Source organism: Sarcophilus harrisii, chromosome 1 (assembly GCF_902635505.1).
Source record: "Sarcophilus harrisii chromosome 1, mSarHar1.11, whole genome shotgun sequence".
In the NCBI taxonomy this organism is placed as follows: domain Eukaryota; kingdom Metazoa; phylum Chordata; class Mammalia; order Dasyuromorphia; family Dasyuridae; genus Sarcophilus; species Sarcophilus harrisii.
The window spans coordinates 564992852-565064940 of record NC_045426.1 but is presented as its reverse complement, the minus strand read 5'-3'; the positions used below and the strand labels follow the sequence as shown (position 1 = coordinate 565064940).

General features: G+C 34.3%; 1 protein-coding gene across 1 annotated transcript; it reads left to right on the top strand.

Moving 5' to 3' along the window:
* The first annotated feature begins 19366 nt into the window (after nucleotides 1–19366).
* PSKH2 (protein serine kinase H2) lies at nucleotides 19367–51293 on the top strand. The gene is made up of 3 exons (XM_012551303.2): nucleotides 19367–19593; nucleotides 24606–25272; nucleotides 50673–51293. The coding sequence occupies exons 1-3, from the start codon at nucleotides 19367–19369 to the stop codon at nucleotides 50964–50966; spliced, it is 1188 nt and encodes a 395-aa protein (XP_012406757.1). The 3' UTR covers nucleotides 50967–51293.
* The last annotated feature ends 20796 nt before the right edge of the window (nucleotides 51294–72089 follow it).

Below are 72089 nucleotides of genomic sequence, written 5' to 3'. Positions count from 1 at the left end.
CAAATCTGCCTGAATTAAAAAATGTGACCCTGGGCAAATCACCAAACTCTATTTGCCTTAGTTTTCTCAATTGTAAGAAAAGAGCTGAAGAAGGAAATGACCAATTGCTCTGATATCACTGCCAAGAAGACCCTAAATGGGATCACAAAGCATGGGACACCACTGAAATGTCTGAACAACAAAAAAATATTCCTCCAATCCACCTTATTCTGGTAATTTTAAATGCTAGAATTTCATCCCTTGTTTTCATTTGACATCATAGTTTTCTAGGGCAAGACTGTGTGCAGTATTCTGGTTTTAATATTTGGAAGGAACCTGCTGCCTTCGTTTTCAGTCCACAGCAGGCACCTCCAAAATGTTAGAAAAAGGCAATTTGACAGACTGAAAAAATCAACATGGCCAGGAATGGGACTAATGATGTTTTTAGGAATAAATGCAGTTTATCCCAGAAATAGAATGGCTTGTCCTTTTTCCCCCCCAGGGGAAAATGGAAATTTATTAATTTTTAAAATAATAGCTTTTTATTTTCAAAAAATTTATAAAGATAGTTTTCAACATTCACCCTTGTAAAACCTTTTGTTTTAAATTTTTCTCTTTCCTTTCCCCAGGCTTCCTCCCTAGAGACAAGTAATCCAATATATGTTAAACATGTATAATTCTTCTATACATGTTTTCACAATTATCATGCTGCACAAGAAAAATCAGATCAAAATGGAAAAAAATGAGAAAGAAAAAGCAAACAAACAACAACAAAAAGGTGAAAATACTATGTTGTGATCCACACTCAGCTCCCATCACCCCTTCTCTGGATACAGATGACTCACTCCATCACAAGTTTATTAAAATTGGCCTGAATCACTTCATTGTTGAAAAGAATGGATTGTCCTTTGATAGAAAGAGGAATTTTCATTTGTCTGAGATCTATCTTGAACAGACTTTAGAACTGTACAAAGTCCTACAATCAGAGAATGAACTGGGTTCTTTCTTTTTCCTCCTTAGACAAGAATATTCGTTTTAGTGCTTGCTCTGGTTGAGATTTTGCAGTAGGGAAATGGGACATTAAAATTAAATATTTCATGAAATAGCTAAGGGGTTTTGGCTTAATGAAGAGAAAAATCTTAAAGCTTCAATTATGTGCAACACTTAACTATGTAAAAAGTCTTTGAATTCATGGGCAGAAAAAAAAACACATGATTCCAGTAATAACCACAATAGAAAATGATGTAGATAAAGCAATTTAATTGTATATTGCTACTTAGAATAATTATGCAACATTTCTCTTGCCCTAGACATTCCTCTTTTTGTAATAGTTGGCATGTGGTTGGCCATAAAAGTGACATTTGACTTTTAGAAATTTGGGCAGACAAGTCAACAAATATTTATTAAACATTTATGTATCAAGCACTGTGCTAATCAATGAGGATATTAACAAGGGCAAAAATCAAATCCTTGTTCTCAAGGATCTGTCTAATAGAGTAGAAAATATATAACCAACTATGCATATTCTAGTTACATTGAGTATAATACACACAAGAAAACTACACACATATGTGGGCAGCAACATGACTCGGTGGATAGACTGCTAAAACTGGAGTCAGAAAGACCTGAATTCAAATTTGACTTCATACTTCCTAGCTATGTGACCCTGGGCAAATAACTTAAGCTCTGCCTCAGTCTCCTTGACTGTAAAATGAAGATAATAAACAGCATCTCCTCTCTAAGGTTATTGTGAGCATAAAATGATATTAACATTTGTAAAGAGTTTTGCAAATTTTAAAGAGCTATATAAACCCTAATTATCATCATTATCAATATTATCACAGTTAAAAAAGGAGGCAATATCTGAGAGAAAGCACCACTGGCGGGGGAAGGAGAGAGAGGGAGGACTTCTTACAGAAGGTAAAATTTAACTTGTCTTGAAGGAAGACACAGGTGAGGAAACTGTGTTCGAGGTAGAATCCAAAGATGGAGTATAATACGCAAAAAACAGTAAATCACTTTTGTAGATAGATCCTAGGGAGTGTAGAGGGAAATAAAGTCAAAAACTCTGGGAAGGTAAGAAAGGGCCAATTTGTGAAGAGCTTTAAATGCCTGGCAAAAGAACTCGTGTAGATTTCTTCTGTTTTGGCCCTTCCTAGTTTAAGCATCTGTGTTATAAAAGGAATTCGTTAGAACTCTTTCTTCTCCTATTTTTCCAAATAGTTTGTATAGTATTAGAATTAACTGTTCTTTAAATATTTGGTAGAATTCATTTGTAAATCTGTCTGATCTTGGAGATATTTTTCTTAGGGAGTTCATTAATAGCTTGTTCAATTTCTTTTTTCTAAAATGGGACTATTTAAGTAATTTATTTCCTCCTCTGCTAATCTGGACAATATATATTTTTTTGTAAATATTCATCCATTTCACTTAGATTGTCAAATTTATTGGCATACAGTTGGGCAAAATAGCTCCTAATTATTACTTTAATTTCCTCTTCAGTGGTGGTAAATTCATCCTTTTCATTTTTGATACTGATAATTAGATTTTCTTCTTTCCTTTTTTTTTCTAATGAAATTAACTAAAGGTTTATCTATTTTGTTGGGTTTTCTTTCATAAAACCAACCCTTAGTTTTGTTCAATAGTTTTCTTGCTTTCAATTAAGTAGATTTCTTCTCAAAAGTTTAAAACAATTGAGTTAGAACCTAGGCTACAAGAAGGGGGGAAAAACAAAACAAAACAAAAAAAACCTGAGAAAGACCTTAGCTATGTGTGATATTTGTGTCCCCTTGTAAACAATCTATGTCTACATAGGTTGTTAAAACAAAAATGTAGATTTCAAGAAGTATGGATAGAAATCTCACTGTGGAGAGGAACAAAGTCAAGCAAGAGCCATTGGTCTTGCAGATAAGAAGATAGGAAGTATATCTGCAGTTTTAGGTTTTTTTCAGTGGTCTGTAGGAGTCTCCTTCTATAGAAGACAACTTTCTTTTAATGGACATAACCAGTTATGGGGAGATATTTTGTAAAATTCTTTCTATTGTCCCTGCAGCATATTTTTCTGTTTTTCTCTTTGAAATTCAATCTCTTCACTTTAGGAGATGGTTAAAAAAGATAAATGGAAAAAATATTTAAGGGAACTGAGGATAAGATTATAGAACTAGAAAGCTGGAAAGAACCTTAAATACAACAGATGTGGATTTTTTTTTTTTTTTTTTTTTGGTCTAGAAGCACATTGAGAAATGATTATTTGGGTCATTCAGTTTCCTTTTTCAGTTTAGGTATTCTATGATGTAACCAACCAAACAACTTAACAAGCTTTTAAGTATCTAATAATGCCAGGTACAATGCTTAAGAAATCAAAAACAAGAATGAAAAATAACTTGTCCTCAAGGAGTTTACATAATGTTGTGTACACAATACACACACACACAACTACACAAAAACAAATTAGAAAATAAAAATACATGAAAGGTGATTTGGGAGATAATAGCAAATTGGGTGGGAGGAAGAATTATCTAAGTCTTCATGTGGGGACTTGAAAAAATTAAGTGATATCAGCAACAACAAGATTATAAGATAATAATCAACTCTGGTGGATATGGTTCTTTTCAACAATGAGGTGATTCAGGCCAGTTCAATAGACTTGTGATGGAGAGAGCCATCTGCATCCAGAGAGAATCCATGAGGACTGAATGTCCATTACAGTATGGTAAATTCACCTTTTTTGTTATTTGCTTGCTTTTTTTCTCTCTCTTTTTTCCCCCTTTTTGGTCAGATTTTTCTTGTGCAGCATGATAAGTGTGGAAATATGTACAGAAGAATTGCACACTGTCGAAGGCAGGGGGTGAGGGGAAGGGAGTGAGAAAAGTCTGGAATACAGGGTTTTGCAAGGGTGGATGTTGAGAAGTATCTTTGTATGTGTTTTAATAATAAAAGGTCAGTTCCCATGATCTTGTGATGAAGAGAGCCATCTACTCCCAGAGAGAGGACCATGGGAACTGAATGCACAACATAGTATTTTCACTCTTTTTTTTTTTTCTGAGGCAATTGGGTTTAAGTGCCTTGCCCAAGGTCACACAGCTAGAGGTCACATTTGAACTCAGGTCCTCCTAACTTCAGGGTTGGTTCTCTATCCACTACACTACTTAGCTGCCCCTTCACTCTTGCTGTTATTGTTTGCTTGCATTTTTGTTTTCCTTCTCAGGTTTTTTTTTTTCTTTCTAGATCTGATTTTTCTTGTGAAACAAGATAACTATAAATATGTATACATATGTTGGATTTAACATATAATTTAACATATTTAACATGTTTTGGACTACCTGCCATCTAGGGGAGGAAGTGGGGGAAAGGAGGGGAAAATTTGGAACAGAAGGTTTTGCAAGGGTCAATGTTGAAAAAATTACCCATGCACATATGTTTTGTAAATAAAAAAATATAATAATTAAAAAAAGAAAATAAAGAAAAATTATCTGTGCATATGATTTGAAAATAAGCTTTAATTTAAAAAAAGGAAGGAAAAAAGGAAAATAAATGGTTATTATTTTTTTAAAAAAGAATTAAATAATACAGGTGAGAAAGATTTGCATTCCAGGTATGGGGAATAGCCAGAGATGGAAGGGATAAGTGTTTATATGGCATTTACTATATTCCATGTACTGTAAAAATATTTTCTCACTTGATTTCCTATGAGTAGGGACATTGTCCCCCACTTTACAGCTAAAGAAACTAAGGCAAATAGAGGTTAAATAACATATAGTTAGGAAATGTCTGAGACAGAATTCTAATTCAGACCACTGGGCTTTGGAACAAGAAAGACCTATGAATTGTTCTGTCTCCCTGCCTTTGAGAGATGAAGGAACAAGATCAGAACTCTGAAACAGGAATTCCTTTGTAGCAACCTCTCCTCAATTAGTACTCGGGAAGAAGTAAGGGTATATACTTAATAAATATTGTCACCAATATTCAAATGATGATTTTTTTCAGTCTAAGTTAAGCATTCTTTTTCTTAAACTAGAGGTAATGCCAACATGCTTTCTCGGTCTCCTCAATAGTATTTTGTTTTTTCAAATACAAGTAAAGATAGTTTTCAGTATGTATTTTTGTAAGATTTTGTGTTCCAATTTTTTTTCTCCATCCCTCCCTTACCTCCCCTTTTCCTAAGACAGCAAGCAATCTGATATAGGTTATACACGTGCAATACTTTTAAACATATATATATATATATATATTTGTCATATTGTACAAGAAAAATCAGATCAAAAGGGGGAGAGGGAGTAAAACTATGAGAAAGAAAAAGCAAATAAGCAAAAACAAAAAAAACCCCAAAAAGCTGAAAATACTATGCTTTGATCCATATTCAGTCTCCTTAATTCTCTCTTTGGATGAAGATGGCATTTTCCATCCCAAGTCTATTGGAATTGTCTTGAATCATCACATTCTAGCAGATATTTTTGAAAAAAATCAGACAAAATCAAACTAATCTCATTTCCCTTGTTGACAGAGGTACTAGACTACTATCTAATGTTAACATTGATACCTTAAACACGAAAACATGAAGAAACTTGCAGTGTAGTAGGCTGGCTGAGCATTTTGCCTTTACCTTTCTCCTTCTATAGCCCATTGTAGGGGTAAAGGGAGGCAACCAAAGACCACTTGGGATTTGCTGCATCTTCACAAAGCTCTAAATCCTTCAGTGCTGAGCAACAACATATGTGGCTCAAAGGAAGTGATCTAGGTCCCACATACTGGTTAAGGCTCATAAGTTTACTCCAATTATTCAATTATCCTATGATTTGATGTCAGAGACTCAGCTGATAATCTAGTTGTGACAACGAAGACAAGTTGCTTCCAGAAACAGAATTTAGGGACAAGTAGCAGTGCTACTGATATTCTATAAAATCCTGAATTTCCTCTATGTGAATAGATCAATGAGAGAAATAATAATTTCTCTCTTATATTAGTAACCAGTTACTATCAGGAGATCCAGTTTTTTTTTTTAAACTTTCCTATTTCCTCATTCTCAATCATCCTCAAATCAGCCTCTGAGGAATAGGGCAGATGATGAGATTGGACATTGATGATGATGACATTCTCCTCAATCTTGTTCAGACTCTAAACAACTGGGGAAGCTTAATTCTGATTAAAAAGTAAAAAGACTCTAATCTAGATGAATTCTAACCCTTTATGTTCTAGTCAGGCTTGGGTGGGGAAGGTGGAGGGGGTAAATTTTTCGTCTAGATTGTCCAAGTCTAGGAGTGGTCTGGGAGTAAGACAAACATAATCAAAGTCACATGCCCTTCATTAGAATAGGCCTATTTCATGTAATAGTCATTTTCTCATCAGTTGTTAATGAATCAGAATTGATTGCTGCTTGTTGGAAAACCGACACTTTCTAGGGTATATAAGCATCAAGAGATAGTTTAATACCCAGATCTTTGGTTTATAAGAGAAGGTAAATGATCATCTTTTTATTAATTATTCATTAGTCATACTTAATAAAGTGATTAATTACTCAGAAACTAAGTTTTTCATACTTTTTACTATCATAACATAATTCTCCAAGAAGTTATAATAAAGTGAAAGCACATTGGGGAGAAGTAACCTTGCTCATTTTGCCATTGGTAACTCCAGAATTGAGGATGTTAGCTGCAATATCAAGAATGTTAGTTAAAATATTGGTTGGGGACATTTGTTGACTCTTTGTATAAACAACTAATGGGATGACTTAGTCTACGGCTGGGAACTCCTGAATTTAGGATATGAATATAGACTAGATCAGGGTTTCTTAAGCTTTTTCTACTTACAACCCCTTTTTTTGCCAGAAATATTTTCATGTGACTCTGGGTATATTGAAATATAAAATAGATACACAATTCAAATATTTATTGATAAATCATTATTTCACAACCCCTACATTAAAAGACCCCATATGGGTTTGAGAAGCACAGTTTAAGAAGCTCGGTACTAGATAATAGATATCCAGGTGATCTGAAAGGAGTTAAAATCACATAGTATGCATGGTAGTTGTTTTTAAGAGATTCTAATTTTATTCTTTTTCATATTACGGTAATGAGTGAAACAACTGTACATGGTTAAATCATAGTTGGGTGGTCATCTCTCTTATGTTATTCCTTCTAGAGGGGTCCTTGAGTAAAAATGCAGTATAGAAGGGAGAAAGGCAGAGCTTTCCAGGCAATGGAGACATGAGCAGAGAGTCAAATTGGATCAATCCACATCCTGCTTGACTAAGGAGATAAGCACTGCCACACACAAAAAAAAAGAGTGGATGGGAGTGATAGAGATAGCAGCTCTCTGGGAACCTTATTTATTATTTATTATAAATAAGGTTTGCTTCTTATTAGGAAGGTCACTTTGTTAGGAAGTGAGAGGTCAGGAGTGAGTATGACCAATGGGGGCTTAAATATACAAGGATTGTACAAAAGGATGAAATACAGAAAAAACAACAGCTAGTAAGCGTCTGAAGCAGAATTGGAATTCAGGAAGATAAGTCTTTCTGTCTCTAGGCCTGGTACTTTATCCACTGCACCATCTAGTTGCCTAGGAGGGTAAAATGTGTACACAGATACATATAATTCAAAGTAGAATGAGATAAAGTATATAGGAGAGATCAACAAAGAAATGGAGTTCTTAGATTAAGAATTTTCAAGCTGAGGTCTATGGCTATTTCAAGGAATATGTGAATTTGGATGGGGAAGAAATTACATTTTTACTCTTCACTAACATTTATTTTCCTTTGTAATCTTATATATTTTATGTATTTAAAAACATTATTCTAAGAATACCTCCTGTTTCCTAGGTGAAGGCTGAGAATGGAGAATTGGACTTGGATCAGAAAGACAAGTTTAAATCCAGTCTCAGATATTTACTATTTGGGTGATACTGGACAATCATTTAATTTCTGCCTCAGTTTTCTCACCTATAAAATGGGAATAATAATAGCACCTATCTCCCAAGGGTTATTGTGAGAATAAAGATGGGATAATATTTGTAATGTGCTTAGCAAATATACATAATTGGGATATAATTGCTTGCATATAGTTGCTTAATAAATTGGTGTTACTCTTCTCCTCCCACTTCCCTTCGCCAGACAGCCAAAGGGGTCCATGTCTCAATAAAAATTATAAATTATTCAAGAACAAAACTAATACTTCAATCTGGATAATCAGGAAAACATGGAGGAAATGATCTCTGATCTGGGCATTTTGGAAAGTGAAGGATTTCAATACTTGAATATGTCAGGCCTGCTCCTAATCTGGGGAAAGATATGTGCAAAAATACATGGAGACAGGATGGGTAGTCTAGTTTGACTAGATTACAAAAGGAAGGGAAAGAAAGTATTGTGGAATGAGGCTGAAAAGGCAAGATTGCAGCCAGATTGTGGAGGCCTTTGATATTTGTACTTATTTGTTAGAAAATGGTGAACCACTAAAATTATTTGGGTAAGTTTGTAAAATAGAGTGGGATTTTCCCCTGCCTCATGCCCCTAAATTCATGTATTGAGAGTATGAGGAAATTTTTATTTATTTATAGATGATGGAAATTTTATTTATTCTTATAGAATAGTATTTTATCAGAGCTGGAAGGGATATTGGAGTTTATCCAGTCCAAAATTTATAAGCCCTTTATAAATGTTTTATGGGTACTCTTTTTCTGATCTTAACACTATTCTCAAGGTCATTTCCCAAAAGCTCTCCATCTCCAATGGTATTCTTTCTAATAATAAACATAATCAAACAAAAGAAATCAACACATTGTTCAAGGCTGGAAATGGATGCCTTAAAGTGCATTGTATTAATAAAGGAGATCTTATAAATCACATAGACTAGTAGTATATTTCAGTTCTTGATATTTCAGGTAGATTTTTTTTTTTTTCTCCAAAGTAGTTTATTTTTCCAAATACATGTAAATCATATAGACTAGCAGTATATTTGAGTTCTTGATGTTTCGGGTAGATTTTTTTCTCAATAATATTTTATTTTTCCAAATACACATAAGACATTGTGTTGCAAATTTTTTTCTCCCTTTCTCCCTAATTGTCCCCTCCTCAAGATAACAATACTTTTAAACATATTTCCATATCTGTCATGCTGCACAAGAAAAATCAGACCAAAAGGGAAAAACCACAAGAAAGGAAAAGCAAACAAACAAAAAGGATAAAAATACTATGCTTAATCCACATTCAGTTTCCATAGTTCTCTCTCTGAATGTGAATGGCATTTTCCATTTCAAATCTATTATTATCTTGGATCCTTTAGGTAGATTTTTAACAATGGCTATATAAGGTTTGAACTAATCCTAGTTTGTTCTAGAAGAGGGCAGTCAAATTCAGTTCTCTTATTTCAATTTAAAGAGAAAGTGAGGTGATTGGGTTATTATTTCAGTCAAAAAAAAAGAGCTCTCCCTTCAGCCATTTCTTTTCTGATAGGTGGGAGGTAGGGTTCATCCTCAGGTCCTCTGAAGTCACAAATGCTCATTTCATTAATCTAAGTTGCACAATCTTTTTTTTTCTTTTCATTTTGTAGATTGTTCTTCTGGCTCTGCTTCCTTCAGTTTGCATCAATTCACCGTTTCCTCTTCAAATTAATTTCTCAAGGTACAATAATAACATTCTCCTTATTTTGCAGAGAAGGAAACAAATCAGAGAAAAGTAAAGTAGCCTTTAAACAACTTTTAAGGGACAAAAACAGCAGTAGAACACAGGTCATCTTTGAGTTCTGGGCTATTTTATGAAACAGGCTTTTGGAAATGCTAGTTTTGTTGCGTAGCTGAAGGTATCAAAGATCTGAATCAAAATTTGTGGTAGATAGAGCACTGGACCTTGAGCAAGGAAGACCTGAGTCTAAATTCCACTTTAGACATTTATGATTTCAAAATGATGTGATACTGGACAACTTAAACTTTCTGTGCCTCAGTTTATGCCTCCATAAAATGAAGAGTTTAGACCATATGATCTCTAAGGTATCTTACAGCTGTAAATCTAAAGTAACATTTTTCTCAAATGATGGTTAGTTATAACTATTTCCCTTTTTTGCATGTATAATAACAAAGAAAAAATTTAAAATTTAAGGTATACCATAAGGCTCTTTATTTTACCTCATAGAAGGAAAGTATAATTCTTTTTTGAAAGCAATAGGGGGTTAAGTGACTTGCACAGTCACTCAGCTGATAAGTGTCTGGGTCTGAATTTGAACTCAGGCCCTCCTACCTCCAGTGGTAATACTCTTATCTATTGCCCCTATCCTAGCCCTCTTTTTTTTTTTTTTTTTTTCCTTAAAGGCAATCAGAGTTAAGCGACTTGTCAGGATCACATAGCAAGAGTGCATAGTTATTTACAAATATGTTGGACCCATACAAAACAATTTGCCATTAACTTTGAAAAACCATTCAAGATTTTTTTTTGAGCTATTGCAACTGCTTGACCTCAAATAGAGATTTCAGTCTGGACATAGTCCTTTGCCATGGGATAGTGATGAAAGTGAAAAAGTATTCAGCATCTTCATTTCACACAGAAATGTTCTACTTCAAGGCTCATTATTATTTGTTTACGGGGGAAAGCACAGAAAAGCTTTCCGGACTGCTCTGTCAACATATCCTATAGCTTGTGAGATGAGTTTAAAGAAAGAAACCCCATGCAACTTTTCATTGCAAACCTTCAGTCTACACCTTGGGGAGAGGGAAGCTGACAAAATGAACACCTTCAAACTGATGTTTCAGTGATAGGATTGCTTGAAAGAAAATTAATCTCAGCAGGAAGCCTTTCAAATTAAAGAAGATGTGACAGAAAAAGCAAACTCCCAGCTGCTCCAAGGGGAAATCATCCTAAATGGAGCTAATACCTCATTTTACCTACAATACACCCTCTTTTTTGGTCTTCTTTCTTCGTTTATTTTGAAAATAAACATAATTCAGAATCAGAGGGGTGTTAGAAATGGAGTTTCCCACAGACTCTATGATTACCACAGGTCTTTTTCTGCACTTTTATTAGCAGATAAGGCTAAATTCTAAAACAGATTGAAGGTTTAAAGCAAAACCAAATAGTTTTAAAATATGGATTCTTTTCATATATATGTCACTCTAAAAAAGTTTGCAAATTCCTTCACATATATTATCGATTTTGATCCTTGTAATATCCCTGTGGGGAAGGCCTTCCTAATATTATTATTATTACTATTTTATATTTGGGAAAACTGATGATCAGAAAGGTAGAGCAATTTGTTTTCTTTATTCCACATATAGCACTACAGTTAGTAAGTCATGTGGACTCTCATTCCTTCCTTATCATCCCCTTCATCAATATTGTTTATAACAAGAATAACTATTTTTTTTTCTTTCAGTCTTTAATCACTGTTTGATGTGGGATGATGTCAAGGAATCAATTAATTAACAAGTAGTTATTGAGGATCTACTTTGTTAAGAATAAGTTAGAGTTAAGAATAAGGTCCAATTTCTGTCTCCAAACAAACCATCTATGAGATCTTGGACAAATGATTTCATTTCTCAGTTTCTTAGGCAACTCTTTAAGATATTAAATAGTAGGAAAAGTGCTATTCAATTATTTTATTAATATTATTTAAGTGCCTACTATGTGTGAGGTTCTGTGCTAGTTAGCTAGGGACACAAATCCATATATCAGTATGCACAGCATAAAAAAATAAAGTGAATAAATCCAAATGTTACTCCTCATTTTATATCATTAGCTCTACTGGATTTAGAGTTTAAGGAATACCATTCCTCATCCAAGTTAATCTGATCACTTGAACTCCTACCAATTCCTTCCTTTACTGAGAGCTCACATCAGAACTTTCCAAATAACTTTCCATTTTCCATCAGCAGCTGTGCTTGGTTTCAACTCTATATTATACTCCAGGGCTGAGTATTGCTCTAGTTCCTTCCCCTTCTCAGCTTCTTTTTGTGTGCCCTCATTAGATAGTAAACTCCTGTACTATAGGGATTATGCTTTTTTTTTTTTTTTATCATTTGTACCCCTAACTCTTAGCTGAGTGCCTTGCATATAGCATGAACTTAAGTTTATTAAACATTATGTTTATTAAAAAATTTTTAATGAAAACAAAGAGGTTAAATGTTTAGAAGGAAAATAGTTAGAGGAACAAAAAAGCATTTATTCAGAAGATGGTACATGAGTAGAATGTAAAAAGAGAGGGACTCTATGGACAAGAATGAAAAGGATGTGCCTTTCAGGCTTGTGGAATGGTGAGTCCAAAGTATGGAGACAGGAGGTAGAATGTCATGTATGAGGAACAGAGAGAGGTCATTTGGCTGGATTGCAGAGTTGAGAGGTGGAGTATTGTCCAAGGAGTCTGGAAAGATTGATTGGGAGCAGATTATAAATTATGTTAAAATCCAAACAGAGATTTATATTTCACTCTCAACTTTAGGACCCAGAGGCAATAGTTTGGTTTCCAATCACAGAACATCATGTCCTTGTGCTGGGTACACCCTGATTTCCCCTCCTCCCTTTTCAGTTCCCTGGAGTTGGTTGAGTAACATGGTTAGATCTATGCTTTAGGAAAATTATTTTGGCTGTTTCCAAAGTCACTGTTGTGTGTAGAATGTTTTGGAGTGAGGAAAGCCTTGAGCCAAGAGGACCAGTAAGTAGCTGGTGCAAGATGATGAAGGTCTAACTTGAACAAAGGTAGTGGTGGATATAGAGGTAGGAATAGTATGATATGGCAATTGACTTGATATATGGAGTGAAAGAGAGTCGCAGATAGTGCTAAAATTGTGAACTTAGGTGACTAGAAAGGTAAAGGGAATTCTCTCCCTATAGTGAGAAAAAAATGTGCATGATTATTGCTGGCTATTGGAAATTCAAAGATAAAGATGAAACAGGAGCTACCTTTAAGTAACTGGTTGTATTCTATTTGAAAAAATCAACATGTATATATATGAATTTATACAAAGTAATGGGGGAAGGGGAGAACACAATCAGCTGGAGGAATCATGAAACTGTGTATATAAGGTGGCCCTGAAACTGAGTTGTGAAGAAAATTAGGTGTTCTCAGTTGGAGATAAGAAGGAATAGAATTACAGATATGAAAGCCTAGAGAATATAGGAGATAGAATATCTTTTGTGAAAAGCAAGATGACTAGTTTTTTGGGAGGAGAAGGAAACTATTGGGGCTTAAGTGACTTGCCCAGAATCACACAGCTAATAAGTGTCTGATCTGAGGCTGCATTTGAATTCAGATCCTCCTGATTTCAGGGTTGGTGGTCTATCCACTGTGCCATCTAGCTGTCCCACAATTAAAACAAAACAAAACAATGTAAGGATATCTCTTGGAATCTTGAGTGGTAAAGGTGAGGATATCTTTTATGAAGAAAATCTCTTACCTAGTCATATGCAGGGACTTGGCCTTGAGAAGCTCTGGATCCCAAGTCTTTGTGTTTCCAAAACACTGATTCTAGGATTTGCTCAGCTGTGTTGATTCCCAGCTTTGGTGCCAAAATGAATTTAGAAGGTTATGTAGGGAAAAGCACAGCAACTGCATTGAATAATTCAATAGAAAGCTAAATTGCATGTTGTTGTAAATGTAACACTCTAATAGCAAGTAACTCTAAGCAAAGCTTATGATAGTTTTGGGAAATAAGTAGGCATTGAGTATGGGGGAGATTTTTCTGTTCAGGGGTTGCAAGTTGACTTCAATTTATTGAATTAATATTTACTGAGCACCACTGGGGGTATGACACTATACAAGGTGCTGGGTACAGCTTCCATTTATTCAGCTGGCTCGAATATTTCAATTACAGCAATCTACTTTTAGCATATGTGTTAAAAATGCATTGGTGAAATAAGAAAAAAAATTGGTTTTAATTCTTTAGTTAATTTACTCTATGGGATAAAACATATTACATACATAAATAAATATGACAAATCTCTTTACCAATAAAATGTGTGAAATACAGATATGCACACAGAATTCAGACAAGCATATAAATTATATTATCAGTCCATTTATTATATTTATTTTTAATCCCAAATCCTTGAAACTGTATCATAATATTTATGAATATGTTTCAAGACACAAGAATTGTTAGAAAGTATATTTCTTGATTGTTTTCAGTAGGAGTTAACAATTAGAATATCATATTCAAGATGATTATAATTTCATTTGTTAGGAAGGCAGATGAATTCTACTCAGCTTTGAAGGAAAAAAAGGAATTCAAATAGATGGTCATGTATAATTATTGTTGGAGAAAAGAAGTAGTAAAATGTTTTGTCAACAGTTCAATTCAATTCTACAGATATATATTGTATAATTTATTAGGTCCAAGGATGGAAATGAGTAAAACATATAACTTGAAGTGGATATTGGGATCAGTTCCTGGCTACATTTTGCTGTTAGGACCTTGGACTTGTTAACTGGTACTGAAAATGGTGTATCTGCCAAATTCCCTGTGCCTCTTTTGGGCTCCCAGAATAACTGGCTACAACTCACCCACTCAGTTCCATCTCTTTGTGGGTGTTGTCCATGTGCTTACTCTAGGTATAATATCTGAATTTTGCAATAAATCAATAAACATTAAGTGCCTAATATCTGTCAGAAACTGTACTAAATTTGATTCCCATTATTCTGCTTAGAAAAAACACTTCAGAGAGGGAGGAAAGGAGAGAATTTGGAACTCAAATTTTTTAAAATGATAAAGTGATTAAGACATAAAGGATGATACTGTAAGCAAATTAGAAGAGAAAGAGATAGTTTACCTTTCATATCTTTGGAGAATCGAGGAATTTGTGACCAAACAAGAAATAGAGAATATTATAAAATGCAAAACGGATAGTTTTGATTACATTAAATTTAAAAAGGTTTTGTATAACAAAACAAATGTATCCAAGATTTGAAAGAAAGCAGAAATCTGGGAAACAATTTTTACAGCCAGTGTTTTTGATAAAGGCCTCATTTCTAAAGTGTATAGAGAACTGAATCAAATTTATAAGCATACAAGTCATTCCCCAATTTATAAGTGGTCAGAGGATATAAACAGACAATTTTCAAATTAAGAAATTAAAGCCATTTATAGTCATATGAAAAAATGATGTAATTGCTGTTGATTAAAGAAATGCAAATTCAAACAACTTTGAGGTACTGCCTTACTCCTATCAGATTGGCTAAGATGACAGGAAAAGAAAACAATAAAGTTGAAGGGGATGTGGGAAAACCAGAAAACTAAAGCATTGTTGGTGGCATTGTGAATTGATATAACCATTCTGAAGAGCAACTTAGGACTCTTCCCAAAGGGCTATTAAACTGTGCCACTTATTGACTTACCAATGGCACTATTGGGTCTGTATCTCAAAGAGACCAAAAAAAAAAAAAAAAAAAAAAAAAGATGGAAAAAGACTCACATGTGCAAAAATGACTATAGCAACTCTTTTTGTGATGGCAAAGAACTAGAAAATGAGTGGAATTCTATCAGTTAGGGAATGGCTTAAGTTATGGCATATGAAGGTAATGCAACATTACTATTGTAAAAGAAATGATGAGCAGGCTGATTTTAGAAAAGCCTGGAAAAACTTAATATCAATTGATGTTGAATGAAGTGATCAGAACCAAGAAAACATTGAACATAGCAACAGCAAAACTATATGATGATCAGCTGTGATAGACTTAGTTCTCAGCAATTCAATAACCTAAGGCAATTCCAATAAACTTTGGATGGAAAATGCCATCTGCATCCAGAGAGACAACTATTGAGATTGAGTATGAATTGAAGGATACTATTTCCACCTATTTTTTCTTGTTTTTTTTTTTTTTCCTTTCTCATGATTTTTCCCTTTTGTTCTGATTTCTCTCTCTCGACATGACTCATGGAAATATGTAAAAAAAGAAAAAAAAAAGATGAAGATGAAAAAGAAGAAGAAAAAGAATGTCCATAAATAATCTCATTTTTAAAAAAAAGAATGTTTAAAATTTTGCTTATATGTAATGGAGAAAAAAATTGAAGTAAAAATTAAATTAAAGAAAAAACCTTTCCACTCATTCTATACCCATTAATTCATTAAAAGTTTGCCTGGAAGACATAAAAGTTTAAACATAATTCAAAATGATAGTGTACATAAATCTCAACTGCATGGACTACTGGGAACTATAATTGTAATGTGGCAATGAGTTTATAGTACCAACAAATTAACAACACACACAGCATGCACCTTTCCAATCTGTAAACCCTTTAGTTTTTAAATCAACTTTCCTTCCATTTCCCTTCATCTTTCCTCCTCACCCAGACAGATCAAAATTCTGAAAGTTCAGACTCTATAACTCCCACCTCGGAGCAGCCAAAGACTTTCACCCATGGCTTTTAACTTGAAGCTATCTCCCCTACCTCTCCCCTCCCCCCACTATTTTAATCTCCTGTATTCAGCTCTTTCTCCTGAATGGCTATCAAATAAGTACATTTAATTGCATCTCTCTAACTTTTTAAACAGCTACGTCTAAGGGCACTTCTCCTCATCACAAGATGGAAGCTACCTGAATATTTCAATCCTGCCAAGATAGTCAAAATGAGAAAAGATGGAATTTGTTAGAATTCGGCACACAAACGAATTCCTTCCACTTTTTCCTTCCTACTTTCCCCTTTCCATTCCCTCTTTCCTTCCTTTCTCTTCTCCCTATTCCTCCTCCTCCTCTCCAAAAAATTCTACTTAGCCATGGCATGGAAGGATAATAAGCAATGACAAAGTACTTAGCTGAAGGCACCTTCCTTGCCTCTGTGTTGATCATGGTTGTATACTAGTCTGAAGGAGAGCAAAACAAGTGTATCCTCCTGGGCTGACATTGGAATCAGGAGGTCACTGTTTCTCAGATTCAATGATTCTGGGATGTATCCTTGATTTTCTTTTTGACTTTAAATTTCTTTTAAAGAAGTCAATATCTTATTTAATTAATTCTGTCTGAATAATCCTGCTGATTACTCTATGATGAACATTCACTCTCCTGGTGGATCTTCACACCTCACTCATCCTTTGTTTATACAGAAAATTAATATTCTCTCTATTTGCATGTTGAATTCATTAGTTGCTCAGTAGTAATTCATATGCATAGATGATTTTTTCTGCCATCCAAACTTTTCTCTCTTATAACAGGGTTAATTTGCATGATATTATTTATGTACATAGAAGCTAATTAATTTTTAAATAATAATAGCATTTATATAATGCTTTCAAGTTTGCTAAGAGCTTTACAAATACTATCTAATTTGATCTTCACAACAACCCAGAAGTAGTTGTTATTATAACCTTGATTTTACAGATGAGAAAACTGAAACAGAGGTTAAATGCTTTCCCAGAGTCTCACTCTAGTAAGAGTTTGAGGTCAGATATTCATCTCTGATCTATCCTGACTCTAGGTACAGTGCTCTGCTCACTGTGTCATATAGCTGCTTCTTGATTAAGGTCATATTATTAAGAGCCATTGACTTGGAGTCAGGAGACAGGACATCAAATCCTGACTCTGACACTAGCTTTGTGAAGATGGGCAAATTATTTAATTTTCTCTTAACTTGTTTCAATATCTATAAAATGATAATAATTATCCTTCCATTGTCTCATAGGACTATTGTGAGAAAAGCACTTTACAGAACCTTAAAGAGTTACATAAATGTGAACTATTATTACAACAAATGAAAGTAATACATTTTACTAATAATATAGACATCTCAAATGGTTCTTGAGTTTAATGTATGATAAGTTACATAAATGACTGTTCCTGTAATTTAGGAGAAATCTTAGGACAAAAGATATCTTTCAGACTCAGATCAAATTTCTATTTATTCTAAAACATTATGAGGTTGCTTGATTTTTAAGACCATCTGAAAAGTCTCATAAGAATTGAGAAATGAATAGATCTTGCTTAGCATTCATTTAACCTTAGTTTTAGTGTTCCAATTACTTATTGATTTCTATCATTTCTTTTTTTTTTTTGTTATATTTTATTCTTTAAATTTTCATTTCCAAATATATTTCTTCCTCTTCCCCATCCAGAGAGTAACTACTACTATTATACAGAATAAAAAGAGTAGAAGGAAAAATGAGAAAAGTTTGTTTTGCAAAGCTAATCAAGGCATTAGCTGAATCTGATAGTATGTGCAATATTTCACAGTCAGAGTCTTTCACTTCTCTAATGAAGGGGAGCTGGTGGGACACCAGCACAAAGACACACCTTCACAAAGTATAGTCATGATAATTGGTCACAAGTTTCAAACCAAATGCAATGGGCATTAACTAAAGACAAGTACTTTAATTTTACAAAGTATTTTATATATCTTATTTGAGAGACATAGGTCCTAATATTATCCCCATTTTACAGATGAAAAATACAAAACAAAAGAGATTAAATGATTTTCTTAAAGTTACAGATAACAAAGTTATTAAATGTGTGAGGCAGGATTCAAGATCCAGGCCTCCCTGACTAAAAGTAAAATGCTCTGCCATACCACAATTGCAAGAAACACAGGTGAAAAAATGTCCAAAGTCCTAGAAAAGCCCTTGCCTGATGACTATTTTTCCTGATTCCTAGGTTCAAAGCCCAATTCCACTCTTTATTAGCTGTGTGCCTGTGGGCATTTAACTTCTTTTGAACCTTAATTTCTTAAATCTATAAAAAGTTTACAGGATAATTATGTTTTTTTCCACCTGCTCAGTGTTGTGAAGAAAACATTTGCAAACTTTATCATACATTCGTTTTTATTACCTGCCTCAGTGTGTAAAGAAAATTGTAAACCTTGTGGTACTATCATTTTTTATTATACTCAGCCTATGAGAGAGATTCAGAACTTATGATAGCTCAATTAGTAATCAGAGGGGTGATGCTCTTACTCCCTCTTGAGATCATAAAATACTAGAATTGGAAGTGAGTTTAGGCCACATCTCTCTTTTTATTTTTATTTTTAGACAGATGAAGAAGTAGCAACCTCTAATAATAGATTCCAATTCAAATCTCCTGATTCCTAGTCAACGTATCAACTTACAATAACAGGGGTAATGTCTCTGTGAGCATTTACAAATGACAACTATGAGGGACTGTTTTTTCAAAACAAAATCTTGGATTTGTAAGTGCCAAAGTTGTCTCTGACCTTGTTCAGGCTCGATTCAGGTGGGGGTGTAGGGGGAGGGGAAGAGGGGCAGCAGCTAATCACTAGCTCTAGGACCTGAGCAGTGACACAGTTCTTCCTCCTGTGCCCGCCCCCCACTCCCAGTTGTAAAATGGAAGAGAAAGGCATTTGGTCCCCTGAACGGATAAATGGGCGGTTTCCCTAGGAAACCTCACAAGTATCTCAGAAGTGTCAGTCCCGTCTGTCCCCTGCTTAATTGCTACTCCGGGAGGGGCTCTGCCCCTGCATATCGACTATGGGCTGTGGGACCAGTAGCAAAGTCATCCCGGAGCTGCCGGGGTCTTCCCTTCACCTGAGCTGGGGAAAAGGAGTAGGGGGAGGAAGCTGTGGTCCGCTGCAGATGGGGCAGGGGGAAGCTGGGCATGTGGGACATCGGGGAACTCGTGAAGCGGCAGCAGAGGCAGCTCAGAAAATGCAGGTGGCCAGATACCGGGCCAAGTTCGACCCGCGGGTCACAGCCAGGTAAAGCGCCTCCCGAGATCCCCTGAGCTTTGGGGGGCACGGTGTGATGGGCAGAGGGTCATCTCTTCTCGGCAGGGATGGAGAGGTGGCTAGCAGATGTTAAAAGTTCTCTGAAAAAAGAAGTACTTTAGGAAACTAGAGCACTTTAGAAAATATAAAATAGTGAATTTAAAACCAAAGAGCTTTGAAATTGTCTTGCATAATCCTTTTGTTTTACGAGTGAAGAAACTAAGGTCACAACTCCGGGGGATTGGAGGTCTTTTGGGATTTGGCTGAAAGACTAAGAGATTAAGTACAATGTAACCTGCATCTCTCCACTTATCATCAGTTCCCTGTATTTAACTAACCCAAGACCTCCCATTCTATCTGGAGTAGATCAAAGAATAAGCTATAGAACCTTTGAACCAAAAAGGATTCTATAGGGAATAGGGTCAGAGGAGTTTAAAGTTTAGAGGGTAAATTAGGGTTCATTAAGTCCAAGTCCTACATCTAGTCCAATTTCTTCTTTCTACAGCTGAGGAAACAGGCAAAATGATTAAATGATTTGGTCAGAGAGTCCAGTTAATGTGGGGTAGAACCTGCCTTATTTTTAGTTCAGACATCTTTTCATTATGTCATAGAAAATTTGAACTCCATTCCATTCTCCTCCTCCTGAAACATTTAAATATCACTTTAAAATTTAAGTGCAGATGGCATTATAAAGTGCTGGACCTATAGTCAGAAAGATCTGAGTTCCTCAGACACTAGTGAGGGGATCCTGGGCAAGTAACAACAATTTCTACTTCAGTTTCCTCCACTGTAAAATATGGATAATAATAGCACCTACATCACTGAATTTTTGTGAGGATCAAATGAGATATGTAAAGAAGTTAGCATAGTTCCTAATAGTAGGTGCTATAAAAATGTTTCTTTTCTTCCCTTTCTCCAACGTACTTTGCCTATTTTATCTCATTTGAGTTTCTTTGGGGTTCCTATACTTTCAGTAATGTTCTAAAGTCCTAACTAGCCATATTCATTTCCTTATGGTGTTTCTATTATAATACTACTTATTCTATATGCTGTGTATCACCTTTAACTTTAGGTTCAGAAAATCCAAATTTATAGCATGTAGTTAACTTGAACTGGGTCTAAAATCTACTACATTTTCAAGTTGGAAAATTGCATTATTGATTGCCTTTGTTGTAGAGGAGCCACAGCCTTAATTTTGTTCTGCTTAGAAGTAGGGGAAAAAAAGCAGAGACCACTGAAAAATACTTACCACCTTCCCCCCGCAATCATTCAGGCTTTGTATTTCTAATAAAGTGCCTATCACCTCCTTTTCCTTCCCCCATCCACATACACCTAATATTGTGGAAATGATCCTGCGCTCTTTAAAGTCATGGCACCCAAATATGAACTCTGGCAGATTTTACCAGGTTCAAAATTTTGTGCCTAGTGATAGACTATTATCCAAAGAACAGAACAGTTCAGTTAGTAGAAGCTCATCCCCAGAAGCTAGGCCACTTAGTGAAATGTATGTGTGTATGTGTGCGTGTGTGTGACAATTTGGAGTCAGGGTACCTAGATTTAAATCTCTTTTCTCCATCTCCCTGATCCTCAGTTTTCTCATCTATTTAAAAAAAAAAAAAAAAAAAAAAAAACAGGGGAGGGGAGGAAGAGGAAAGGGAGGGGAGGAGGAGGCAAGAAAGGAAGGGGGGGGGAAGGAGGAAATGTATAATAATTATATTTCCAGGCAGATTTGTTTTGAGAATCAACTAAGATAACACATATACTTTGCAAAATTTAAAGCTTTAGATAAAGGCTAGCTATTATTAGCTCGTCTCTAAGGTTCCAACCCTAAATGTATGATTCTATCATCTATTAAGGCAAATCAGGATCCAGGGAAATAGTAAAATTAAGTTTTATAATATAGTAAGATCAGGCATATTGCTTCTGAACATTTGTCATTCCTCTTGAACCAATTTCATTTCAACCATTTTAAAGCTAGACTTTTAAAAAAAACTTTGCCCTTTCTTTGAATGCCAATGACATTCTTGTTAAAATACTTGCTGAATAAATGCATTTTATCTTTATTGACTAAAGGATTCTTTATTTTAACAAATGAGATTGGACCCTCAAAAATGCTATTGTCTGATAACTGATGATTAATTTAGTGAGCAAATGACTCTGTCTTTCAGTTCAAGGGGGAATGCAATAAATTAGTGTTTGCAAAATGCTTTCATCTACTTGAGCATGAAGGTAAAACATGTATTTGATATGTCTTCTTAGTCCACAAAGTGCTAGAAATGAAACCGCCTGTGATTGTGTTCAGAGAACACAATGAATAACGAGAATAAATAATCAGAAAAGGAAGAGGAGAAAGAATCTTTTGAAGATGGCTAAATTGCTACCTAGTTTGATAAACTAATTGACCAGAAAATTAAAAAGCATTTCCTAGAACAAAGATGTTTTCATTAAGTCAGTAGAAATGTCATTATTTTTTTTACTCTAAGCAGTATAAAATAAGGAAATAAATTGGGAAAGAGATGATAAAAATGAGGGAATCTCCCCCTCTCATTTTAAAAGTACATTGAAATTAAAATAGTAATCTTCAGTATGATGTAAAATATTACATAAGTTTTTTTGTTATTTATTGGTTTGCATGTTCCTCCCTCCCTCCCTCCTTCCCTTCTTTCTTTCCTTTCTTTCTTTCTTTCTTCCTTCCTTCCTTCCATGTCATGTATGTGTGTGTGTGTCGTTTTTCTTTTTGTGACACCGTTTACTGTAGTGAAAAAGAACAGTGAAGTAGGTTTTAAGATTCTGAACCTAGCATTTCCTTTCTCCATGTTTAATTTCGCAAGGCTGCACAATAAATCCAGGTCAGGAGAGGAATTCTTGAACTGTTTTCAGTTGATGTTTTACCTGGTTGGGTTGCTTTCTCTTCGAGAAAGTAGCCCATATATTATTGATAATGATTTTACATTCTCTTAAAACTTGTGTTTACTGCTTAGAAATAGCAAGTGTCAGCAACACTTTTTCTTCAATGAATTTTCTCAAATGGGGTGTTGGAGATTTTCTTTTCCTCACCTAAGGAGTTGTCAGGAGCTTGTGAAAAGTTAATACTTTCAGTCTTTACTGTTTGATAGGGAGATAGCTTCTGAGTCCTAAAGAATGCACCTGAGGCTTGTTGCCATAGCTCAATTTTCTTCTTTCCTTGAGTCATTTTAAAACTATTTATTGAGTAATTGCTATATGCTGGTAACTATAGAAGAGAAGCAAAGATATGTAATTCTTGTTCTCAAGAGACTTATAATAACAACACAAATTTATTAAGTGTCCACTATGTGTCTGGCACTGTGCTAATTAGTGAGGGGCTATAAAGACTAAAGTGAGATAGTTCCAGCCCTCATGGAGCTTACCTTGAGAGCAAAGTTAATTATTAATAACAGAAGCTATATACTATATACGATAGTCTGCAACCCTCTTGTCTGATATCCTCTTTCTCTTCCATTAAAAATAAATAATTATACTTCTAGACACATTTTTTTCATTTATTTTTGTTTTGAACTTAAGCAAAATAAAAGTGAGAATTTCCTTATACAAAGTAGAACAGAAAAAGATTTTATATTTTTTTATTATAATAGGTTCAATTGTGACTTCCATGGATTCAATTATCTTTATATAGATAATTTTTAGCTCTGTTTGTTCAATCCAAACTTTTTTCTTGCCCTCCACTTTCGAATCTCAAACTATTAGGTATCTCAGACTTAACATGTTCCAAACAGAATTTATTAATTTTCCTTTCAAACTCTCCCTTAATCCCAAGTTCCCTATTACTGTGAAGGGTACCACCATTCCTCTCAGTTCATAAGCTCAATATCATCCTTGGCTTACCATTTGCTCTCATCTCCCCCTATTCAATATATTGACCAGTCCTGTCAATATTTACCTTTGTAATGTTACCTTAAGCTCTTGAAATAGCCTGCAGGGTGGAATCCCTGCTATAAGTTTCTCCCTGCTTAAATCCATCCTCTAGAGAGCTGTCAAAATGATCTTCCTAAAATACAGAAGTGAACACGGCTCTCTTTTACTTAATAAATTTGAGTGGCTCCCTAGTGCTTTCAGGAGCAAATATAAAATCCTCTGTTTGACTTTTAAACTCCTTCACAACCTGACCCCTTCCTACCTTGTTAGTCTTTTTATACTTTACTTCCCTTCAAATACTCTAGGATTCAGCAGCATTGATTTTGCTTTTTCTAGCACAAGATACTCTATACCTTTTTACTGCCATCCCCCTTCCTAGAATGCTTTCCCTCCTCATCTCTGATTCCTAGCTTCCCTGACTTCCTTTCAAAGCTCAGACCAAACCCTACCTTTTATAGGAGACCTTTCTTGATCTCCTCTCTTCCCCCTTCTATTGGTTGTACCTTCTCTTTGAAATAACCTTCCATTTATATTTTATCTGTCTTCTATATATGTAGTTATTTGCATGTTGCTCCTTCTCTCTCCACCCCTCTATTTAGAATGTGATCTCCTTTAGGATAGAGATTGTATTATTGCCTCAATTTGTACCTCAGCACTTAGCACAGTGATTGGGATATAGTAAGTCACTAATAAATGACTTACTAAAATTACATTCAAGATTAATTTTCAAAGCTGTTCTGATTGCGGTTTTTTCTTGTACTTTTTTCTGTGCATTTTAAAAATTAAAAAATGGCAAAAAACAATGGCAAATAGCACATCAACTGAGTTTGACAGTATGGTCAATATCAGGTTTAGGTTTTAGCAATGATTTTGAAACTTTGGGTTAAAATTCTGGCTATCATCTATGCAAACAATTTGCTTCTCTGAATCTCATTTTCTTCATCTGTAAAATGAATGTAACAATAACAACATATCTACTTCACAGAGTTGAGTGAAAAATATTTCGTAAATCTCAAATTGCTAGAGAAAATAAACTAATTAAAAATTTAATTTCCATTTTGTAGAGTTAAATATGTTAGAGGATGACAAGTCTATTTGTTTTTCATTAGATATGATATCCAGGCTCTTATTGGAAGAGGCAGTTTCAGCAAGGTTGTGAGAGTGGAGCAGAAATTCACAAAGAAACCCTTTGCCATAAAAATGGTGGAAACCAGAGTGAAAGAAGGCAGAGAAGCATGTGAATCAGAACTGAATGTACTCCGGCGAGTCAGTCACTGCAATATTGTCCAGCTCATAGAGGTCTTTGAAGCCCAGGATCGAGTTTACATAGTGATGGAACTGGCTACAGGTGGAGAACTCTTTGATCGAATTATTTCTCAGGGAACATTCACAGAGAGAGATGCCATTATAATCCTCAAGATGGTTGTTGATGGAGTAAGGTATCTGCACAGTTTGCAAATAACTCACAGGGACCTGAAGCCTGAAAATCTTTTGTACTATCACCCAGGGGCTGAGTCAAAAATCTTAATCACAGATTTTGGGCTGGCAGCCTCTGGTAACAAAAATGGTGATTGGTCTATGAATACTATCTGTGGGACACCGGAATACATAGCACCAGAAATTCTGTCCAGAAAACCCTACACAAATGCAGTGGATATGTGGGCCCTTGGAGTAATAACATATATTTTACTGAGTGGCTCCCTGCCATTTGAAGATGAAAACCACATGAGACTTTATAGGAAGATTCTAAAGGGCAAATACAGCTACAAGGGAGAAGTGAGTAAAATGTTTATGTGTATTAACTTAGCTTATTGGATAGTAGTTGATTGGATTACTGAGTTGTTGAATTGTTTAACACTTTAATTCTTTTCCCCTTGTCCATCCCTAGTACCACAGTCCTGAATAGCTGGGAGTGCTGATGGCATGGTATTCTCAATTTGATCTTTAAGTGTTTGCTAAGAATGTCAATGTATTCTGGAAGGCCCTCAAGTTAGTTACAGAGTGCAGCTTCAGTGCTCCAGCCTCTCAATTTGTGAGACTTTTAATCTTTTATGGGGACTTTTGGTTTTTATGGATGTGTAATGGATGTGACTAATGAAGTCATTGTGGTATAAAAGAAAAAAACAAAGAATTTAGAATCAGAGGATCTGACTCTGCTATTATCACACACTATTACTCATATATTTGCCTCACTATTATTATAATTTTTAAAAATAATTATAACTTTTTATTGACAGAACCCATGCCTGGGTAATTTTTTACAACATTATCCCTTGCACTCACTTCTGTTCTGACTTTTCCCCTCCCTCCCTCCACCCTCTCCCCCAGATGGCAAGCAGTCCTATACATGTTAAATAAATTGCAGTATATCCTAGATACAATATATGTGTGCAGAACTGAGCAGTTCCCTTGTTGCACAGGAAGAATTGGATTCAGAAGGTAAAAATAACCTGGGAAGAAAAACAAAAATGCAAACAGTTTACATTCGTTTCCCAGTGTTTTTTCTTTGGGTGTAGCTGCTTTTATCCATTATTGATCAATTGAAACTGAATTAGATCTTCTCTTTGTTGAAGAAATCCACTTGCATCAGAATACATCCTCATACGGTGTCATTGTTGAAGTATATTATGATCTCCTAGTTCTGCTCATTTCACTTAGCATCAGTTCATGTAGGTCTCTCCAAGCCTCTCTGTATTCATCCTGCTGGTCATTTCTTACAGAACAATAATATCCATAACATTCATATACCACAATTTACCCAACCATTCTCCAATTGATGGGCATCCATTCATTTTCCAGTTTCTAGCCACTACAAAGAGGGCTGCCACAAACATTTTTGCACATGCAGGTCCCTTTCCCTTCTTTGGTATCTCTTTGGGGTATAAGCCCAGTAGTAGCACTGCTGGATCAAAGGGTATGCACAGTTTGATAACTTTTTTGGGTATAATTGCAGATTGCTCTCCAGAATGGTTGGATTCGTTCACAACTCCACCAGCAATGCATCAGTGTCCCAGTTTTCCCGCATCCCCTCCAACATTCATCATTATTTTTTCCTGTCATTTAGCCAATCTGAGAGGTGTGTAGTGGTATCTCAGAGTTGTCTTAATTTGCATTTCTCTGATTTATCATTATTATAATTTAATATAATTTATTATTCTAATTGAAGTTTAAATTTACCCTTCTCATAAATGTTGTATCTATTTGTAAGAAGGAGTGAACCAGGTTTTAGGGGAACTATTTTTGTATTAACCAACTTTACCATATTATTTGAGTGATATAGTGATGGGATTTGGAAGCTGAATTCCAAAATATACTGAGAGTTCAATTTTGTGAGGTGTCTCAAAAGACCCTCTCCAAATAAAGAGCCAAAGATGTTATTATTAAGCCACTGATTAGCAGGCTAAGATCTAAAAGAGAAGTTAGTAAAGTAGGAGGGAACAAACAGTGTATTTACAGAGGTAAAGGGATTTTTGGGGGGTGAGGAGGTTAGGTTATTAGTTTTATGATACTAATTTTTATGGCTTGTACTCAATTTCATAAAAAGCCTCTGCTAGTTAGTGATACTGATATGCTAATGGAGCAGTTCCAAGATATTCTGATATTCCAGTTTTATGGCTTATAGGTTAGTAGGAGTTAGGATTAGGCATCTTCCCACCAGAGCCAGCATTAGAGTCAACTTAGTCATTCATTTTTGAAATCAGTATCCTAGTCATAAAATCATAACCCAAAAATAATCTAATGGAAGATACAATACTCCTAAGACCAGACATCTTGGAATCAAAAAGTATACACTTAAGACAATCTAAACGATCAAGACAACTTGGAAAAAATGGTACAGTATTCCTGATTGTAATCATATCATTCCCCTTCAAAGAATATTTCTGAGATTACCATCACATCAGTAGTAGCTGTCTTTTGGGGACCCAACTTGTCAATTCAAGTGGAAACTGGGGAATACTATTATTTTTCCTTCTCTTCCTTTTCTTCTTCTCTCATCAAATGAAATCACTCCTTTCATGTGGGTACTCTGACCATAGAAATATAATTTCTGATCACTTATATTTTGTAAGACATTTTGGAGTTTAGAGTCTAGACTTTTTTTTTAAATTCGATTTATTATTATTTTCTTAAACAAAACAAAACTAGGGCAATTTACTTTTTGTCCAGTACAGGTTTAATTTGTAATTTCTTGAAATATAGCTCTGAAAAAACAGACTTTAAACAAGTCCATTGTCTTTCAAATGGAGCTACTTGACTAATCTGTAAAGCCAATTACTCAGGGTCTCTTTGAATGGCTAATAATGACCCCCAACTCAAGTCTTATTATTTAGCATTTGATGGCTTAGAATGAGAGTTAATAGCAATTTTTTTTTTTTTTTTTTTCTGTTCTAGCTAAGCACTCTAAGGGTCTTCCTCTCCAGATTGCTAGTTTTGTAGTCATTGATGATCATGGCCTCATCCAAACTGTGATCTGGAAAAAACCTTAATATAGAAAGGTTAAGATCACCAGCAGCATCCTGGACAATCAACAGTCATCTTGATTTTTGTCTTATTACTGGACTTTAATGATTCTAGAGGACAGTTGTGAGGCTGATAACCTTCTGAAGTTCTCATTCACTTAAATCCATTTTCTGCTCAGGTTGATATCCTCCTCAGGATGTCATGAGTTCTCTTGGAACAATAACAACAACTTACTATGTGATATTTTACAAGTTTCTTAAACTACTTGGTTTTCTTATGTAAAAGGAAAGGGAATAAAGTTGAAGTTGGAATTAGAAGACCTGAATTTAAGTGTAGCTTCAGCTACTTAATGACTGTGCCATTCTAGGCAAGTCACTCACCCTGTTTGCCCTCAGTTTCCTTTTCTGTAAAATGAGAACAATAATAGCACCTATCTCCCAGAATTGTTAAGAAGATAACATGAAATATTTGTAAAGTGCCTTGTAAATCTTCTATTATTAATAAAAATGAGAAGTTGGACATGATAATTCCATAATCTCATTTTTAAATCCATGAAATTTTTGCTATATTAATAGCCATCACAACAAAATAGAAGCTAGACACTGACCCACAGTGTTTGTGTATCAGATAAAAATGTCCTTTTGACCATATATGAATCCCTAGCTCAAGGACACTGTTGACTGCCCTTTTCTATGCAATCCATCAGTATTTGTTATCCATATATAGGGAATAGATTTTGCTTTCATATTGTTAGTTGTGACTGTTCATTTCATTAAATAGGAAAAAAATGCGAATAACATGCATTCTTTCTTTGAACAAAGTGAGGAGAAATATTTGTTATGAATATCAGATATTTTGGTAAGTTCCTTTTGTGTGTAATGTAACATTTCCTCATTCTACATTAATACTAAATCTGTTATAAGTTGAAGATTAACTATAAGATTAACTCTTTCATTTTGGGATGTTGATGACCTATATAAGTCACTTAATTGTCACTTCATTACCTAAAATATCCTCATCCTCTTCCTCTTCTCCACTCCCCCCTCCCAATTTTTACAAATTCAAATTTATTCTTGCCAGCCTTTGAAGTCCTGTGGCACATACTATTTGCATTGCTTATTTTTGTCATTTAATAGCGTAATAATAAAAGCTGATATAGGATTATCTAATTGCTTCATATCTATATGTAAGGCTTATATGTCTATGGTTATATGTGTGAGACTGTCTAAATATTTAGACACAGTCTTCTGATGGTATGAATGAGGTCTGGCCTATTTTTTAGAAAGTAGGAGAAAAACTGTGTTGATACCACTAGTATACAGCACATACATACTACAGTTTCCAAGAATGATTACAAGTTAGACTTGAATCTTTGTCACTCCTCAAATATCTTTAGCCGAGAAGCAAAAATTCTCCCTTGATCATTAAGGAAAGTCCTTACTTTCATTTGGCAGTTTAGGTCCTTCCTATCAAATGCTTATTACATGAATGTATCATGAATGAACATCATAAATCATGAATTCAGTTAACCTGTGTTTCCAAGTGAAACAGCAAATAGAAGTTGGAGTTTTGTAGATTAGGATATGCTAACAAATACACAAGAATACATGAGCTCCTAAGCAGAGAATAAGAAAAAATCTGAACTCAAACAAGGAGAAAAAATCCACTCTTAGCAATCTCTAGAATGATAAATCCTGAAGATGGTGCTGGGCTAGTCCACTATTTAAAAGTCTCTCTCTTACTCAGACAGCCTCCCTAGAGGTCCCCCTTTCCATGTGTGTTCCCCAAAATGTCTTTCCAATGTTCTTGAAACCCTTGAAGTCACACTCCAAATTCTCTCAATTAGATGATGTCTCTCTTGTTTATACAACATAGGTCAATTTTCCCATAAAACTGACCCAAGCTTGGGTAGAAGTAAATTACTTTTTTATTTTCCCTTAAGATTGTAAATTCCTTGAGAGTAAGAATTGTGTATTATAATCTCTCATATGTATTATCATGACATGCCTCTGTGTTACTTCTCATAAAAGGCATTTAATAAAAACTTATGAAGTTGTCAGGAACGCTCAATTATAATACATGACAGAACTTATCTTTGTATCTCATATATTCTACTATTCTGAGCATTTGCTTTCAGTAGTTTCAATAAAGTATAAGCTTTTGATTTATGAGAGCTAGCCTGAAATTAATTTTCTGAATTTAATCAGTTTCACAGATAATAAAATCTCAAAATTGAAAGAGATCTTAGAGATCATTTAATCTGATCTCCTTATTTTCCAGATGAAGTAATTAAATAAAACTTACTTTACTACCTATGTTACATTGGGCAAGTTATTAAACTCCTCCTGTTGAACTAAAAATCAGATTAAGGCTGTTTAAAATATTTTGCCCTTTCTATATTACCAACCTCTCACCTCACATACATACTACTATATGCTAACACTTCTTGCTGAAATTAATCTTATTATCTTTAGAAAATGAAGAAAAATGGAAAAATATATTTACTCTTTAGAAGAGAGAAGTTGTTCAATTGAGTCAAAGGGTTGAAATAAACACAGTAGGAGTTGAGCCAAAAAATATTTATAGAGAAAAGGACTTTAGATGAGACCACATTCACATTAAATGGCCATTGTAATGGCTTTTATTTTACACATTTGGGGCACAGAGTTCATGTCAGGATTGGGGAAACATGCTCTTGAATGAATTAACTGTCTCTGAAACCTTTAAAACTCTATTTCTCAATCACTTGGAAGAGAAATATGGGAGGTACATTTTGGTCCAAAGCCCAAAAGCTATTATTTATATGTGGTTATTGTGTCTATATTGTGAATAAAGCACAGAGTATTACAATGTTGTCTAGAAATAACTCTTCCTTTAAGTCCTTTGATAATGCCTTTATTAAGACTCCATAATTAAGAAGCATGAAAAAAAATAGTTAAAAGTTTCTGAATTTATTTATTCTAGCAGAGTGTGGGAACTCCTTGAAGGCTTGGGTTATTTTTTTTTGTGTGTGTGTGTGTGTGTGTGTATGTCTTTATTTTAATATTTCTAAAGCCTAGAATGATGTCTCGTACATAGAAGGTACTTAATAAATGTTTGTTGAGTCTGATTTAACTGAAATGCATGAAAACCTCTAAGACTATCAATTTAAATGTCTGTTTTTTTGCATGTATCTTTATATGATATTTTACAACACAAATATTTTAATTGTTCATAATCATTCAATTGTCACCTTTTTCATTTTCAAAATGGAGTTGTCTCAGAAGTTGAGTTAAATATTAACTCAGGAGACCTGAATGATGAATTTCACTATTACTGCCAATGAAGGAAATAAGGAACTTCATACATTCTTGCCATTTTCATTCATGATACCTCAAGTAACTTGAATGCAGAAGTTGGTATTGGAATGGACATAACCACCAAACTAACAGGTTAAGGAGAATTCAATAAATAAAAACTCTTAGGAATCTTAGGAACTACCACTGGCTAATTGGGAAGAAATGCATGTTTGCCAATGATTCTCTCATTAAAGAAAGAGCTGCTCATATGGTCACATTTACATACTAGAATATGGTCCTATAATGAAAAGTCTGATTGATGATATTCATTTTCTCCTTTCATACCTTTTCCCATTTTCTGTAATTTGTATTACACTTTTTTTCTTGCATCTTCCAGATTATTAAATAGGTAGAAGAGTACAGGCTGGACTAGAGAAAGATTATACATTTCAATCTCTTCCCATTCTCTTTCCATTAGGGCTGGAATTCCAGTAATAATTATTATATATTTCAGGTTGCTTGCCAAGTCATAATTTTTATAATTTGCTTCAGTTTTCAGTTCCTATGGCTTATTTTCTCTGCAATTATGCTCATTAAAATTGTGATGTTCAAAAATTTATCATTAGTGAAAACATATTGCTTTGATGGAAGCTAATTAGAAAGTCTTGTTGTTGTTATTTGGCAAGATGGATTTAATTCCATTTTCTGATTTTAACTGCTCTCTTTCTTCATTCCTTGTCTTTGCTTAAATTTGAGAGGCTGTGTTCCCTATCTCTCACGTATGAGTCATTAACAATGATCAATTTTCCAAGGACCCAAAATGGCAAGAATGCATTTTACTTTGGCTATATAGACTTCATTTTGTTAAAACTGAGGACAAAAGAGGTAAGAATGATAAAGGCAGTAGGTATATTGTTTTTGTTACAGTCTGGAGGGGGGCTGAAATAGAGTTGGAAGAACACTGAAAGAAATTGACTGGAAATTCTTGGAAGCTGGAAAATGAGAGTCATACTTGCTTTGTTCTCCCTATGAATTATGCATTTTACTGATGGTAAAGTTTTTCTGTTCCCAAATGACATTGTATTGATTGTATTGACTTAATTAAATTCAAAATTTATTAATCACCTACTGGGTTCAGGGAATTATAACAGGTACAGGCAATACAAAGACACAAACAAAACAGATCTTGTCCTCAAGGAGTTCATATTCAACTAATATGAAAGGGAGAGAGGGGAGAGAGCATTAACACAAACAAAAATATTTCAAATATATTTTGAAATGCTTTGGGGAGACTCTCCCAAATCCTAGTCATATTCATAAGTTGGGCCCCCAGAATGTGTATACTCTGCTTCTTCAAGGCTCTAGAAGTACCCTAGAAGGTTTGGGGAGTGTCTCTGCCAATATGCTTCCCTATTCTTCTCTCCTTACTTACCCTCAAGAATTTTAGTTAAAAATCATTCATTTGGTCAGACTTAAGTAGCTTTTACAAAGTGGAATTTATTAAGGAAGTGCAATATGAATAGTTGGTGCAAAACACACTACCAAAAGTCTATGACACACTTTCCATTAGTGGAGAATGGGCTCAGTTTCAGTGATCAAATGTGACATTGAGGTAACTCACAGATCCTGGTTTCTGAAAGTCCTTTTCTCCCCTTTATGGGACTCAAGAAGTTCTTCTTAGGCATGGTACAGGTTTTTGGCCATCTTTTAGTATAACTTTAGAGTATGCATACAATTTGTTCCTGGTTGCCACCAGAAGCTACTGTCTTGGATGATGATGTTAGTTCAACAACGGAAAGAGGAGAAATTCAAAATCATAAGAACAATTTCCCAAATGATAATTGGTCAAGGAACATGAACAGGAAGTTTCCAGAAGAAGAAATCACAGCTACCAATAGTCATATGAAAAAATACTCTAAATCAATAATAATTAGAGAACTACAAATTAAAAAAAAAACTCTAAAGTACCTCATGCCTATAAAATTAGTTAAGATAAAGGAAAAAAAATAATAAATGTGGAGGGGATATGGGAAAATAGTACATTAATGCAGTGTTGATGGTAATGTGAATTAGTTCATTCTGGAAAACAATTTGGAACTATGTTAAAAAAGCTATTAAACTGTGTATTCCCTTTGACATAGCAATACTGCTATTAAGTCTATACTCCAAAGAGATCAAAGAAAAAGGAAAAGAACCCATATGGACCATATGTACCAATGTTCATAGCAGCTCTCTCTCTCTCTCTTTTTTTTTTTTTTTTTTTTTTGTGGCGTCAAAGACTGGGATATGTCCATCATTTGGGGAATTGTTAAACAAGCTGAGGTTAGTGATATTGTAATGAAATACTATTGTGCTTTATGAAATGATAAAGGGGATAGTTTCAGAAAAAAAACTTAGGAAGATATGTATGAATTGATATAAAATGAAAGGAGCAAAACCAGGAGTAACAGCAATATATTGTAAGATAATTAACTGTGAAAGATTTAGTAACTCTGATCAACAAAATGACCCATCACAATTATGAAATATTCATGATGAAAAATACTTTCTACTTCTAGAGAGAGAACTGATGAGCTCTCAGTGCCAATTGAAGCATATTTTCCCCTCTTTCTTTTTTCTTCTTTTCCTTTTCTGTTTTTTTTTTTGGGGGGGGGGCAGGGGATGAAGAGCATGGATAATACAGAAACAAATTTCTGCATAACTTCATATTTACATTTCTTGACTTTTCATTGGGTGGGAGCGAGAGAGAATTTAGAAATGAAAATAGAATAAAAAATTTAACAACAACAACAACAAAAACAAATCAAGATTCCTCTTTATCTTTGGAAGCTCAAAATGCCTTTTCTTATGGCCAAAGAGAGAAGAGATGAGACTAAGCTGAAGTTAAAGTGCTTCTATTCATCTCTTCTTCTATCCTCTCCCATCCACCAAGTTATTTCTCTGAGTAAAGGTTATTTGTAATGTTATCCTTGTTTGTGTTTGTTGTTTCCTGTAACCAGAATCCCTCCAGTAATGTTGGATGTTAAATAGCTTCATATTTGAAAGTCTTCTGTATAAAGATCATACTTGAATCTGTGGGAGCTGATGAAAATTTTAAGTGGGTCTATAAGGAGGGAAGAAAAACAAGTCTAAGATAGAGCCTTGGAGAATACCAAGTGATAGTAGAAGTGGGAGGTGTTGATGAGCCAGTGAAGAAGAAAAAGAAACAAACAGGTCTGGGGAGAACCAGGAGAAGGCTATGATATGAAAACTAAGGGGAAAGGTGACAGAGAGGCAAAGAGAGAGACTGGGGACAGAGAAGTAGTTCTTGGAGGAGAGAAGAAAGACAAAGATCAAGAACATAGGTAAAGAGGGTAGGGTGGTTGGCTTTGTTAAGAAGAGTTTCCTCAGATTGAATAGCAGTCTAAAGGGATTTTTATATAGGGAATCAGGGAAAATAGGGAGCATATTCTCAGTAAAAAATGAAGGATTTCTTACCTGAGAGGATAAGGGAAGCATACTTTATTTCTGATATTTGAGAAAAAATTTTGAAATGGTCTCCAAACCTTTTTTCCCCCACATCTCTTCAGAAAAAAATATTGAACATGTAGCTATGATATGTGCATAGTTACTTACTTATAAATATCATATATATACCATATACATTGTAAAATTTATAAAATAAGATAAAGAAAAAATATTTCATTAACAGCACAAAATAATTTACTGTTGTCAATAATTATATACAATTTTAGTAGTAACAAAAATTTAGTGAGAGCAGTGTATTTGAATATGCTTAGTTATTTTTAAGAAATCTTGCATAATGAGGGTCTAGTACACTTACAGACCATCAGTTTGCTAAGATGGTTCCTCTAGGTAGCAGATGATGGGATTCTGTTCCTCAGAGACTATATATGTAATATGTTGACATATAAGGGAAGTGTTTTTGAGAGATAGACAGGGAAACATGGGTAGATAATCTGTTAACTACTTCTGGTCAGTTAACCATGTGTTAAAGAGGAGGTTTTTTGATTGGCTGAGGAAGAATTTAAAAGTCCTATCAGCTTCAGCTATGTTCTTTCACTTTGCTTCCTTTGCTTCTGGGAGATCTTGGTGATTTCTTCACTCATGGTGTCTTGGAATTCCAGAGTCATAGTTTCAAAGGTAGCACAGAATTAGGCAATTGAGTATCAAGGAGTGACCTTTAAGACCCCAACTCAGTAGTAGCAGAGACATAGGTTCATCTGGTAGTTATGCTGCATCTAGATATGAGCTTGGTGAGACCCATACTATGTAGGGAGCTAGAAGCATCTTGGTGGCTCAGAAGATAGAACAGTGGCTCTGAAGTCAGGAAGATCTCTGGATTCAAATTTGATCTCAGACAATTTCTAACTGTGTGACCCTGAATAAATCATTTAATCCCTGTCTGCCTATCTATGGAGAAGAAAATGGCAAACCGCTCCAGGATTTTTGCCCAAAAAACTCCCCAAAAATCTAGATGGATTTACAAAGAAGCAGATATGATTGAAGGAATAAATTACAATAATAATATGTAGGAAATAAACTAAGTTCAAACCTGTTCCACCAGAAACTGGAGTAGAGTAGGGGAGAAAGTGTCCTTAAGATGTTGTGATTGTTTTATCTTTAGACTTAAATTAATTATATAAATATTATATGTATATAATATATATATAATTTATATTTTATAAAATAAATTCATATGGTTTATAAATTTATATGCTTTATAAACTTAAACTGATTCCATCAAAATGGTAGAAAACACTGATCTAATCCAACTATCTTTTAAACATTTTTTTAAATTAATTAATTTTATTAAAGCTTTTTATTTACAAAACATATGCATGGGTAATTTTTCAACATTGACCCTTGCAAAATTTTTTGTTTCAAATTTTTCCCTCCTTCCTCCCACCCCCTACAATAAATGTTAAACAATATGTTAGATCCAATACATGTATACATATTTATACAGTTATCTTGCTGCACAAGAAAAATCGGATCTAGAAATAAAAAAAAGACAAAAACCTGAGAAAGAAAACAAAATGCAAGCAAACATCAATAGGAAGAGTGAAAATGGTATATTGTGTTACACACTCAGTTCCCACAGGCCTCTCTCTCTCTCTGTGTATGTATGTATGGGTGTATGTATATGGCTTTTTTCATCACTGAACAATTGGAACTGCCCACCAACTATCTTACATGGGAGAAAACTGAGGCACAGATAGATTAAGTAGCATATATAAGAAGTGTCTGAGCCAGAATTTGAATCCAGGATCTCTCATTCTAAATCTACTTCTTTTGCCATTACATATTTCCTATCTTTGATTCATCTTCAAATCCTTTCAGTTCTACCTCCTCAGTCCAATCAGTCTAATTGATTTGTGTCTTTAGATCTTACATATCAAATGCCTTTTCTATTCATATCGCCACTATTTTGGCTTCCATCATTATCTTTTATCTGCAAGATCACAAAAAACTCTTTTAGAATTTTAAATTAAAAAATTTAATTAAATTTAAAATGTTATCTTCCTTCCAGGTCTGTATTCTGCCTCGCAGTCTTCCATCTCCATTGAGAAGGAAAAAAAAAAATCTGTTATAAGCAAAAGAAATCACCATATTGGTCATTAAAAAAAAAAGTCTCAAGCTGCATTCTGAATCTATCATGTCTCTATCTGGAAGAGTATAACACATTTCAATGTGAAACCTATGAATTATGGCTAGTTATTGTGTTGATCAGTTCCTAAATCTTTCAAAATTGTATTTTTACAATATTGTCATGTAAATTGTCTTCTGGTTTTGGTCACTTTGTAATTGTTCAGTTGTTTCAGTCAAGTTTGATTCTTTGTGACCCCATTTGGGATTTTCTTGGTAAAGATAATAGAGTTGTCTGCCTTTTCTTTTTCCAACTCCTGTTCTAGATGAAGAAACTGAGGCAAAAAGGGTGGAGTGACTAGGGTAGCTTGTAAGGGTTTGAGATCAGATTTGAACTCAAATCTTCCTGATTCCAGGCCAGGCTCTATCCACAAAGCCACCTAGTCATCCCTCTGCTCACTTTAATTTTCACTAGATCATACAAATCTTCTGGAGTTTTTTTTCTGAAACTATCTCTTTCCTTTTTTATAGCACAATATTATTCTATCATTTTCATATACCATAGGATGTATAGTTATTCTCTGAAGGACGGGTACTCCCTCCGTTTCCAATTTTTTCTAATATTTCTGAATAAGTTAGTCCTTTTCCTCTTTGATCTCTTTGAAGTATAGATCTAATAGTAGTATCATTAGGTCAAAGAACATACACAGTTTTTTGTCTTGCTATATCTTTGAAGTAAATATTCCTTTATAGTAAATATTGTACCTCCTTCAAGTCTCAGATGAAATCTCACTTGCTGCAAGAGACCTTTTCCAATCTTTCTTGATGATAGTTTCTTTCCTCTGTTCATTATCTCCAATTTATTCTCTATATCTCATTTGTACACAGTCATATATATCTTGTCTCTTCCATTTGACTATAAACTCCTTGAGAACAGTTTTTTTTTTTTGTTTTTCTTTATATTCCTAGCACTTAGCATAATGTCTACCATATTGCAGGCACCTGAAATGCTACTCACCTATTTTCTTTCTTTTTTTTTTTTTAAACAAGGATTTCCTTTTATTAGTGCCATAGAAAAATGTAATTTATTTATTTTATAGCTTTTTATTTACAAAACATGCATGGATAATTTTTCAGCATTAACCCTTGCAAAACCTTCTGTTCCAACTTTTCCTCTCCTTCCCCCCACTCCCTCCCCTAGATGGCAGGTAGTCCAATACATGTTAAATATGTTAAAGTATATTTTAAATACAATATATGTATACATATTTATATAATTATCTTGCTACACAAAAAAGATCGGATCTAGAAAAAAGATTAAAAAAATCTGAGAAGGAAAACAAAAATTCAAGCAAACAATAACAGAAAGAGTGGAAATGCTATGTTGTGGTCTACACTCATTTCCCATAGCTCTTTCTCTGGGTATTCACCTGTTTTCTTGCTTCCTATGTAATCTTGACCAAGTCATTTAACCTTTCTTGTAGGGAAATTCCCTTGATTTTCATCTCTGCACAGGTGACTAGCAGATCTCTATAAGTAGTTTTACTATCTCCCCTGAGCTCCAGTATTACATTACCTTATGAAGATCTCTAATTAAATATTCTGGAGTTATCTCAAATTCAACATATGCAAAACAAAACTCACTACTTTTCATCCCAAATCTTCCTCTCTTCTATATGCTCTTATTTTTGTCTAGAGTATCATCATCTTTATAGCAACCCAGACTTACAATCTCAGTGTCATTCTTGATTCCTCATTCTTATTCAACACACATACACACATATACCGCCCCCCCTAAGAAATTGCTAAATTTCTTGTTTCTGTCCACTTCTTTCATATCCTTCCTTTCATATCCCTCCTTTCTTCTGTGACCAAAAAACCCAAACCAAACAACAACAACAACAAAAAAACCCAAAACAAAAAAACAAAGAACAAAACTCTGAGAGACAGTTTCCCGGTAATTAATAATCAATTTTTTAATTAGGCTAGCCAGCAATCAGCAAACTGATAATTAGTGGTTTCTCTTGGTAACCAAAGACAAAAACACGAAGAGCCTGAAAGCCTTAAATATTTTTTGAAAGGGAATGCCCCTGCCAAATGAAATGCAACCCTGGTGGGTGGACATTTAATGAAGCAGGCTAGAAGTCTTCATTTTCTTCTGCTGAGAATATTTCTTTCTTTTTTTTGAACTTTTTTTTTAAATTAAAGCTTTTTTTTTAAACATATGTGTAGATAATTTTCAATATTCGTCCTTGTAAAACCTTGTCTTCCAAATTTTTTTCTCCCTCCCTTCTTCCCCATCCCTGCCCCTAGATGGCAAGTAATCCAATATATGTTAAATATGTGCAGTTCTTTTATGCACATTTCTATAATTATCATGCTGCACAAGAAAAATCAGATCAAAGAGGGGAAAAAATGGGAAAGAAAACAAAATGCAAGCAAACAGAAACAACAAAATGGAAATACTATATTGTGATCCATACTCAGTCCCCAGAGTCTTCTCTCTAGGTGCAGATGGCTTTCTTCATCACAAGACCATTCAAATTGACCCGAATCACCTTACTATTGAAAAGAGGCATGTCCGTGTATACTTATATTGTATTTAATTTATACTTTAACATATTTAACATGTATTGGTCAACCTGCAATCGGGGAGGAGGGGATGGGGGAAAGGAGGGGAAAAATTGGAACAAAAGGTTTGGCAATTGTCAATGCTGAAAAATTACCCATGCATGTAACTTGTAAATAAAAAGCTATGATAATTAAAAAAAAGAAAAAGAAAAGAAAAAAGGCACGTCCATCAAAATTGATCATCGTATAATCTTGTGTTGCCATGTACAATGTTCTCCTAGTTCTATTCACTTCACTCAGCATCAGTTCATGTAAGTCTCTCCAGGCCTCTTTGAAATCTTCCTGCTGGTTGTTTCTTATAGAACAATAATATTCCATAACATTCATATACCACAATTTGTTTAGCCATTCCCCAACTGATGGGCATCCACTCAGTTTCCAATTCCTTGACACTACAAAAAGGGCTGCCACAAACATTTTTGCACATGTGCATTCTTTTTCCTTTTTTATGAGCTGAGAACATTTCTTGATTCAGTTGCCAGACCACTATGGTTGATTTTCTCCTTTGTGAGCTGGGTCTCCCTAAATTCATATTATGAGGAGTAAAGGAGGGAGGGTGATTGTTAAGATTTCACCTAGACTGGATTCTGTTTATACTCTAAACATTTTAAGTAAGGTCTCCTAGCTGAGTGGGGTTTGAGCCAAGATAGAATAGCATGTTCCTGTGGGTTAAGGATAATCTCAGTTAGTCATGTCCTTCAGAGACTAACTTTTTACAGGAGATGGGTATCAATGAAGGACAAAGAAGAAAAACTTATATCCCAGTTTAACAATGTTTTGGGGGTCTGAGTAAATGTTTAGTAAGTGTCTGAAGCTGTATTTGAATTCAGTTCCTCTTGACTCCAGGGCTCCTCTCTCTATCCACTCACTGCTTCAACAATTAATTTAATATAATATAAAAAATTTTAATAATATAATAATTATTACTATTAGTAAATGTTTTACATATATATTAATAGTAATAATAAGTGAAAAAATAAAAATAAAATAATTTCTCTCATTACTCATTCACCACTCATATAGTTATTTACTCTAGTACAAGACCTCATCAACTCTAGAGTCCTGCCTCTTATTTGGTCTCTTTGCCTTCAAGTTCCAATCATGTTCATGTGGTTGCCAGAGGGGTGCTCCTAAAGCTCAGTTCTGATTGTGTCACCTCTACTGCTCTGCAAACTACTGTGATGCTCTATTGCTTCAAGGATGAAATAGAGACCTCTATATATTTATCTATTTATATATACATTTCTATCTACACATACAACTTGGTTGTTGTCCATTCTCAAAGACCAAAATGACATCACTATGTTAGAGTTAAGTTACAATGTGTAACTATATATGTAAATATCTATATCTATATGAAAAATTGTAAATTCTTTACAACCTCATCCCTCCTTCCCCTTTCCAGTGTTTTTCCCCCCAACAATTTATAATTTTACAATTTGCTAATTCTTTCCTTGTATTTTATGTTCCAGCCACACTGGAATCTTTGGAGTTGTACCTTCTCACCTTTGCATTGAGTGTCCCCTATGTTTGGGGGATACTAGCTTTTTTTTTTTTTGCCATTGTCTCTTAAAATCCCTAATTTCCTTCAAAATTCAGCTCAGGTGTTACCTTGATCAGTAAGCCTTTCTGGATCTGCTTTTCCCTTTTCCACTCCCTACTCCCAGCTGCTAAAGAACTTTCTTCCCCAAAGTACCTTTTCCTAATTCTTTCTCTATCTCTCTTCCTTAATTTTTGAAATGCCTTTTGAGCTTTTCCATGACCTGAGCCCAATTCTTTTTTTACTTGGAGACTTTGGATACGGAAGATTTGACTTTGTTAACATCTTCTCAGTGTGTATTTTGATCTTTCTTATCACCATAATAATTTTCAATGGAAAGAAACTTTTTTTTTGGTCATCTTCTCATTTTCCTAGCCTATCACTCAGCTTTTATCTCTTGGTTAAAGTAAGATTCTGTTCCTGGGGCAGAGAGTGAACTGTCCTAAGCTTCTGGGGGTTTGTGCAGCTGTTTTCAGAAATCCTTCTAGGAACCTGACTACAAGCACTTTTTTCTGCCCTGGAGCTATTAGATCTAGTGTGCTAAAGGAACAGAGTCCTGTTTTGCTGTCTCTAGGGCTGCTGAGTTTAGGGCCAGGGCTGTGCTAGCATGGACTGCTCTGGGACTGCACACTGGACTTCCATCCTGGTATCACAGACTTTTCTGCTGACCTTCTAAGTTGCCTTCAACTAGAAAATATTCTAGTCCATTTTTTTTAGGTGTTCTGATACCCTAAAATTTGTTTAGAGTCATTATTTAAAGGGATTTGGAGTGGTTGGGAGAAGTTGGGCAAGTTCCTGCCTTTACTCCACCATCTTGCTCCACCTCCACCAAACTATCTACCATTCATTTTGTATCTGTTCTATATTATTCATATGTGCACATGTTATATCCTTCAATAGATTATAAGTTTCTTAAGGGCAAGAAGGACTTTTTCTTCATATCTCCATTTTTTAGCACAATACCTCACACTTTATAGGTGCTTAATGAATGCTTGCTAGTTGATATAGGGACAAGATTTCTCTGTTTTTGTGTCTCTTCTCATTGATCTTTATGTGGCTTTTTACATTTGTACCTTTAATATTGCAACTTTACCCGTCACGATTTCGATATATTGCATGAATGCGTAAGAAACTAAATGGGAATTTTTTTGGCGGGGTTGTGGAAACAGCAGATGATATGCAAAGGTCAAGCAGATGACACAGCCTATGACCAAATACTTAACCCAAATTTTACAAGAAGGTACTGTAAACATGCCATAAAAGGAAAAAAAAAAAAAAAACAACAAAACAGACTTCTGCTCTGGCACAAAGGGAAGGCCAAAAAATTTTATGTAGAGATTACAGATCACAGGAACGCCTTGTCCCTAACCTGCATGATGTGGAAGGGATAGCTGGGTATCAACAATCATCTTATGGTCCTGCACTCTTTCTTCTCTGACTTCTGTAACACTGCCCTCTCCTGGTTTTCTTCATATTTGCTTATGAACTCCCTCGGTGTTTTCTCATATACGCGTAGATTCATCCCCTGTGTGTCTGATCCATGTGACTTTGTGATCATTGCCAAATTACTTCACTTCTTAGTGTCTCAGAAAAAAATTTTAAGACTAAGAGTTGAAAAACAGTTCTTGATATGCATTAATCAAAGCAATTTTCTCACTAGGACTTTTCTATATTGATACATTTGCACATATTATACCTACTTATATTATATATATGGATATATACATATGTATATACACTGCACATGTGAATTTTGGTTACTTCAGTGTTCATTCAGACAATAGACATCTATGAAATATGCTGTCCTGAATATCTTTACAATCATTACCTTCTATAAATTTGACATATACTCAAATAGATGAAATATTACAATAAAATTCTTAGCTATTCCTTGTTTTAATTTTAATTAAAAGTTAACCAAAGCAAGGATCCTAGAGTAAAGAATGGGGGGGGGGAATCTTTGATCACGAATTTACTACATAAATATTATTTGTAGAGTTATGTGTCATTCAACAAAGGTGAGTGGATATCAGGAATCACATGCTCTTTGTGTGCTCACGTGTGTTGTTAATTTACTTCCAATAAAAGCAGAGAAAATGGGTCCTAGAGTTGTGATACACAGAGGTATAATTTAGTTGTACAACTTGAAGCTAAATTCAGCAATAACCAGGCATTGTGAGATGCATTAAGATGGTGCTAATTTAAGAGGGTGATCACCAGTGGCAGTTTTGCTTAAAGTTGCCACTAATTTTCAAGGAAAATGTTAATTTTTTATTTGGCTCTAAGCCTAATGCATTGAATTATAGCTTTGCCATCTACTCAAATTTTTAGGATGTTGTTAGTTTTTCCAACACTCTGAAAACTCTGTAATTAAATCTACTGTTAATTACTTAGACTTCAGCAAGTAGCATATTCAGCAAGTTGATCACAATTTAAAAAAATTAAGATCAAGATGAAAGAATGTACAATCTCCTGGCTGGTTGTTTTGTAGGATATATAATGATTATATCAAACACTTTGCAATAAATGCTTCTTCTAGGACCTATATGTACAAAAATATTTATAGCAACTCTTTTCTCAGGGCAAAGAATTAGAATTCAGGGGATTATTATAAATTGGTGAATGGTTGAATAAATTATGGAATGTGATTATGATGGAATGCTGCATTCTATAAGAAATGATGAGCAGGATCCTCCCCCCAAAACCTGGAAAGTCTTCCATCAGCTTAAGCAAAGTGAAATGTACTGTGTACAAAGTAATAGCAATATTGTAGGGTGATTAACTGTGAATGCCTTTGCTATTCTTAGCAATACAATGATCCATGACTACCCTGAAGGACTTATGATGAAAAATGCTATCCATATCCAGAGAAAGCACTGACTGTATGTGAATACAGATTGAAATATATATTTTGTTTACTTTATTTTTTCTTGAGGGTTTTTTTCTCTGGGGGTGGAGGGGTTAGCAAGAATCTGTTTTCTTTCATAACATGACTTTTATGGAAATGCTTTGCATAACTATACATGTGTCTTTTCCATGGGACTGAAGGAAAGGGGGGGAGGGAGAAGATCTGGAACTCAAAGTTTTAAAAACAAATGTCAAATTATTTTGCATGTGACTAGGGAAAATAAAAATATTTAATAAAGTACAAAAGGAAGTGCCTTTTCATCATCATTAGCCCTGATAGTTAGAATCTAAAGAGGTGAGCATGTGACAGATCTGAGTCATCTATTTTTAAGCTATAGAATGAACTTGAAAGTTAAATTCTGAATAACTTAAAACCAAAACATTATTTCTAAGAGTTCACTGAAACCTACTAATATGAAAACAAAGATGTATTTACCTACAAATATTTAGAAAGAAAAAGTATAGTCATAGAAAACATTACAAACCATTGAATCAATGCATTTGTGTGACCCTGTGAGAGAGAGAGTGACTGAGACAAATGATACAACTGCTAACAGATAGCAAGGAAATTAGGAGGCAGAACACTTTGAATTATCTAAGGAAATGGAGTGGAAATACTCTGGATGAGAATGAGGTAGGATGTCCATAGCTTAAACAGAAATTGTCAATTAAACCAATCTTTTGAGCTTCTGAAAAGAAAAACAACAATGAAGGATTCTCATTCTAGATATCACCTACATTTAGTCTTGTTTTCTGTTAAGCAGGATTTAAAAATCACTATGCTTTGGAATGGTCTTTAATTTTATAAAGGACTGCCTCTATGATAGAACCAAATTTTTTTTTTTTGCAGAGGTACTTGAGTAAATAGAATTGATTGGTTTGAGTTTTGGCTTCCATTTAAAAAAAATTAAATTCTAGAAATTCTACTTATGATGCTAAGAGGAAGAGAAAAAATGGACAAAGAACTGGAGAAGGAAAAAATAAGAAGAAAAACAAAAGTACTGAATAATCCACAAACAATGAGCATTAAATAAATAACTGAAAGGCAGCATGATCTGGCAGCATGAGAAGGCTCTCAGATTTGATTAGCTATGTGACCAAGAGCAAGATATTTAACCTCTTTGAGTCTTGATATTCCTTTAGAGATTTTTTGTTTTGAGAAAGGGTTTACTAGTCCATCTTATTAGGCATATGACCTGAATGTCACCATGCTCAGAATCCTCCCCCCTCCTCAAAAAAAAAAAAAACCCAACAACTCTTAAAATACTTTTTGTTTTTCAAGACTTTTCATTTTTCTTTAGCTGAATGTCAAATATATTTGCATTTGGTATTCAACATTGATTGAATGACAATTAAATGCCAGCTACTATATTTAGTACGGGGATTAGAAAGACAAAAAAAAAAAAAAGAAATAGTTTCTGCCTATAAGACACTATATTCTACTGAAACTTATTTACTAAGTGTCTCAGAAGCTGCAGTGTGCATATTTTATGCTCTTTAGAGAAAGATTTAGCTTATTATCTCATAACCAATTCTAACATCTTTTGCTGTTATTGTTACTTTGGTTCAGATCTCTGATTTCATATATGAGGAATTCCTCATGGGATGGAAATTCCTTATACCTGTGCAGATTCAAAAGTGTTCTACAATTTATAATCTTAGAGAGTTGTCTGGGGGCATCAAATAGTTAAATGGCTCCCCCCCCCCAAAAAAAAAGTTATATGTTCCAGGTACATTGAATCTATATCTGCTCTGTTCACCTTTTCTTATCAGCTACCTCAAGCTACCTTTTAAACTTAGGATACCTGCAATTTAATCTTTATTTAAATAGAATGGAATCCAGATAAAACTATAAGAATTCAGAGCTGAGTTTGGACAAAATTAAAATGCATGCTACTTTGATGTCCAATGGAATGCTTTGTCTAGATTTCAGAATAGTTATTTCATTTTAGACAGTACTTGGATTCTGTGAATTACTTTAAGATAGATATTGCTAATTATCTCTAAAGGAATGGAAAAGTGGCTTCCTGATTTGTTCATATTCTCTTAAAAAAACATAGAATTTTAATGTCATTTTTAAAACTAATTTTTGAAAACTTGTTTTTACATGATGGTAATTTCCAGATATCCCTAACATTATCCTGCCTGAACTTTCCCTGGTAACAAAAATAATTTAAACCAATAGACACAGCTTCAGTATAGGATGGCTTATGCAGTATTCTGTATAGTCCTTCACCTTTCCAAAAGAGAAGTACACCTCTTCTCTCCTGGCCAAGATTGGTCATTACAATTGTGCATGCAGTATTTTGTGTCATTTTAGTGTTCTTCTCATTTACATGATCATAGATCATTGAGTATCTTGCTTTCCTAGTTTCACTCTAACTCAGTTACACTTCAAGTATTCAAGTACTTCTCTAAATTCCTCACATTGCTTATTTCTTATGGGGCAAGAATATTTCACGCCTTATAGCCTTCAATTTGATCAGTTATTTCTTAATCAATGAATGAGTATCCACTTGGATTCCAGGTTTGTTTGCTTGTTTTGGCTTTATTTATTTATTTATTTTGGCCACCACAGAAAGAGCTCCTATTAATCTTTTGCCAAGGAAAGGTATGTATACACACACACACACACACACACACACACACACATACCCAACAATGAAATTGGTTTTTCTCAGTTCATATTCTGAATGTCTATGTCTGTGTAGACATACACTAATGTCTATGTCTATGTAGAATGTCTATGTATGGAATCATATCCTATTTCCACTTTCTCACCCTGATGGAATATTAGTGATAAATTTCGGAAGGAGGCCCTTTGTTTCATCAGGCATTCTAACCTTACATTTAAAATTGAACAAAATTATAAAAAACAGCTACAGTGTCTGAGACAAACTGAAGGAATCTTCGAGTCTTTCATAGGATTTCTTATAGATAGTGGGAGGAGGAGGCTAACTATCCATTTCTCTTAGGTGCTCTGGGTCATTGAATAATATGGATTGTTTGACTATAGGGAACACTGTTTCCTTCCAACTCCCATGTGAATTGCTACTGTTGTATTTATAATGTATTTTAAACACTGTAAACATAACCAGATTAAAGTATCCAAATGTCAGATAGAGCTAGTAGCTGTTACTGAGCCATATCCTATCTCCTCTGCACACTAAATTCCTGTGCCGGTCTGCTGGTTGAAGACAATGAGAACTCTGTATTCAGGAGAATCCCTTCATTGAAATGCAACAATTATTCCCCTCTCTCTCCCTTTCCCTTTCCATAGTTGTGAACATAGAACTGTAATAAACCCATGGAGCAATGCCCTCTCTGGGATCATAGAATTCAGTGGACCCAAAAGTAATTGGGCATAGTAATCACAAAATTAGGTATTTTCCCAATTGTATATATAAGAAAAAATGGGTAGGGCAAAAGCAACAAGAATTAATTAAGAACCTACTATGTGGCAAGCACTATGGTAAATACTTGACAATTATTATCTCATTTGATTCTCACAATAATCCAAGATGTATCTGTGAATTCCCATGTAAATGTATATATTCACATGGGATTAATTAAATGTGTTCATAAGAAGCATTAATAAATATCTCTGGAATTTGCCTACCTTGTCTAAGAGACACTACCAGTCCTGCTTTTAAGGGGAGTAGGAGAAAGACTACATGGTGCTTTTTTCTCCATGTACTAGAATAGAATTACATCTATGTGCTCCCTTAAATATTGCTGGTTTAAGGGCACAATTTTGCTTTTAAAACAAAAAGCTTCTTTTTTGGTTGATCTTATAGAAGGAGACTTATACTTCTTCAGCACATTATTTGAAACTTTTTAATACCTTCCCACCAACACTGCTTATACAAAAGACTGTTGCAAAAAGTGAATAGCAAATAAAACCCATTAACCTAATAAATGGCAAACAAAAATGAAAAAATTTATGCAAATTAGAATATAACAGAATTTATTTTCCTGAAATTACAAAGATCTTTTATCTCTCTCTCTCTTTTTCCTGAGGCAACTGGGGTTAAGTGACTTCCTCAAGTCACCTAGCAAAAAAGTATTAAGTATTTAAAGTAAGATTTGAACTCAAGTCCTCCTGACTTCAGGAGGGTGGTGCTCTATCCTACTACACCATCTAGCTGACCCTGATGAGCTCTTATCTCAAACCAAGAGAAACTCTTCCCAATTTCATGCAAGGGTTCCTAGAGAAGAAAGCTTGAAACCAAGTACATATTGGAAAACCGTCTTCCTTTATATGTCTACAGTTTCCTGAGTCTTTCTTCCTCTTTCTTTACATGTCTAAAATTGGTCCCAAAGAACTGGTTCTATGTGTGATGAGGAAATATCCTTTCAATGAATATTTTTTTCTCTCCAAAGTTCTTGCACTAACTGTGCTCTCCACACAGGCATAAAACATCGTACCAACATTCTCAAATTAATAAGTCTCCTACATATGCAACAGGTGTCCCAGAGTTTCCTGGAAACTTGGATTCCATATAACTAATGTTGTTTTTGCCCCTTCTAAACCTTTAGTATGGTAATTTTTAAGCCTGCTAGTTTCTAAGAAAGAATTCCCCATAAAAACACAGTGTATTATGGAAAGAACACTGACCTTAGAATCATATCACCTGAGCACTTAGCTTCTTTGAACCTCAGTTTCCTCACCTGAGGAAGTTAGACTAGATGATCTCTAAAATTCCTTCTAGCTTTTAATCTCTTACTCTAGGAATTCTCTTTTGTTAAATAGAGAATTAATCAGTAAATAGGATGTACTGCTACATTCTCTTAAAGAGGAGAGGAGCCTTAGGTTTATTCTATGTTAATAGTCATGTATTTTTATGGCAAAAAAGCTTCAGAGTTGGATATACTCTGGCCTTAATAATAATGATATCTGACTTGTATATAAGAATGATTGCATAGTGTAAAGGGCTGAAACTCTCAATATGTGCACTGGAATCAGACAACCGAGCACTTAAGGCTAATTACCGATTGGACAATACCATTTAGCATATGCTTGGAAAATGGCCCTTCTCACTATTCTGTGCTGGCTTGATCTTTTGGTGTATACAGATAATTGTAGGAGGGATTAGGGAGTGGAGTAAGACAAGCCAGGGTCACTTTTGGCAGTAGACAAGGAGAAGGGAGGTCATGAAGAGCTTGTGTCCATCCCCTTCACTTCTACCCCTAAAGACCAAGGACTTTTGCTTATCCTGACTCCGGCTGATTCTAAGGCATCCAGGGTGCTAACTTGGTCTTCACAACACAGCACTTTTAAATCTCTAAGAAATTCTGTGAAGTAGAAGTGCTATATATCTCTTTCCCAGTTTTGCAAATCATAAGTAACTTGTCTATAGTCAAATAGCTATTAAGTACAGAAGGTGGGTTTTTAAAAAATAGCATTCTTCCTCCCCCACTAATATATCAAGAGGATTTTTCAATAGTATTTAATATTTCCAAATAGATGTAAAGAGTTTTCAACATTCATTTATGTAAAACTTTGTGAAGAAGATTCTTAGCATTCATTTTTTTATAAGATTTTGATTTCCATATCTTTTCTTTCTCTTTTCATTTCTTCCCTCCCCTTTTCAAAAATGGTAGGCAGTTTGATATAGTTTATATGTATGTTATCATATAAAACATATCTCCATATTAGTCATAGTTGTGAAAGAAGAAACAGATCAAAAGAAATAAAAACACAAGAAAGAATAAAGTGAAAAAAAAATATGCTTCAATCTGTATCTCAAGTCCATTAATTTTTTATTTGGTTATGCATAGCATTGTCCTTTCTAAGTCCTTTGAACTTGTCCTGGATCATTGTGTTGCTGAGAAGAGCTGAGTCAATCATAGTTGAACATCAATCAATGTTATTGATACTGTGTACCATGTTTTTATGTTTCTGTTCATTTCACTTTGCATCAGTTTATACAAGTCTTTTCAGGTTTTTCTGCAATCTCCTGTTCATCATTTCTTATTACACAATAGTATTCCATTATGTCTGGAATACAATGCCACACTACACAGCTTGTCTAACCATTCCCCAATTAATGTACATCCCCTCAATTTTAAATATTTTGCCATCACAGAAAAGGTTGATATATATATTTCCCCCTGAGGCATTTACAGTTAAGTGACTTGCCCAGAGTAAAACAGCTTGGAAATGTTAAGTGTCTGAGGCTAGATTTGAACTCAAGTCCTCCTGACTTCAGGGATAGTGCTCTATCCATTGCCCCCACCTAGTTCTCCCCTATAAGTATTTTTCTATATGTAAGTCTTTTCCACTTTTTTTATTATCTCTTTGTGATACAGACCTAGTAGTGTATTGCTGGGTCAAAGGATAGACACAGTTTGGTTTTCTTTGGGAGTGGTTCCAAATTGCTCTTCAGAATGCTCAATTTGCAACTCCACTAACAAGGCATTAGTGTCCCAATTTCCCCCACATTTTTTTCAATCTTATCACTTTCCTTTTTTTGTCATATTGGACAACCTGAGAGATGTGATATGGTACCTCAGAATTGTTTTAATTTGCATTTCTCTAATCAAAAATGAATTAGAACACTTCTTCATATACCTATAGATAGTTTTAATTTCTTCAACTGAAAACTGTCCATTCATATCATTTGACCATTTATCACTTGGGAAATGGCTTATAAAGTGGTTTTCCTAACCAAAAACCAGGCTTCCTAATTCTAAATCTAGCCTTCTAAATGTTCCTTCTGAATAGACTAATATCTAAATTCCAATTTTTTTTTCTTTTTCTATTTCAGCCTTGGCCAAATGTTTCCAACTTGGCAAAGGACTTTATAGACAGACTATTAACACTGGATTCCAATCATCGCATGTCAGCTGGGCAGGCTCTGAATCACCCCTGGGTAATGACTATGGCTATAACATCTCCCATGAAGAATCTTCAAAGATCCATCTCCTGGAACTTGATGCTCAGGACATCACCCCATTCTCAGTGTTCTAAATCAACACGGGCCTCTGAGTCTTGTCATTCTAGTGTATCAAAATATAGTTGGGGAAAGAAGCTGGTGAATAAGACTGGTACCCTTGAATGAACAAGAAGTTAGAGATATTTTTTCATGTATTACTTCACATTTTCATCAAATAGACTTACTCTATACTTGGAGCTCATTTGAAGTCTTATAATGAATAGCCATTACATATGCTTAGTATAAATATGACTTATCATGTCTTTTCCCTTATAGTAGAGATATAGATAATAACTAGGACAGCAGCTGACAGAAGAGTTGAAGTGACTAATCCTTACAAAAGGTATCAATAAAACATATTTTAAAAGAAACACACTGTTAATCACTCTTTAAACTTTTCACTTATTCCCCTTCTACTTATTTTTTTCATAGCAAATGCTATGAAAACATTTGTAAGTATGAGTATACACACATATATGTACACATATGTATATGTACTATATGTGTCTTAATAGCATTCATTATGAGGAAAAATATAGATAAATACATATTTACACACACATACACACGAAGGCACCCTAACAAAATGATTATTTTATGTGATCTCCCTTATAGAATTGAGATAATGAGACTGATTATTAGGTAATGAATTTTGCTTTCATCTTCCTTGGATCTGATTTCTTTCGTATCTGAAAAATATTTATTTCCTAAAAGATATTGCTGCAAAAAGATTCACTCTATACAAATTTTAGATTAATTCAAATAAGAGACTATACTCAGATGGATAATCCATCTCATTAATTGGTCTGGTTCTGTGGTTATAGGAATAATAAATAAGAGAGGAGTCAATACAATGTATTCTCTATGTACTTTTTGATCCAGTAACATTTGCTTCCTTGTGGTTACCTGAACAAGGCATCTCTGCTCCGAGCATTTTCTTTTCTTTTTTTTTTTTTTTGTTATTGAGACAATTGGGGTTAAGTGACTTGCTCAGAGTCACACAGACTAGGAAGTATTAAGTGTCTGAGACCAGATTTGAACTGAGGTTCTCCTGACTTCAGGGCTGGTGCTCTATCCACTGCCCCGCCTAGTTGCCCCAAGCTGTGCTATTTGTAAAGAGATTAAGTTTTAAATTATTATTATTATTATTTTTAAAACTTTTATTTTTGTGAGACAATTGGGGTTTGGTGACTTGCCAGAGTCATATAAGTAGGAAAAGTGTCTGAGGTTGGATTTGAACTCAGGTCTTTCTGACTTCAGGACTGGTGCTCTATCTACTGCCCCTAAGTTTTAAATTATTGTAGAGTTTTAATTATTAGTAAAGAGTTTGAATTTCAGCTTACTTGTAAAGACACTAAATTTAATAGTCATTCAAGAGAGGTTATTTAACACTGATAATTTGAGAGAAATTGTGGGAAGACAGAAAGGAATAAAAAAAAAATAGTTATCTTAAAAAAAAACTTGACCGAATATTCTCTATGCCCTGTCTTCATTCTGACATACTATTATTCTCTGTAAATCTATAGGATGAAACATCCTAACAGGTTCAACACTGGATGGAAAAAAGTCAGTAGTTGTAGCAGTAGAATATAGTAGAGAATAAAATATAGAGAACAGGTTTGGCCCATAATGTCCTGCTGCAAAATCAAGGGAATGGCAAGAGATGAGAGAAATGGAGAGGAGAGAGCAGTGGAGAGGAATAGAAAAGAGAAAAAAATATTTTCCACATTTAGAGTGGAAATGGATAAATACCCAGAATCTTTATTTCTGTCCCATACTGTTTTCGTGAGACAGATATTTGGAATATGATAGTCTATTTAATCATAATAATAACTTTCTGGTAATAAAAGCAGAGATAAATAATGTCAGAAGAAACCTAGATAGCATCTCTAGAGGTTATGACACTATGAGAAAGAAAGTAGGGCAAAAGAGTTATTTTAATCACTATTGCTAATTTAAGATAGGACTTGCATATTAAAAAAGCTTTAAGGGGGCAGCTAGGAAGCATGGTGAATAGAATACCAGCCCTGGAGTCTAGTTCAAATCAGGCCTCGGATCTTTACTACTTGTGTGACTCCGAGTAAGTCATTTAACCCTCATTGCCTCAAAAACTATTAATAAGAAGTGAATAATAGATTAAGAAGACAATGAAGATGGTATTTACATTTTTTGGGTCTAGGCTTACTATTTTAAAAAAAAATGATGGACTCTTTGCCAGTCATGTACATTCACTTACAAAGAGTAGGAAGAAGATATTTGCCTGTGAAGGATTATGGATCTAAGAGGGGTTTAATTGGAAATGGAGAAAATTCCACACTTACTAGTCCAGATACCACAAGGAGTAGTAGGTATGACATGGAAGAATAATATCAGTTAATAGGCACAGTAATTTATTCATATCTAGGAAAAGAGGAAATAATATAGTAATAGCCCCAGGTGTCTATACTATACAAACAATCTGATTGAAAAATAGAACTGGAAAACTTAACAGAAGGAAGAATAAGATTGATAGAAATGTAGTAATGGAGATTAAACAATACTTTTCCCCCCTTTCTTTTAAAAATAAATCTTATTTAAGCCTTTTGCTTTTATATAACTATCATTTCTGTCTAGACTTCTATTTTCCTAGGAATTGAACCTTGGGAAGAGGTCTTTGTTACCTTATCAGAAAGGAAATCAGTTAAGCAAAAACAATAGGCACATTGACTGTGTTTGACAATGTGTGCTCCATTCTGCTTCTGTAGTCCCCTATATCTCTCTGCTAAAAGAAGAAAGGCATAATTCACAATTTGTTCTTTGGAACCAAGATTGGTCATTGCAGTTATTTGGAGTTTAGTTCAAAGGATATAGTTGGTTCAAAAAAGAAGTACGTATCAATAGGGCATATTACTGCAGAGAAATCTGTGAACCAGATGGAGAAAGCATAATAGAAAGCATTTGGTTAAAGATTAATGGAAGAAGAAACAGAAGCAATATTGTGGTGGGAGTACACTAGACTGCCCAGCTGGAAGGAGACAATGGATGACTAATTCTGGAAGCAGATCACACAAGATCTGTGTGGCAGTAGATCCTATGAGCAGAACATAGAGTCATGCTGTTGTTATAATGGGGAATTTCAACCACCTCAACATCTGCTCAAACTATTTCTTTACAAAAAGCAGAAAGGTCTGCTAAATTTTAACTAGTTTTAGAGGCAATATTGTTTTTTAGAAGGAAGAGAGGGCATGAAGATAATCACCATTCTGGTATTTAATCTAAATGATAAAGAGACACTGATGTGTATGAGGAAGGGAATAGATGTAAATCAAAAAGAGCTGCTGTATTCGATCACATGGCCATGGGGAAAAAAAAATCTGTGCTTGTGATAACAATGATTTAATAGGTTGTTGGGGACTGATTTTCGAAATATATTAAAAAGTGGAAGATTCTAAAGGAAAGAGAAACATACAGATGATATTATTGCAACAACAACAACAAAGCAACTATCATTCCCTATGACTATTTTTTCATCAATATAAAATTTTTATAAAATGGCCTAGGTATACATCATGGGCACTGTTTATGAAAATATGTAAGGGGGAAAGTTCTTTAAAAATAAAGACTATCAGCACACCCTTTGATCCAGCAGTGTTATTACTGGGCTTATATCCCCACGAGATATTAAAGAAGGGAAAGGGACCTGTATGTGCAAGAATGTTTGTGGCAGCCCTTTTTGTAGTAGCCGGAAACTGGAAACTAAATGGATGCCCATCAATTGGAGAATGGCTGAATAAATTGTGGTATATGAATGTTATGAATATTATTGTTCTATAAGAAATAGTCAGCAGGATGAATATAGAGAGGCTTGGAGAGACTTACATGAACTGATGCTGAGTGAACCAGATACACTTCAGCAACAATACTATATTTTGATCAATTCTGATGGATGTGGCCCTCTTCAGCAACGAGAGGATCCAAATCAGTTCCAATTGATCTGTAATGAACAGAACCAGTTACACCCAGAGAAAGAACACTGGGAAATGAGTATGAACCACAACATAGCATTTACGTTCTTTCTGTTATTGTTTGCTTGCATTTTTGTTTTTTCTTCTCAGGTTATTTTTACCTTCTTTTTAAATCCGATCTTTCTTGTTCAGCAAGATAACTGTATAAATATGTATACATATATTGCATTTAACATATACTTTAACATATTTAACATGTATGGGACTACCTGCCATCTAGGGGAGGGGCTGGAGGGAAGGAGGGGAAAAGTTGAAACAAGTTTTTGCAAGGGTCAGTGATGAAAAATTACCCATGCATATGTTTTGTATATAAAAAGCTATAATAAAAAATGTAAAAAAAATAAAGACTATCAGTTTAAAAATTAACAATAAATAACAAAAAGAAATGCATGCACAAAATATGAAGGGATAAGAAAATCTTTTGCACATAATTTCTCACAAAGAAAACCTTTTGTGCATGATTTCTTCAGTCATTCAAATGACAGAAAGAATAAAAACTCCTATTTTGTTGGGGCATTTGACTTGATAGAACAAAATGTACTTTGAAAGCTTCTGCCTCATTAGGAGTCTCCTAAAAATTTGTTAGGATCACAAAAATTCCTTCATAGATGCAATCATAAATCGACAATATCAATTCAGGAATAGAAAAGGGAAAAGATATGTTCACTAGAGAGGTTTCCCAGATTCGTGGAAGATACTCTATATGCTATTCAAACGAAAACTCTTATCCAGATAGGTGGTGAGGTTTTCCAGAAAGCCATTTCTACAGATGATATTGTGGTTATTTCATCAAAATCTGAAATACTGTATAGTATATAGGAAAATAATATGTTTTTTTAAAATGCATTTATTTATTTAAAAGAAATATAAAAGAGAAAAAAAACAAAAATAAAAAAATTGTCATGTGCACAGAACATGAGAGGACTCAAAATATGAAACAATAAATTTCCATTTCAAGAAAGCATGTATAATAAATACTACACATTGTCTTTAGAACTGTCCATATTAGCTTTCTTGTAAGTTTTCTTTTGTCTTCTGCTGTGCACTCTTTGCTTTATTCTTTTTTTTCTTCTTTCTTTCCCTCTCTCCCTCCTCCTCCTCCTTCCTCCAAGAAGGCTACAGTTAAATATGAATATATTTACATTTATATGTATATAATATGCATATACACATACATATATGTATAAATATCTATAATCACACACATCTATATACATATACATTCATATATATATATATATATATATATATATATATGTAAGGTTGTACTATATAGCAACTAAGTAAAGTTGTACTAAAATTTGTCCTCTGCTTCTCTGAAGGTGGATAACATCTTTCTTAGGTCCAAGTCTCCGTATTTTTCTAAATTCATCAACTCATCATTTCATACACCATAGCAATGATCCAACCTTATATTATCTAATGGTTTTAAATAGTCTAAAACAGTATTGATTAATGTGTCTGACATATAGTGAAGTTTCCTTATTTTTTCTTTTTTGATTTAACTTAGTCTGAGTTTGATGATTACTACTCTGCTTTTGATCTGATGAATCCTATTCCTGATCATTATTATTATTTTTGTGTGTATCTCTTGTTTCCTATCCCTGATGGCTTTTCTTCTTTACTTCTACTTTGCTATTGCTTAATTTTAACCTCCCTCCAATGATTCCTCCCTTATATGCTCCACCTTCACCCTTTTCTTTCATTCTTTCCCTCCCTCTTTGTCCCATTCCTTTGAAGTTGGCAATATTTGTTATGAAGAAAATAAAAATTATATAGAAGGCCTGTCCATGGAAGAACTTCATTTCCTACAATGCTTTAAACCTAGAGACATTTGCCCATTTAGGAAAATGTCCTGGTGTATATTTTTCAGAAGCCTAAGCATGGGATGTATTATGGTGACATCATCCAGGGTATACTTTGGTTGGGTGAAGAGTCTCCTAAGAGAGAACATATAGATAATAGGAATGGTAACATTGATGGGAGTGAAGGGCTATGTGGCAAGAATCATGAGCGAACTGAGTGTGGTGGTGCTGAAGTTCTACATCCTCTCCAGATTCCAAAGGTGACTAAGGGACTATGAGGGCTAATGACTATGTGGGCACATACATCTGATAATGTTCCTGTTTTCTGCTAACATGGCTTCTTTGCTACCCATACTTTCTCTATCCTCTAGCACACCTTATTTTCTACCTGAAAGAACTTTCTTATCTCATCAGAATTTGTTCTTCCTCATAACACTACCATGTTGCAGGCTCATTCATAACCTTCTGAAAAATATAGTCCAGAAATATTACACTGATAACTGAAGAACTCTTATACACAAGCATAGTGTGTAATGTTCTTTCATAGATATACAATGAGCCACTAGATTCTACCCATCAGAGAAAACAAAATAAGTTTAAGAATCCCAATACGTCTTAAAAGTCTTCTTTGGGTTTATTCTTGTTCTGTTCTGACCATCCCCCAAATTTCTAACAGAATATTCTGGTCCTTTGATCAAAGATATGACAAAGGAACAAGGAGAAATATGGAATAACATTGCTGCAATGATAATTAACTTTATGAAAAGAAGGCAGCAAACTAAAGGAAAAATACTTAAAGGTTATGGTGACATATTGGGCTAGAGGAAAACCTTATTTAAGAAAAAACAACTGTCAAGGCTGAGAAGAGCAAAAATAAACAAACCAGAAGATTAAGATGATGATAAAAAAATAGTTCCTAGTTTTTTTCTTTAAGCAATTAACCCATCCTATAAAATTCACTCCTTTTGAAGAGATTTAATTTTAAACTTTACAGAATTTTTTAAAAAATTAGTTAATATACTATGTACTGTGTCTTTAGCCCAGTCCTGAAGTCATATTTCCACTAGCTTCTAACTTTGCCTGATTCTGTAGGGGAGCCATAAATTGCTAAAGAAAATGTAAAACAGGTTCTGTTGGTGCAACAGCCCAGATGAATTATCTATAGTAAGACAATTCATTCTCATCAGTTGTCTTCCCAGTAGCACACAAAATAATGTTCTACTAATCTATATGTATGTGTTTGTGTGTGTGTGTGTGTGTGTGTGTGTGTATACATAAAAGGCAGAATCATTTTGTTCTTTCATACCTCTGAAAGGCATAACTTTAGAGTCATTTTTTTGTAGTTAATTGATAAAAAGTTGTGGTGTGCCTGTCCTGCATTCTTGTTATATAATAATAGTTACATAGATACAATTTTCTTCTATTACCAGAAATTAAAAAAAAAAAATCCTGTCTACCTATGACTAAACTTTCACATGGTGAAATATCCTAATTAGTTAAGGCAGTTACTAAATGAAAAATAAAGAAATAAATTTGTTGTGTGGAATTATTTGAGTGAAGAGAAATTTTGTACTTGAAGAATCAAGGGAAAAGTAAATTCTAATCTTTCTTTGAGAACTCTACTTTCATAACTATTGCCATGTAATTAGAAATTGATTTTGAAATGTTCATGTTTTAGAAGAGTTTAAAATGTAAGACTGTCTTATTAATCCTTTATTATAAGACTTCCTGAAGACAGTAAGAGCTCCTGACAAGAGTAAGTAACCTTTATGAAAAATTTTGAGATTCTATAAGATGATGTAAATAAAGATTTGATCCAATTAACTTGGTCCTCTAAACACATTTATAATGCAAGGTATATTCAAAATGAGAATTTTGAATTAACAAACAAGGTTTATACCACAGTCCTGATGTTTGCTCTTTTACAAATTAGTTTATGAAAAATATGTTTCAGCTTTTCAATAGAGATAGAATGTGTCTATCAGCAGTATAATTTAATCAAGTATGATTTCTCCACTTCCAAATCAACTACCTGTGCAGTCATTAAAACTAGTCACTTGTATATTTATCTCCTTAGCAATTTGGGGGACAATTTGACTGTTGTTTGGTTTTGAATCTGTGGTCATTTTAGGTGTTTATATTTTAAATTAGAAGATATTTAAGTGTATATATTTGAGGGATAGATTACTAAGTAACTATAGTTTTCAGATTTTTAATTATAGTTTATATTTGTTTATAATTTAAGGAGGAATATAATATACATTATAACTTTTACTTAGTATTTAAAGTTTTGCAAAACGCTTTATATATATTACCTCATTTGATCTTTAACCCACCAAAATAGATGGTATTATTAACTTCATTTGACAGATGAGGAAATTGAAGTTGAAGATTGTAAGGGGATTTTTAAGGGGGTCATGCTCATAGTGAGATAGTGCTGTGGATAGAGTTCTGGGCTTAAAGTCAGAAAGACTTCTACTAGGTTCAAATATGACCTTAGACACTTACTAGCTCTGTGTTCCTGGGCAAATCATTTAAACCTGCTTGCTATTTCCCCTTCATTTTACAGCTGAGGAAAATGAGCCAAACTACTCTAGGATCTTTGCCAAGACAAGCCTAAATGGAGCCCAAAGAGTTGGATACAACTGAAAAATGACTGAACATACACAGTACTAATTATTCTTAAAGGCAGATTTGAACAGAGATCTTCCTGACCTTTATTCCCTACCTAGATGTACTTCTCTGCACTATTCCATTACTCTATTAGGATAAAATCCTGGTACTAGTATCTCATCAATACTCTATGACCCTGGTCCCTTTTTGATTGGAGGATGGAGAGTATCTCCTTTAAGGGGAGTATCTACCTCTCAATATCTGAAAAGAACAATTAGGAATGTGTGGGATGGGTGCGAGACCCCTTTACTCATTAACTAACCAGAGACATCTTCAGGTACAAAGAGAGCACTTCTTGAATCCCTGCAGGGAGAGGTTCAGACACACCCGGAGGCATCTCTGCTCCCAACATATACCTGACCTGACAAACCTATCCAGTCACAAAACTATCCAATTTCCTATCTAAATACCTACTGGATAATTTGAGGTTCTCCTTGATTTTATATACTGCCTGATAGACATTCTCAGAGTAATACAAAGGTGCTTTCACTGCCAGCCTGATATTTTTGCCAACCATCCTACTTGTCACCATACTATCCCAAATGATTAGACTGCCATTTATCCTGCCAATGGGTAACTTCTTACCTTCCTGGAGGAACTACTTAGCTCTGAAACACCTAATATTCCACCTCAGTCATCCCTTGTTAGCACCATGTGTATTCTTCATTACTTCATTCTCCTGTTTTCTAGTTCTGTAACTGGAAATATGACCAATTTAATAAAAAGGACATGGCAGTTAATTTCTCCAAGGCTTCATTCACAATCCCTGCAAAATCTCTCCAAAATCCCTCTCCTCAATACACTGTCTTACCTTTAAAAATATATGTCCCACACTAAGACATTGTTGGTGGAATTGTGAATACATTCAACCATTCTGGAGAGCAATTTGGAACTATGCTCAAAAAGTTATCAAATTGTGTATACCCTTTGACCTAGCAGTGCTACTACTGGATTTTAAAGAAGGGAATTTTAAAGAGATTTTAAAGAAGGGAAAGGGACCCACATGTGCAAGAATGTTTGTGGTAGGTCTCTTTGTAGTGGCCAGAAACTGGAAACTCAGTGGATGCCCATCAGTTGGAGAATGGCTGAATAAATTGTGGTATATGAATGTTATGGAATATTATTGTTCGGTAAGAAATGACCAGCAGGATGATTTCAGAAAGGCCTGGAATGATTTATATGAACTGATGCTGAGTGAAATGAGCAGGACTGTAAGATCATTATATTCTTCAACAATACTATATGATGATCAATTCTGATGGACGTGGCTCTCTTCAACAGTGAGAGGAACCAAATCAGTTCCAATAGTAATTGGAATAGTAATAGTAATTCAATAATGAACTGAACCAGCTATACCCAGCGAAAGAACTCTGGGAGATGACTATGAACCACTACATAGAATTCCCAATCCCTCTATTTTTGTCTGCCTGCATTTTTTATTTCCTTCACAGACTAATTGTATACTATTTCAGAGTCCAATTCTTTTTGTACAGCAAAATAATGGTTTGGACATGTATACTTATTTTGTATTTAATTTATACTTTAACATATTTATTGTTCAACCTGCCATCTAGGGAAGAGGGTGGGGGGAAGGAGGGTAAAAATTGGAACAAAAGGTTTGGCAATTGTCAATGCTGTAAAATTACCCATGCATATAACTTATAAATAAAAAGCTATTAAAAAAAAAAAGAATATATGTCCCGGAGGACAGGAATTGTTTTGATTTTTTATTTGTTTCCCCTTAACACAGTGCTTTGCCCAAAGTACTTAAGAAGCACATTTAAAATCATGCCCATGTACATGATAATGGCAGTAGTTTCTGTCTTTCTACCCCACTTCCCATCCCCATCCCCAGATTGTTTCTCTTGCTTCCTTGATTATAGGATACTTGTTTGTCACTAATTCTTAATCATATATAGATTTGTTAAGATGAACTTTACATCCTAGGGTACTGAAACTGCAATTGTGACTTCTAAGCTACTAGCAATGATTTTTGAAAGATCATGTTGACAAAGAGGCTATGAATAAGAAGAAAGTCTCTATACACACCAAAATATTTGTAGCAGTACTATTTATGAGTGCTTCTCATAAAAATTAGAAACAAAGAGATACACTTTGGAGATTAGTGAGACAAACTGTGGTACCTGAATATAATAGAACATTACTGTCTCTGTTATAAGAAATGGTATTTGAAAAAATACAGAGGCATGAAATGACTGATTTCAACTCATCCAGGGTGAAGTAAGTAGAACCAAGAAGACAGAATACATGACTATAATAATTTATGTAGAACCACTCCAAAAAAAAAATGTCAAAAATGAATGTTGCAAAATTACAGAGAGAGAGAGAGAGAGAGAGAGAGAGAGAGAGAGAGAGAGAGAGAGAGAGAGAGAGAGAGAGAAACAAGTCTGGCTCAAAAATAGATATAAGAAGATGTCTCCATTCTACTCTCCTTTGTACAGGTGAAATGGGAAGAGAATAAGAGAAAAGAAAACAGCATTTATTTAACTTCTGCTGTGTACCAGGTATTATGCTGACAGCTTTACAAATATTGGCTCATTTTTTTTATTACAACAACTCTGATAGGTAGGTACTATTATTATTTCCATTCTGCATTTGAAGGATCTGAGGCAGGCAGGAGTTAAGTGATTTGTCCAGAGTCACACAGCTAGTAAATATATCTGAGGCTACATTGAACTCAGGCCTTCTTAATTCCAAGTCCAGTGCTCCATTAACTGTCGACAAGTGTGATACATTCATTGGACATATTTTTCAGATTATTGATATAGTGATCATTTTTTCTGATCTATTTTCTCTTATATTTTTTATATTTCATATTTTTGGGGAAGGGGAAAAGACACTGAGAGAAATTATGATGAGCTAAAAAAAAAAAAAAGACATCAATAAAAGAGCCATAATTCTCATGAGTAGAGAAGGGATGTGGCAGCAGGGTGATACAGTAGGTAGAGTGCCAGGCCTAGAATCAAGAAGATTCTTTTTCCTAAGTTCAAATGTGACTTCTTAGCAATGTGACCCTGGGCAAATCATTTATCCCTGTTTGCCTCAATTTCCTTCTCTGGAAAAGGATCTGGAAAAGGAAATGCAAAGCCATTCCACTATCTTGACCAAAAAACCCAAAAGGGGGTCACAAAAAAGTCTCAAAACTCAACAGGGAAAGAATTAGTCCCATCGTGTGCTGCCATAATCAGACTACATTGATTCCTGGAATGTTCTCCCATTTCTTGAAAAGATATCTTGCATATTCTTTAACGTCTAGCTCAAATGTTTATCTATAAAGTTTCTTTCTCTTCAACCTTTTGTGGTACAGATACTTCTCTTTTATGTATTTACCATGAATTGTTTTATAAAACCTATTTTAAAACATACCTTTGAAATGCAAATCTGGAATTGACTATATGAGAAGTATCAGTATTTGGTCTTATTTCTTTCCGAGATTGGTATTCACTTTCCACCACCTCAGACTCCAGATTTTCATTTAAACTGTCAGTGACTTTTGAATGAGAGCTTTTTGACCTTTACATATTAGACATTGTCATTTATTATCTTGGTTTCTGAAGGAAAAAAAAAAGAATTTAGGATTTTTCTGTATTTTACCAGGATTTGTCCTATTCTACCCTCCTGTGGTGGAATATAGGTAATGCAGCTTTGTGAACTTTAAACATTGAGATGTTCTTTTGATTCCTTTATTTGAGCTTGACTGTATAGGGTGTGTGTGTGTGTGTGTGTGTGTGTGTGTGTGTGTGTGTGTTGAGAGGTAGGGGCATAGGGTAGTAGTGACTGCAAGTGTATGTACACCGGGAGTTATTTTAAAATCTTGATAGTTTTCCATTTTGTCTTTCCTTCCTTTTAATGTTTGCTCCTTTTATATTCCTTTCTCCTCACTTTTTTTTTTCCTGAGAAAAATTAATTTTTCATTTAGTCCTACTTTATCTCTATTTAGGCATTATTCTTTATAAATATCTGTCCTTTCAGTGACTTTTTATCTTAATTTTTTCCAAATCTATTCTTCTGTTTCATTCACCATTCACCATGGCCACCTGATGCCCTATTACTGATGTTAATTTGTGAAATGGAGTTTAAAACAACTTTGCTTAAAACTAAGATGAAGGTTCTTGGATTCAATCGCAGGAATGCTCTAGCTGACTGGAAAAGCAAAACCTATAATTTTTTATATCCTGCATTCTGTTTGAACTGATGTTTCTTTATATAGTTAATAGTCTGTGCTATCTATCAACTCTATTTTGTTAAAGCGAATGTTTCTTCATTGTATTTAGTTTCCTGTCCTCCCATGTATTCCAGTCTTGTGTAGCCAGTCAGAATAGAGTGTGCTTCCTTATTCTTTATAAAAGAAGCCCTATTAGAAAAATATAATTGAGGGGCAGCTATGTGGCACAGTGGATAGAGCACCAGCTCTGAAGTCAGGAGAATCTGAGTTCAAATTTGACTTCATACAATTAACACTTCTTAGCTCTGTGACCCTGGGAAAGTCATTTAACCCCAATTGCCTCAGCAAAAAAAAAAAAAAAAGGAAAAAAAGAAAATACAGTTGAGTTTGTACTCAGAATCTCTCTCTCTCTCTCTCTCTTTATTACATTTTCTATCTACTATACCTTCCATTGAACAAGCAACAAGACTCTCATACATAACTATATAGTCCAACAAGACAAAATCTAATGTTGGTCATGACTGAAAAGATATATCTTTCTACATTTTAAGTCTGTCACTTCTGTCAGGAGGTAAGTGGTATAATTCACTTCATTCTTTTGTTATGGCTTATCGTAGCACTGAGTACAGTTTTAGAGTCTTTCAAAATTGTTTTTTGCTATAGTGTCATTATTAATGTATATGTTGTTTTAGTTCTATTCATTTTGCTCTGTATCAGTTTCCTTTCCAGTTTCCTCTAAAATTGTCATCATTTTAATGGTACAATAATACTCCATTGCATTCATATATCATACTTTCTTCAGTCATTCAGCCTTTAGTTTCCTTTTTTTTTGACTACCAAGAGTTGCTATAATGTTTTTGTATCTATATGTTCTTTTTCTTTCTTTCTTTTTTTTTTTTTTTTTAAAGTTTCTTTGGGGGTTAAAAGGGTATGGACAATTTAGCAACTTTCATTTTCCAGAAGTGCAAATGGACCAATTCACAGTTCCCTACAGTAGTGTTTCTCTTTTTCCATAGTTGTTTTAATATGGATTATTTTCTTCTTTATGATAGCTTATATTCCTTTCTGTTCTTATCCTTTAGCCATTTACCAACTGGGGACTAGCTCTTAGTATTATAAATTTGAATCAGTTTTTTACATATGTTGGATGTGAGACCTTTAATAGAGGAAACTGCTATAAAGTTTCCCCCTCCAGTAATATATTTTCTTTGTATTTTAACTACTTTCAATTTTTGTGCAAAATCTTTTGAATTATATACGATCAAAATTGTCCATTTCATTTTATGAGATTTCCTCTATTCCTTATTTAGTTATGAATTTTCCTATACATAGATCTGAAAAGTAATTTCTTCTGTCAATTCTTTTATTTGTTAATGTGATCTTGGTATTTACATCATGCATCTCGTTCATCTTGGTTTATGGTGTGAAATGTTCTAAAATCAATTTATGCTAGACTACTGTTTTTCCTGCCTTTTTTTTTTTTTTTTAAACAGTGATTTCTCTGGGTAAGTGATAATCTTTGAGTCTGTCAAACACTGTCAAATTGATCTCTATGTCGAATACATAATTTGTTCAATGGATTGACCTCTCTTTTTAAAACCAGTACCAAATTATTTCACTAGGGCAGCTAGCTGGCACAATGAATGGAATGTTGCATCCAGAGACAAGAAGACATGAATTTAAACCTGGCTTCAGACACTCACTAGCTATGTGACCCTGAGCAAATCACTTAACCCTGTTTGCCTCAGTTTCCTTATCTATAAAATGAGTTGGAGAAGGAAATGGTAAACTTTTTTATCTTAATGACTAGTTTCTTTAACAACAACAACTCCCAATTTGTAAGAATTTATGTTCCTACTCCCCAACCTGTCAGAACTGGACTGATGGTCCCTGCCTGGAAATTCCTGCTCTCAGTGTTCTGACTCCACCTCTGCCTCTGTCTACCTTGGTAGCTTAGAGCCATGTGTATATATATTTCACAGCAACCTCACATTGGCTGCTGCATTCTTTGAGACAAAAGATTGATTCAGCCCTGGATTCTTTTGGTCTCACTAAATCTCTCCATGTCAGAAATCTAAATAAAATATTGAAAACTCTCTAATTTCTATCTTGCCTCAGTTTCTCCAGCATTACATTTGGAGGCTCCCCAATGAGATAGCAGAAATGAGAGCAGGATTAGAGGTTAGAGACCTTCAGGTAATTGTGCAGTCTATGTTTGTGTATTTCGTGTTCTGTATTTTGTGACTTGTTTGTTTTGTTGGTTAAAGAGCTCTACTGAAGTTTTAAAAAAAATTTCTGGTGCTTTTTAATTTCTTAATCTGTTGTACTAATTTGTAAGTAAAAGGAACAGGATTTTTTTAAACTGGCAGAAAAGTTTTTCCTGAGAAGCAATTTTCAAAGCCTGCAAGTAGGATTAAAGGAAAAGGTTAAAAAAATCTTACCCGATTCAAATTGAAACTTGGCCTGGGCTGGGCAGGGCAGCTGCCTGGAGGACAAAGGAGTTTATGCTAATTGCTTTGAAACTCAGCCAGGAGGTTTTGAAGAGCTGGTTTAAACTTAAGTGAAAAAAAAAAAAAGTATCCTTTTGGGCGTTTTAAAATGGTACTTTAATTCTGAAATTGTGGGAAATGATTTTACTATTGCCTGTGCATGCTAGAATTGTTTGTCTTGAGTATAAGATCTTAAGAATTTGTTTGAATATTGAAACATTTGATACTGAAGAGAAAAAAAAAACTTATTTTTAAAGCTGTATTAGATTTGGTTCATTTTAACAATGGCTTGTTAAAGCAAAGTTTTGATAACTGGCCTTAAAGGAGTCACGCCTCTAATTAGGTAAAGTATGTTACCCTCTGAAACACTGGGTAATTTGTAAACATTAAAAGTTTTGAAAGGAAAGTAAAGGAGAATGAAGGTGACTTAAGAAGGATTGATTTGTTGGAGCAATTGAAGGGTTGAATAGATTTTAGGAAGTAAGAGAGAAGGGGAAAAAACTATCGGGAAGGTATTTGGGAGGAGAGACAGTATTTAGAAGGAAATTTTGCATGTAACAAAGGGAAAGAGAAGTTAGGTGGGGGAAGGAGAAATAGGAGGGAATCTTTTGTCTTCAAAGGTGAAGATTCAACTTATCTTCCCTTCCTCCACTGCCTTCTGCTGCTTTGGCAACTGAGCATTTAGTTAGAGGGGTTGTTTGGGCATTTGTTTAAGGTATGTCAGAGAAGGTCGGGAAACTTGCCATTGGGAAAAAGTAAATAAATTGGCTGGCTCAATCCTAAGAAGGATTTCTGTGTGAGACAAATTGAGTGGGGAACAGGAGAGGATCTTTTGTCTTCAGGGATTTAGCTCACCTTCCCTTCCATCCCCTCACTACCCATGGCTTCCTCTTTGGAGGTGGAGGTGGAGGTGGAGGTGGAGAGGGGGAAGGGGCTGCCAAGTAGAATCCCCTTCCCCCCACTAAATGTGTTCCAGTCGATTTCTGCAGAGGCTTGGCTCTGGGCTGCAGAAAGCAAATTGTCATTTAAAGAGAAAGGCCTACTTTTAAGTTAATTGACTAAATACTTGTTTCTTTAGATACATAATGCTTTTCTTATTTAAGGAATATGGTCATAAATGTGATCTATAATTTGGTAGGATTATTTCTAAAAGTTTAATTGATATTTTAAAGAACTTCTTGGATTCTTTTATGTGAAATTAGGATATTCTGTTTAAGTTTTAATTGATTTTATGCTGAGGTTATGCCCATTATTTAAAGGGCCTCTAAAAAGAATAGCTTTTCTTTTTCTTTTGTCCTTTGGAAAATGTTTTTGTTATGGACAGTATGCAATTTGAGATTTTTCTATGTATGGGGTATTTTAAAGCAAAATGATTTGTATAATGTTTAACTTATGAAACATCTACTTAGATATGTAAAAATATTGTGTGAAATTACTGGAACAAATTTCTTACTGTTATCAATATAAACTATTTTTGAGATTTGGGATTTATCTGAAGCTTTGGTTAAGTGAATTTGTGTTAGTGGAGGTAAAATTTCTTGGGCTTATAGTTAATATTATTTGGAAGTTTTAAAGCTCCACCCTCTGACAATTAACTGGAATAAGACTGAGTTAAGACTAGTTTATCCTGTATGTGCTAAAGGATCAGTTTTGACTGCTTATATTATGTTATAGTCATGTCCCTGCATTTTTTTCCTCATGTGACTGTTCAGAACAATAGTCAATAAGAGCTATTAATGCAATTCAATACCTTGCTGTTTCTAATGTGGTTATATGTAATAATTATATTCTAAATACTTAGGCAAATGAATATTTACTCTCATCATCTGCCTGTTACTGGATATTATGTCTGTGGATATTAAGGTTTCTAAATGAGAGGACAATTAGCACAGTTGTCTGAGACTGAACTACTATTTATTGGGACCACAGCCATTTGCAAACTCACCTCTTCACAGTTTGTAGCAGTGTGTTCTAACCTTTATTTGTAAGATTTGTTTTTTTGTTCTAGATTTTGGTCAAATTACAGCTATATTGACCTGCTTCTGGGACCTGAATCACCCCATTGATTGTTGTTAGCACACCACACCCATAAAATTAGATGTTAAGGCTAGAACTGTATTACTGTCTGTTTAAGATTTGGGATGGAAATTGTTAAAATTGTATAACTATTGCTGTTATGTTTGAGATTAGGAAACCCTACTGTACTAGTCTGATATGTGTAGGAACTTTAATTCACTCTGAGGATTTATATGTGGGATGGTTATTTGATAATTTATTTGCTTTTCTTTGGATGATTCCTATTGTCTAAACAAAAAGGGAGGAAGAGATAGGGAATTAGATAAACTGGTGGATTTTTTTCAAAGATACCTGAAAGAATAGGAACCCCTAGTTCTTATTCACTTTGCCTTAGGCACTTCTGTCCCATCCCTGTCATTGTGTCCTTATCACTGAAGCCTTTATGGTGGTCCTTTTTTTGTTTTTTACTCCTTGTTTGGTTAATGATTTAAACCCTCTGGACTGTGATTGCTGGTTATGCTTTAGCTTTGAAACCTATTATTCTGTTGGAATTGCCCTGGCAGACTATTTTCTGGTTGCCTGGTTTTAGAAACAAATCAGAAATCAGGCACCTTGGGGTTGGCAGTCTCCAGTCCTATAAACCCAGTTTCTTAATTAGTTTTTCAGCATTCTCAAAGGACCTAGTAGTTTGATATAAGGTCTCTAGAAGTTTGGGGTCTGCCTGCCTTGATGGTCTAACTATGCATACTCTTGATGATTCTGCTTAGAAATCTGGATCCTTTCTGTATTCTTGTAGCAGCCCTGTATATTCCTCTGGGAGGGAACAGGTGGAGCTACTCCAAGCCTCACCCTTCTCCCCTGGAGTGGGTTGTCCCTTTTAGGATGAGCAGCAGGACTATCTTGAGCCCTGCTACTCCCTATATAAGTAGAGATCGAGTTAAGTGCACAAATGACCATAGATCTAACTCACAGTGAATTGTTCATCTCAAACTAGATTCCCTAACTAAGATGGTGCTCTAGAACTGCAGAGGACCTGACATGTTTGCAACGTCCAGACTTCCTGGCTCTAGTTTGACTATTTGCTTTACTCCCAATTTGTAAGAATTTATGTTCCTACCCCCCAACCTGTCTGATGGTCCCTGCCTGGAAATTCCTGCTCTCAATGTTCTGACTCCACCCCTGCCTTTGTCTACCCTGGTAGCTTAGAGCCACGTGTATATATATTTCATGGGAACCTCACATTGACTGCTGGATCCTCTGAGACAACTTTGATTAAATCCTGAGACCAAAAATGGATCCCTTTGGTTCCAGTAAATCTCTCCATCTCAGAAACCAAATAAAATATTTAAAACTCTCTAATCTCTATATTGCCTCATTTTCTCTAGCATTACAGTTCCTAGAGTGATGCATTTCTAAGATACACTGGTGGATTTGAGAGGAATCTGAGCTCCTCTAAATCTTAACATTTTGTCATTTTTTTTCACACTCTTACATTGGGTGTTTTATTTGTTCCCTCATTTTAAAAAAATGTTTCAATTCATCCTTAATTTATAAAGTTATGCTAGCATGCTAACCTTGAGGAGTAGAAGTGGTCCAGATTAAAAATAACAAATTTACCCAATGGTCAGAAACATCCTTTAAGGATAAAGCAGTGGGGAAAACAATGAACTATTTCCAGAATTAAGCTAGCCTAAGGTGGTGTGAAAGATAAAAGAAAATAAGCATTTATTTGGTCCCTACTATATGCCAGGAATTATGCCAAGTGTTTCACAAATATTATCATTTGATCTCATTTGGCAGAAAGATAAATAAAAGGTCAAAGATTACTTATAATCAAACCTGAATTTTCCACTACTCACAATAGGAGCCCAAGATGTATAAGCCCAGTCACAGGAAAGCAAAGAATAAAGGATTAAAACTGCACAATTTCTTCTATCCCTGGTACTAGATCCTATTTGCTACATGTGAGTCACCAAAATCTCCATTATCCATGTCACAGAGATAGGAAGAATAGTCATTCATTTGTAGCCCTCTATCAGTCCTCAAAGTAGGTAACTTCTTAGTTTTAAGAGTAGAATAAACCAAATTCTGCTTAGGATATTTTTAATCTCTTACTAAAGTGGTACCTTTCTCTTTCCTCCTAACAAAATTAGTTTCATAGAAGAAAGTAAAAAATTCTTAACAAAGAAAAATAAGATTACAAAACAACCCTAATTAAAACTATAAAGCAATATTGATTGGCATTGACTAATACTAATTTAAAAATTAGAGATATCAATGGTTCAGAGTGAATTCAATTGAATTCCATAAACATTTGTATCTATGATATGCCAACATTTCGTTAAGTGCTGATCCCCCCCCTCTCTCTCACACACACATACACACACACACACACACACACATGCGCAAGTCTGGTTAGAATTCGTCAGAAACATTCCCTAAGGATGATACAGTGGGGAAAACAATGAGCTATTTCCAGAATTAAGCTAATTTTAAGGAATCTGTAATTTATTGGATTAAGTAGCCATCAAACAGAAGCAACCAAATGCCCAAAGACTTTAGATGATGGGCTAAGGACTATTTGACAAAAACCAAACAAATAAACAAACAAACAAAAAAACATGGAAAGTAGCATGGAAAAAATTAGATTTAGGCCATCATCTCATAATATATAGCAAGATAGGCTCTGAATAGATACATAACAGATCTCAAAGGTAATTTATTTATTGCCCTTTATGATGTCACTTTTTTATATTTATGGATAAAATAAGAATTCATATAGAGATAAGATAAAAAGAGTGACAGAAAATAAAACAATTTTGATTATATAAAATTGAAATTTGTATAACTAGGACATTTAAAATTAGAAAAGAATCAGTTGCAGCAAGGTGAGGATGGAATGTATCACAAGTATTTTGTTAGTCAGTGCAAAGGCAGAAACAAAGGAGGTTTATATTATGGCCAAGAAACAGCAAGAAAGATAATTTCCATGGATTTTAGAATATAGGGCAATTAAGATTGTAAAGAACTGTTTTTTCCCCTGAGGCAATTGGGATTAAATGACTTGCCTAAGGTCACACATGTAAAGAACTTTTAAAAAGTAAAACAGAAAAGTTTGTATTTGATCCCGAGGGATAAGGAGATACTAAAATTTATTGAGTTGGGAATAATATAATCTTTTATTTTAAGAAAATTTTCTATCAATCAAAAAAATTTATTAAATCTATTCAAGAAAATATTTCCTTCATATACTCATGGCACCTATCCAAACTTGCTGACATTGGCACCTATACTGTTTTTATTGCCTCAGAAAATACAGTGCGATGAAAAAAGCTGTATTTGAAGAATGGATATGGCTTCTCAGGAACAAGGACTTGAGAGATGGTGAAAAGGACTGCTGAATGAAGGTGGAGAAAATCATGCACTGAACAAGTTGTGGTATATGATTGTGATAGAATACTACTATACAATAAGAAATAATGAGCTTGTTGATTTTAGAAAAACATGAATAGACTTGCATGAAGTAATGAAGAATGAAATGAGCAGAATCAATAGAACATTGTATAGTATACATTGTTTCAAGAACAACTTTGAGCGACTAAGTCATTTTGACTATGATAAACATTCAAATTAACTACAAATTCCCTATGAAGATGCTCCCTGCATCCAGAGGAAAAACTGATTAGATATATGCATAGAATGATTTTACATATGTGTGTATGTATTTGTGCTAATGGTAACATCTCTAGGTAAAGGAAAGGAAGAAAAAATAAAAAATATTGCATAATGATTTTCTTATATATTTAAAATGAATAGCAAGTTATACTTAATAGATTTGCAATTTTGGGTGCAATCATCATCTTAGAATTTTACTGTTATTGAAATCCTTTTTTATTTCATAAATTAAAAATAAAATAAATACATTTTTTTTTAAAAAAGAGAGAACCTCAGGAGGAAAAAAGAGGAAATCATATAGCTGATTGGGTTCACTATAAATTTTCCTCCTCATTTTCTGTCACTCACATATTTTCTCCTACTTCATCCCTGGCTCACACAATGAAGGGGAATTATTCTTC

What these genes read in the sequence shown, in the direction of transcription:
- PSKH2 (XM_012551303.2), top strand. Translation starts at nt 19,367, where the DNA reads ATGGGCTGTGGGACCAGTAGCAAAGTCATCCCGGAGCTGCCGGGGTCT. An exon ending in GACCCGCGGGTCACAGCCAG is followed by an intron (nt 19,594 to 24,605) that starts GTAAAGCGCCTC and finishes GTTTTTCATTAG; the next exon opens with ATATGATATCCAGGCTCTTA. An exon ending in AATACAGCTACAAGGGAGAA is followed by an intron (nt 25,273 to 50,672) that starts GTGAGTAAAATG and finishes TTTCTATTTCAG; the next exon opens with CCTTGGCCAAATGTTTCCAA.